Consider the following 72,089-nt stretch of genomic DNA (forward strand, 5'->3'; position numbering starts at 1 on the left):
GCAATTTTGGTGCATAGATCCTGAGAAATCAGTACCCACAACAACCACCTCTGGCCGTAATAACGGCCTTAATACGCCTGGGCATTGAGTCAAACAGAGTTTGGATGGCGTGTACAGGTTCAGCTGCCCATGAGCTTCAACACGATGCCACAGTTCATCAAGAGTAGTGACTGGCGTATTGTGACGAGCCAGTTGCTCGGTCACCATTGACCAGACTTTTTCATTTGGTGAGAGATCTGGAGGATGTGCTGGCCAGGGCAGGGCAGTTGAACTTTTTCTGTATCCAGAAAGGCCCGTACAGGACCTGCAACATGCGGTCGTGCATTATCCTGCTGAAATGTAGGGTTTCGCAGGGATCGAATGAAGGGTAGAGCCACGAGTCGTAACACATCTGAAATGTAATGTCCACTGTTCAAAGTGCCGTCAATACGAACAAGAGGTGACGAGACGTGTAACCAGTGGCACCCCATACCATGACGACGGGTGATACGCCAGTATAGCGATGACCAATACACGCATCCACTGTGCGTTCACCGCGATGTCGCCAAACACGGATGCGACCATCATGATGCTGTAAGCAGAACCTGGATTCATCCGAAAAAATGACGTTTTGCCATTCGTGCACCGAGGTTAGTCGTTGAGTACACAATCGAAGGCGCTCCTATCTGTGATGCAGCGTCGAGGGTAACCGCATCCATGGTCTCCGAGCTGATAGCCCATGCTGCTGCAAACGTCGTCGAACTGTTCGTGCAGATGGTTGTTGTCTTGCATACATTCCCATCTGTTGACTCAGGGATCGAGACGTGGCTGCACGATCCGTTACAGCCATGCGGATAAGATGCCTGTCATCTCGACTGCTAGTGATACGAGGTCGTTGGGATCCAGCACGGCGTTCCGTATTACCCTCCTGAATCCACAGATTCCATATTCTGCTAACAGTCAGTGGATCTCGAAAAACGCGAGCAGCAATGTCGCTATACGATAAACCGTAAACGCGATAGGCTACAATCCGACGTTTATCAAAGTCGGCAACGTGATGGTACGCATTTCTCCTCCTTACAGGAGGCATCACAACAACGTTTCACCAGGCAACGCCGGTCAACTGCTATTTTTGTATGAGAAATCGGTTGGAAACTTTCCTCATGTCAGCACGTTGTAGGTGTCGTCACCGGCGCCAGCCTTATGTGAATGCTCTGAAAAGCTAATCATTTGTATAACACAGCATCTGCTTCCTGTCGGTTAAATTTCGCGTCTGTAGCACGTCTTCTTTGTGGTGTAGGAATTTTAATGGGCAGTAGTGTTTCTTGAGGATCCCTGTTTTACCCAGCCATGATTTCTTCCATTACACGCCATAGACTGTTTGGCATTGTGATCCATACTTAAAAATTACCATTAAGAAAGCGCCTGTTCATAAACGTGGACAAATACTGAACTAAAATCTACTCAACAGAAGACAAATTTCGGAACCGCAATAACAGTGAAAACAGTCTATAACAGTGAGCAGACCACAGTAATGGTTTAACAATGGCAAATCGATGAAATGTTTCCGCGCAGAAGTGAACTAGTGAGCCCCGATTGTTTAAGCAATTGAACTCCCATGTACGAAACAACTTTAGAGGTTTGATTACTTTCGAAACGAAAGAATGTATTAAATATTGAATGTTAAGCATGTAAGCGACTTTAGAAAATTTTTGGAATGATACTTTTTTATAGAAGTCGCTAAGTGCTCTCATTATGAAACACTGTATGACATTCCGTGTATTGCGAGCTAACATCCCATAGGTGCTAGGGCTCACATGCGGTTCCTCTTCGTCGAAATGTCCTGGTTCAAACTCGTCTAGGGGTTGAATCGCACGTGTCGCATTACAGGCCCTAGATTAGACGCTTGCGAACCTTTGGTTAAATTGTCTGGCTGATGGCAAGTTTCCGAAATACACAGTTAACATAACATATAATAACCGTAATAATAACATCAGGAACTAAATTAACGACCCATAAATGATGTACGCCACACAGTTCCGATTTGGTTAGAATAATGTTTATTCAGAAGGAAAACTAATAGCGAAAGTGGTCGTATTTAGAATTACTATTACACTTGAGCGCATATCCATTTGACACAATTCGATCTTTCATAATCTCATCGCGAAACACAAGTCCGTAATTACACGAAAAGTTAGAGTTCACACCAGGCGCTTGGCGGCTCACCAAGTAAGTCCCGCGATAACACACAACGTGAAATTTTCTAAGTCGTTTCACTTCCTAGCTGCCTAAAGACCGACAGTCCGCTTTCGTGTCTCATTCCGAACTGTACGCTTTGGTGTCTCCAGCCGAACTGTCCGTTTTTGCTTCTCCATCCGAACTGTCCCCTTTGGTGCCTCGACCAAAACTGCCCTCTGCCCGTCCCCGGCCGCGTTTCCCGTGCGCCGAACATTTTCGCTCAACTGACTAACGCAGTTCCCTTTCCTGAAGCCGTCCATCTGATTGGCTACAGCTTATTCTACATTATTTTACATTTTATCATATTTAAATAATCAAAGCTTGACGACTTTCACGTTCTAAATAAAGTAACAATAATATCCATTACATAATAAACGTTAAATTCTTTTACATAGAACCAATACAATTTCCTTCTTAGCCTCGAATGCAACGGCCAATAGCCTTGCACCAACGTAGTTTCTGATAAATAAACGAAGAACAAAAGTAACTATTATGCACTAAACTTTACAACAAATATCCTATTAGCTAATGATTCAATAAGGTGTCATACTGTCATCGTTGATTGTGTTTTGTGTGGAGGAAATGATGATCTGATGCTTAACTGTAAATACTGATAATTTAAAATTTACTATATTGATATTTACAGCGTTTGTCATTTTAATGATGCGCTTCTATATGAAATGTCGATCGTTAAGATCGACCAAAGCGTTCAGATTTTAGCTTTGAGATCTTTGTTACAAAACTTGTTAATTTCAGTTTAACAGTAAATCATAAACGATTATAGATATGATCAATATTCGTTTTATTGGGATTACCATGAAAATTTATGGACGATGGCAGATTAAAATTACTTTGGCTTGATTCCCTGCGTTACTACAGAATTAAATAGTTTTCATAAGTGTTTCCCTTTATTACCGACCTTAGGTTCTCCATATTTAATATTGCTACGTCTCCTCGACCACAAAAGCCTTCTACTGGGTTTCCCTATGACGTAGGTTTGCTGTCTCACTCGCACACTACAGAGCTTAGGCCTCAACAGACAATAGACGCCTGTGAGCTTCCCCATCTCGTGGTGAATCTGAGCCCTTTGTGGCAAGCGGTCTACATCTACATCTACATTTACACTCCGCAAGCCACCCAACGGTGTGTGGCGGAGGGCACTTTACGTGCCACTGTCATTACCTCCCTTTCCTGTTCCAGTCGCGTATGGTTCGCGGGAAGATCGACTTCCGGAAAGCCTCCGTGCTCGCTCAAATCTCTCTAATTTTACATTCGTTATCTCCTCGGGAGGTATAAGTAGGGGGAAGCAATATGTTCGACACCTCATCCAGAAACGCACCCTCTCGACAGCAAGCTACACCGCGATGCAGTGTCTCTCTTGCAGAGTCTGCCACTTGAGTTTGCTAAACATCTCCGTGACGCTATCACGCTTGCCAAATATCCCTGTGACGACAGGGTTCCTTTCACAATTCCTGTAGGCTGACTCTTTCAGCCATATATTTAAATGAGAACGGAATGCTCGTTAACTCACAGTGATTACGCGGTACCGGTTACGCTGCCTCAAGACAAAGGAAAAAAATTCTAACTGTAATACTTGTCTTATTGTGTTCAATTTTTAAGTTAATACCTCGTAATGGGCATTTTATGACTGCATTTTAAATTTCTACATTCGGTCAATAATTACACGAAATACTCAAAATGACATTTTTGTTGCCCCTCGAAAAAGTTACATTAGCTGCTTGGAACTGCACTGGGTTCCTGGTTGCGGAATTGTCCGAGGGCGTGCTGAGAAGTAATGCCTCCAAATTTATGTGGAAGCTCGTAAAAGCTTTTTCCATAAAAAGAAACTTTCCTTTCTGTCTACATATTTATTTCTCTATATGGTCAGCTTGGCGAGAGACCGGTTTGTTGATACTGTCACTGTAGAAAGTTTGACTTTGTTGACGGAATGACGGAACCACAACGTCACCTCCGCCTGCACCACTTCATCACTATCAAAGTGAAATCCTCCTATGTTTTGGAATCAGACGAAAATCGGATAGCGTCAAGTCGGGACTGAATGCTGGACGATCTATGACAGTGAATCCAAGGCGTCGAATTGCTGCAGGAAACGCAGCGCTCGTGTGGCGTCCGGTATTGTCATGCTAAAGGAGAGGGAGCTCAGTGTGAGAAGGAACTGTTCGATTTCGAAACTCGATTACTGCACCCTTTTTCTCTCTCACCGACATAGTTACGTTACACACGGCCGTGTTGCGCGCTACAATTCGGAGGCCTTTAGAGGCTGGCGCCTGCTGATATGTAGACAAGAAGAATAAAGATGTAGAGTTTTAATAACGTTTGGTTTATTTAATAAGTTTTAATAGTTTTCACATAAAACTTCATTGGAACTATTTTTCAGCTTTCACTCGAAAGAAATGAATGAATAATAGTCCTACGAATACGTAAAACTTACCATCTGCTAATGATCGGCCTGAGAGGAACAAGCGGTAAGGTGAAGATGGAAAACCGAGTAACAGATAACTTTGAAATTGTAAGGGGTCTCAGGCAAGGAGATGTTTTACCTCCTAACTTGTTCACATTTGCCCTTGAGACTCTTAAAGAGACCTTCGAAGGAATCGAAGTCAAAGGGAAGATTCTGGCATGTCTAGCCTACGCCAATGATATTTGCCTACCTATCAGCTCTGAAGAAGAACTTAACGAGGGAACTGGAGATGGCTGGCAGCAAATATGGACAAATTATGAACGAAGTCAAGACAGATTATTACCGTTACTGCGGGTGGGAGACTAGTCCTAAAAAAGAATCTGCCACTTTAAATACAAGGGAGCGCTTTTGATGGAGACCTCTCATTGCAAAGCAGGGATCAGCACCAGAATCCAGGCAGTAAACCGATCCTTTTACTGCGTTACACAACTGCTTAGGTCCACATGCCTCTCGACATGGTATAAGGTTTAGTTACAAAAACCTGTGATCTAACCTGTGACACTATAGAGCTGTGAGACGTGGAGTATCTGAAACGTCTCGTGTATGAGAGAATAGTGCTGCAGAAGATCTTTGCTCCCATGTTGGACCCAGACATGGATGAACGGAGGATAAGAAACAGCCATGAGCTACGTGAAGTGTACCGCGGTGGCTCTATAGCAGGAATCATCCCAAGCAAGAGACTACAGTGGGGTGATCATACGTCGCGGTTGGAAGATAACATGTGGCCAAGGATGTTCTAGATTTCATCCCCTCAGGAAAGAGACCCCCCTCCGCGGGAAGACCAAGGAAAGGTGGAGGGATGGGCTCCATGAAGACCTGCAACAGTCGACGACAGATATGAAAGCGTGGCAGATGACAGTGACAGAATACAATGAAGTAGGAAACTTGAAGCGTGTGGTCCATTTGGGCATGATCGCTTGAAAGTGAAAAGTTAAGTACTGGCCACAGGCTGCAATGCTCAAGCATGTGTTGTCATAATACGACTAGAAGTAGCTGTTGCCTAGGTGTTAGGCATTTCGTTGTTAGTCTAGCGTTAATGAAACTCTTACAGGCCCTCGAGTAGGCGTAGACCCCTTTTTATCTACCGCCCACTTTTGTATTTCTGTTAGTAGTAAAATTCTCTAACTACCCAGGAGTCCCACACTAACGCTGATGTAGAAAGTGGGAAGTAAGTTAACGTTATAAAATTTATAAAGCAGAGTTGCACATAGTTAGATCATATAGTAATACATATGCATTAAATACTTTCTATCAAAACTTTATGCAAACCTAACGAAAACATCTGTAACCATCTGCCGCCACGCCCATGACGAAAGATGGAAAGCCCACTAGTAGGGAATAGGGATCAGACTGACTGCCCTAGTGCATAGAAAAAGTTATCAGTTTCTTTGGTAATCACTCTCCTAATCGTTTCACTAGCGTAGTTCTTGTATCAAATTTCACAGGACACTCTGTTTCACGGTGCTTCATTTCTACGAACGATAGTTACAAAATTACAAATCTTCGCAGAAAAAACTGCAGAAAGGTTGTATGACGGGAGGGAAGGATCAGCTTCGGTAGCTCGTCCAAGCGTGACTCTGATTAAGATGGGTACTTGCGACATCTTGTGCCGGCGCAGTGCACCGCAATGTTCCATTCACCCACTCGCCTTGTGGTGAATGTCTTCTCTGACCACGCCTCCTTCAAGTTATTAAAATAATCCTCTCATGCGGAAAAATCTATAGAAGAAAAAAGCTCTACACTTCGTAACCTCAAATCGCACTAAAATTGTGTTGTCGACGGAAGGAATAGTTAAATGAAAGTATTCATGTGCGTAATATTTCACTCTATTACGATAAGTTTGCATACACCAGTTGCTGCCAAACCTTACTCTAAACTGTATAAAGTCTGAAAAATCCACAAGCACGCATCATCCATAACGACAGCCAGTTTATGGTAATTATTTTTCACCGAAAATTTCCAAACGGATTATTTCTTTTTGAACTGCTCGCTAAAATGTTACTTATCTCAGCCTCGTGGGACAAAATTTTCAAGTTCGAATGTAAGCAACAGGCCACCCGATATTCAGTTATTTTAAACGTCGCGAATAGTTCTTAATTTCACCCTGTGCATTAACTCGAATTCTCTTACACACTTTACGGAACTTCTAAAAAAACTATAATAACGAAATATCACAGTATTAATAACTTTCTGTGGAGCATATATCAATAGGTCTGGATACTACGGGGTCCAAGCTCCGAATCAACTACTGTCTTGAAAAAAAAGAAAAAAATTCATAATGGCTCTGAGCACTATGGGACTTAACATCTGAGGTCATCAGTTCCCTAGAACTTAGAACTACTTAAACCTATCTAACCTAAGGACATCACACACATCCACGCCCGAGGCGGGATTCGAACCTGCGACCGTAGCCGTCGCCCGGTTCCAGACTGAAGCGCCTAGAACAGCTCGGCCACACCGGCCGGCTCCTCTCTTTGCATAGAAGAAGCTTTTAGTTCTCAAAAAACGCGCAAATGTGCTAATTTCTGATTGGTAGACGGATATCAAAGCCAATCGGAAAGCAGCATCCAACCCGCTCAATCCCGCGCATATACACAAAATCAATCAAAATTGAATCAGAACAGTAAATTACCATAAAAAATTTGGAAAACCCAAAATATAAAATTAATTCCCTCTTAACGAAACTATTTTACCGAAATCATAAACTCCTTTCCCCAGTACCATAAACTGACAAAACAGTTTATAACAAATCATTCTCGAACATTCCTCACGTGATTAATTACTTCACTGTATAGTATAAAAACTTTACATAAAACAGTATTTTTGCATTCACACCTTCTTTCACTCTCATAACGAAGCCCAATAATAGTAGTAGTTAACAAATAATTAGAAAACGAGCCAACCGGGGTGGCCAAGCGGTTCTAGGCTCTTCAGTCTGGAACCGCGCGACTGCTACGGTCGCAGGTTCTTATCCTGCCTCGGGCATGGATGTGTGTGTCGTCCTTAGGTTAGTTAGGTTTAAGGAGTTCTAAGTTCTAGGGGACTGATGTCCTCAGAAGTTAAGTCCCATAGCGCTCAGAGCCATTTCAACCATTTTCAATTAGAAAACTAAGTAAACAAAGACGGAAATAAAATTAAAGGAATTCTGACTGCAACTCCAACAGTGTCCGTCAGCTAGTGACCTCTGCCATATCTCGTAAAAACTACATACTCTCGAGCCGTCTGACGCTACCTGTACGCCGGCCTCGGTGGCCGAGCGGTTCTAGGCACTTCAGTCCGGCACCGCGCGACTGCTACGGTCGCAGGTTCGAATCCTGCCTCGGGCAGGGATATGTGTGATATCCTTAGGTTAGTTAGGTTTAAGTAGTTCTAAGTCTAGGGGACTGCTGACCTCAGATGTTAAGTCCCATAGTGCTTAGAGCCATTTGAACGATTTGAGCCAGCCGCGGTGGCCGTGCGGTTCTGGCGCTGCAGTCCGGAACCAAGGGACTGCTACGGTCGCAGGTTCGAATCCTGCCTCGGGCATGGATGTGTGTGTCGTCCTTAGGTTAGTTAGGTTTAAGGAGTTCTAAGTTCTAGGGGACTGATGTCCTCAGAAGTTAAGTCCCATAGCGCTCAGAGCCATTTCAACCATTTTCAATTAGAAAACTAAGTAAACAAAGACGGAAATAAAATTAAAGGAATTCTGACTGCAACTCCAACAGTGTCCGTCAGCTAGTGACCTCTGCCATATCTCGTAAAAACTACATACTCTCGAGCCGTCTGACGCTACCTGTACGCCGGCCTCGGTGGCCGAGCGGTTCTAGGCACTTCAGTCCGGCACCGCGCGACTGCTACGGTCGCAGGTTCGAATCCTGCCTCGGGCAGGGATATGTGTGATATCCTTAGGTTAGTTAGGTTTAAGTAGTTCTAAGTCTAGGGGACTGCTGACCTCAGATGTTAAGTCCCATAGTGCTTAGAGCCATTTGAACGATTTGAGCCAGCCGCGGTGGCCGTGCGGTTCTGGCGCTGCAGTCCGGAACCAAGGGACTGCTACGGTCGCAGGTTCGAATCCTGCCTCGGGCATGGATGTGTGTGTCGTCCTTAGGTTAGTTAGGTTTAAGGAGTTCTAAGTTCTAGGGGACTGATGTCCTCAGAAGTTAAGTCCCATAGCGCTCAGAGCCATTTCAACCATTTTCAATTAGAAAACTAAGTAAACAAAGACGGAAATAAAATTAAAGGAATTCTGACTGCAACTCCAACAGTGTCCGTCAGCTAGTGACCTCTGCCATATCTCGTAAAAACTACATACTCTCGAGCCGTCTGACGCTACCTGTACGCCGGCCTCGGTGGCCGAGCGGTTCTAGGCACTTCAGTCCGGCACCGCGCGACTGCTACGGTCGCAGGTTCGAATCCTGCCTCGGGCAGGGATATGTGTGATATCCTTAGGTTAGTGAGGTTTAAGTAGTTCTAAGTCTAGGGGACTGCTGACCTCAGATGTTAAGTCCCATAGTGCTTAGAGCCATTTGAACGATTTGAGCCAGCCGCGGTGGCCGTGCGGTTCTGGCGCTGCAGTCCGGAACCAAGGGACTGCTACGGTCGCAGGTTCGAATCCTGCCTCGGGCATGGATGTGTGTGTCGTCCTTAGGTTAGTTAGGTTTAAGGAGTTCTAAGTTCTAGGGGACTGATGTCCTCAGAAGTTAAGTCCCATAGCGCTCAGAGCCATTTCAACCATTTTCAATTAGAAAACTAAGTAAACAAAGACGGAAATAAAATTAAAGGAATTCTGACTGCAACTCCAACAGTGTCCGTCAGCTAGTGACCTCTGCCATATCTCGTAAAAACTACATACTCTCGAGCCGTCTGACGCTACCTGTACGCCGGCCTCGGTGGCCGAGCGGTTCTAGGCACTTCAGTCCGGCACCGCGCGACTGCTACGGTCGCAGGTTCGAATCCTGCCTCGGGCAGGGATATGTGTGATATCCTTAGGTTAGTTAGGTTTAAGTAGTTCTAAGTCTAGGGGACTGCTGACCTCAGATGTTAAGTCCCATAGTGCTTAGAGCCATTTGAACGATTTGAGCCAGCCGCGGTGGCCGTGCGGTTCTGGCGCTGCAGTCCGGAACCAAAGGACTGCTACGGTCGCAGGTTCGAATCCTGCCTCGGGCATGGATGTGTGTGTCGTCCTTAGGTTAGTTAGGTTTAAGGAGTTCTAAGTTCTAGGGGACTGATGTCCTCAGAAGTTAAGTCCCATAGCGCTCAGAGCCATTTCAACCATTTTCAATTAGAAAACTAAGTAAACAAAGACGGAAATAAAATTAAAGGAATTCTGACTGCAACTCCAACAGTGTCCGTCAGCTAGTGACCTCTGCCATATCTCGTAAAAACTACATACTCTCGAGCCGTCTGACGCTACCTGTACGCCGGCCTCGGTGGCCGAGCGGTTCTAGGCACTTCAGTCCGGCACCGCGCGACTGCTACGGTCGCAGGTTCGAATCCTGCCTCGGGCAGGGATATGTGTGATATCCTTAGGTTAGTTAGGTTTAAGTAGTTCTAAGTCTAGGGGACTGCTGACCTCAGATGTTAAGTCCCATAGTGCTTAGAGCCATTTGAACGATTTGAGCCAGCCGCGGTGGCCGTGCGGTTCTGGCGCTGCAGTCCGGAACCAAGGGACTGCTACGGTCGCAGGTTCGAATCCTGCCTCGGGCATGGATGTGTGTGTCGTCCTTAGGTTAGTTAGGTTTAAGGAGTTCTAAGTTCTAGGGGACTGATGTCCTCAGAAGTTAAGTCCCATAGCGCTCAGAGCCATTTCAACCATTTTCAATTAGAAAACTAAGTAAACAAAGACGGAAATAAAATTAAAGGAATTCTGACTGCAACTCCAACAGTGTCCGTCAGCTAGTGACCTCTGCCATATCTCGTAAAAACTACATACTCTCGAGCCGTCTGACGCTACCTGTACGCCGGCCTCGGTGGCCGAGCGGTTCTAGGCACTTCAGTCCGGCACCGCGCGACTGCTACGGTCGCAGGTTCGAATCCTGCCTCGGGCAGGGATATGTGTGATATCCTTAGGTTAGTTAGGTTTAAGTAGTTCTAAGTCTAGGGGACTGCTGACCTCAGATGTTAAGTCCCATAGTGCTTAGAGCCATTTGAACGATTTGAGCCAGCCGCGGTGGCCGTGCGGTTCTGGCGCTGCAGTCCGGAACCAAGGGACTGCTACGGTCGCAGGTTCGAATCCTGCCTCGGGCATGGATGTGTGTGTCGTCCTTAGGTTAGTTAGGTTTAAGGAGTTCTAAGTTCTAGGGGACTGATGTCCTCAGAAGTTAAGTCCCATAGCGCTCAGAGCCATTTCAACCATTTTCAATTAGAAAACTAAGTAAACAAAGACGGAAATAAAATTAAAGGAATTCTGACTGCAACTCCAACAGTGTCCGTCAGCTAGTGACCTCTGCCATATCTCGTAAAAACTACATACTCTCGAGCCGTCTGACGCTACCTGTACGCCGGCCTCGGTGGCCGAGCGGTTCTAGGCACTTCAGTCCGGCACCGCGCGACTGCTACGGTCGCAGGTTCGAATCCTGCCTCGGGCAGGGATATGTGTGATATCCTTAGGTTAGTGAGGTTTAAGTAGTTCTAAGTCTAGGGGACTGCTGACCTCAGATGTTAAGTCCCATAGTGCTTAGAGCCATTTGAACGATTTGAGCCAGCCGCGGTGGCCGTGCGGTTCTGGCGCTGCAGTCCGGAACCAAGGGACTGCTACGGTCGCAGGTTCGAATCCTGCCTCGGGCATGGATGTGTGTGTCGTCCTTAGGTTAGTTAGGTTTAAGGAGTTCTAAGTTCTAGGGGACTGATGTCCTCAGAAGTTAAGTCCCATAGCGCTCAGAGCCATTTCAACCATTTTCAATTAGAAAACTAAGTAAACAAAGACGGAAATAAAATTAAAGGAATTCTGACTGCAACTCCAACAGTGTCCGTCAGCTAGTGACCTCTGCCATATCTCGTAAAAACTACATACTCTCGAGCCGTCTGACGCTACCTGTACGCCGGCCTCGGTGGCCGAGCGGTTCTAGGCACTTCAGTCCGGCACCGCGCGACTGCTACGGTCGCAGGTTCGAATCCTGCCTCGGGCAGGGATATGTGTGATATCCTTAGGTTAGTTAGGTTTAAGTAGTTCTAAGTCTAGGGGACTGCTGACCTCAGATGTTAAGTCCCATAGTGCTTAGAGCCATTTGAACGATTTGAGCCAGCCGCGGTGGCCGTGCGGTTCTGGCGCTGCAGTCCGGAACCAAGGGACTGCTACGGTCGCAGGTTCGAATCCTGCCTCGGGCATGGATGTGTGTGTCGTCCTTAGGTTAGTTAGGTTTAAGGAGTTCTAAGTTCTAGGGGACTGATGTCCTCAGAAGTTAAGTCCCATAGCGCTCAGAGCCATTTCAACCATTTTCAATTAGAAAACTAAGTAAACAAAGACGGAAATAAAATTAAAGGAATTCTGACTGCAACTCCAACAGTGTCCGTCAGCTAGTGACCTCTGCCATATCTCGTAAAAACTACATACTCTCGAGCCGTCTGACGCTACCTGTACGCCGGCCTCGGTGGCCGAGCGGTTCTAGGCACTTCAGTCCGGCACCGCGCGACTGCTACGGTCGCAGGTTCGAATCCTGCCTCGGGCAGGGATATGTGTGATATCCTTAGGTTAGTTAGGTTTAAGTAGTTCTAAGTCCAGGGGACTGCTGACCTCAGATGTTAAGTCCCATAGTGCTTAGAGCCATTTGAACGATTTGAGCCAGCCGCGGTGGCCGTGCGGTTCTGGCGCTGCAGTCCGGAACCAAGGGACTGCTACGGTCGCAGGTTCGAATCCTGCCTCGGGCATGGATGTGTGTGTCGTCCTTAGGTTAGTTAGGTTTAAGGAGTTCTAAGTTCTAGGGGACTGATGTCCTCAGAAGTTAAGTCCCATAGCGCTCAGAGCCATTTCAACCATTTTCAATTAGAAAACTAAGTAAACAAAGACGGAAATAAAATTAAAGGAATTCTGACTGCAACTCCAACAGTGTCCGTCAGCTAGTGACCTCTGCCATATCTCGTAAAAACTACATACTCTCGAGCCGTCTGACGCTACCTGTACGCCGGCCTCGGTGGCCGAGCGGTTCTAGGCACTTCAGTCCGGCACCGCGCGACTGCTACGGTCGCAGGTTCGAATCCTGCCTCGGGCAGGGATATGTGTGATATCCTTAGGTTAGTTAGGTTTAAGTAGTTCTAAGTCCAGGGGACTGCTGACCTCAGATGTTAAGTCCCATAGTGCTTAGAGCCATTTGAACGATTTGAGCCAGCCGCGGTGGCCGTGCGGTTCTGGCGCTGCAGTCCGGAACCAAGGGACTGCTACGGTCGCAGGTTCGAATCCTGCCTCGGGCATGGATGTGTGTGTCGTCCTTAGGTTAGTTAGGTTTAAGGAGTTCTAAGTTCTAGGGGACTGATGTCCTCAGAAGTTAAGTCCCATAGCGCTCAGAGCCATTTCAACCATTTTCAATTAGAAAACTAAGTAAACAAAGACGGAAATAAAATTAAAGGAATTCTGACTGCAACTCCAACAGTGTCCGTCAGCTAGTGACCTCTGCCATATCTCGTAAAAACTACATACTCTCGAGCCGTCTGACGCTACCTGTACGCCGGCCTCGGTGGCCGAGCGGTTCTAGGCACTTCAGTCCGGCACCGCGCGACTGCTACGGTCGCAGGTTCGAATCCTGCCTCGGGCAGGGATATGTGTGATATCCTTAGGTTAGTTAGGTTTAAGTAGTTCTAAGTCTAGGGGACTTATGACCTAAGATGTTGAGTCCCATAGTGCTCAGAGCCATTTGAACCATTTGAAACAGATGAAGTCGCATAGTGCTCAGAGCCATTTGAACGCTACCTGTGTTGTGCGTGACTCATACTGTGCGTCTAATCAATGCTGTAACGTCCATCTGAACAGGCATGTTGCTAGGCTCTGTGCCTCAATCTGCAGTTTCAATGTGCAGCCCATGCTGACGAATGCGACTGCAGTGCCTTTTCCATTGCTCGAACTCGCTCTGTTGTTGAGAGTGGTGTTCTTGCTAAGCTCTTACTGTAGTTATTCTGCACGGAAGCTGCAGCTTCTAGAAACTCGGAGCCGCTGTGCAACAAGTTGTCGCCTTGGGAGCAGACACTGGAAATTGCATAAGTGTTTACCAGCGAGGGTTCGGAAGCTTGGCACCAGTTGCTGGTCGTGGCACGTACGGAAACTCGGGGAGCCGGTCTGGGGGACGACCCGCGATGGCCTGCAGTGTTTAATGTTTACCATTCCAGAGGCGTGCCGTGCCGGCCGGCGCGTCCGCGGGCCGTGACGGCTACTGGCGCCAGCGCAGGTCGCTGCCGCTGGCACTGGCGCTGCAGCCGGTCGGCGCCGGATGGCGGCGGAACACTGGCGCCAGTGGCGAGCGCTGCCAGCGTCGGATGGCACACCGCCTGGCTGGCGGGCCACCAGCGCCATACCCAGCAGCCAGCAGCCGCGCTTGTTCCTTTGCTTCTGCACAAGATATATAGATATAACACAAGCGATAGAAAAAAATTGAGATCTAGTAATGACGATTAGATAGACTTTAGGAAGGTAGGCGCCCCGAAGCTGCGCGAGATACAATAAAAATAGAGACATCTTCATCAGATTTGAGGACCTAGGAAAAGATTTCCAAAGTGTAAAATAGTCGAAGATGTTCGATATTCTCTGAAAAACTGGCGCAAGTTATAGGGAAAAACGGGAGTTGTAAAATACCAGCTGCAGTGCTCGGCGTTGCCTGGGATGTTTAATGTGTGCCACACAAAGTGATTGACCCTGTGCCTTGTTGATACTCATAGCCAGTGCAAAACACATCGGAAACTGCAATCGCTTTAAACGAAGAGCATAAGTAAATCCGGGGTATGAACGGAATGGTAATGCAGCATGGTGGCGGCATGGTCGCCACTATTACGTTCGGCAACATGTTTCTCACGGCCTGCCTTGTTCTGCTGCACATGTAACAACGGCAACTAATCTATAAATAAGAGTTTACAATCAAGTCTCTGTCATATTCTCGAGGTTTCGCTCGTCCCGCGATCTACTGACGTTTGATGGTGTAATTTCCAATACTGGTATTCCTGTCGTAATTTATTCTCGAGATAGGTATTAATGTCAGTTTACCACCATATATTTCGTTTGTGAGGCATTTAAATTTTCATTAATTTTCTTCATCATTTCATCTAACTGTAGAAATTTGAAGTAAACTGGCCAAGATCTTTGAAGTAAATCGGTCAAGTACTTTACGAGTTGTTTGGAAAGAATGTTTCCCCTTTACATATTACATACATATATGTTTCAAGTAAGATTCCGAAATCTTATCTTGAAGGTAAAGAGGGCAGATTTTTATGAATTACAAACACAAAGAAGGAAAGAAAGGGACACTACATATACAGGGTGAGTCACCTAACGTTACCGCTGGATATATTTCGTAAACCACATCAAATACTGACGAACCGATTCCACAGACCGAACGTGAGGAGAGGGACTAGTGTAATAGTTTAATACAAACCATACAAAAATGCACGGAAGTATGTTTTTTAACACAAACCTACGTTTTTTTAAATGGAACCACGTTGGTTTTGTTAGCACATCGGAACATATAAACAAATATGTAATCAGTGCCGTTTGTTGCATTGTAAAATGTTAATTACATCCGGAGATATTGTAACCTAAAGTTGACGCTTGAAACCTCCGACGTTCAGTTGCGTGTTGTAACAAACACGGGCCACGGTCGGCGAGCAGCATCTGCAGGGACATGTTTACGATGACGACTGTGTTTACGAGTGTGGCTGTAGTGCACTGTTGTGGTTTGGTCTAGCTGTCGCAGTGTCCGCATGTAGCGCTTGCTGTTATTGTTTTTCTGCATTCGTCTCCGCACGCAGACCAACTGTAGTACACCGTGTTACCAGAGTCTGTGATAGTGTAGTGTTGTAGGAACTGTGACCATGGTGTATTCGAACTCTGAAAAGGCGGAGATGATACTCATCTATGGCGCGTGTCGACGAAATGCAGCTGAAGCCCGCAGGGTGTATGCAGAACGGTACCCGGACAGAGAGCATCCAACGTGCCGCTCATTGCAAAACATCTACCGCCAACTGTATGCAGCAGGTATGGTCGTAGCACGCAAACGGGTCCGTAACAGGCCCGTCACAGGAGAAGCGGGTGCAGTTGGTGTGTTAGCTGCTGTTGCCATGAACCCACACATGAGTACACGGGACATTGCAAGAGCCGGTGAGTCAAAGTAGTGTCATGCGCATACTGCATCTTCACCGCTTTCACCCGTTTCATGTGCCGCTACATCAGCAATTACATGGTGATGACTTTAATCATCGAGTGCAATTCTGTCAATGGGCATTAACAGAGAATGCGTTGCAGTTCTACCTGTTTACCGATGAAGCGGGTTTCACAAACCACGGGGCAGTGAATCTACGGATCATGCATTACTGGTCCGTGGACAATCCTCGCTGGCACAGACAGGTAGAGCGACAGCGACCGTGGATTGTAAATGTATGGTGCGGAATCATTGGCGACCACTTCATTGGTCCTCACTTCATTGCAGGGACCCAAACAGCTGCAACGTACATCGCGTTTCTACAGAATGATCTGCCAACGTTGCTCGAAAATGTCCCACTGGAAACACGTCGACGTATGTGGTGTCAGCATGATGGTGCACCTGCACATTCCGCAATTAACACTAGGCTGACCCTTGACAGGATGTTCGACGGGCGTTTCATAGGATGTGGAGGACGCATCAATTGGCCAGCCCGTTCTCCTGATCTTACACCTCTGGACTTCTTTCTGTGGGGTACGTTAAAGGAGAATGTGTACCGTGATGTGCCTACAACCCCACAGGATATGAAACAACGTATTGTGGCAGCCTGCGGCGACATTACACCAGATGTACTGCGGCGTGTACGACATTCATTACGCCAGAGATTGCAATTGTGTGCAGCAAGTGATGGTCACCACATAGAACATCTATTGGCCTGACATGTCGGGACACACTCTATTCCACTCCGTAATTGAAAACGGAAACCACGTGTGTACGTGTACCTCACCCCTCATGGTAATGCACATGTGCGTCAGTGGAAAAGACCAATAAAAAGGTGTTAGCATGTGGACGTAATGTGCTGTTCCAGTCTCTTCTGTACCTAAGGATCATCACCGTTCCCTTTGGATCCCTACGTAATTCGGTGCTCTCCAATACACACGATCGAACAGCGGAGGAGTGGTACTCAAGCGTCAACTTTAGGTTACAATATCTCCGGGTGTAATTAACATTTTACAATGCAACAAACGGCACTGATTACGTATTTGTTTATACGTTCAGCTGTGCTAACAAAACTAACGGGGTTCCATTTAAAAAACGTAGGTTTGTGTTAAAAACATACTTCCGTGCATTTTTTTATGGTTTGTATTAACCAATTACACTAGCCCCTCTCCTCACGTTCGGTCTGTGGAATCGGTTCGTCAGTATTTGATGTGGTTTACGAAATATATCCAGCGGTAACGTTAGGTGACTCACCCTGTATATACAGGGTGTACATAAAATCGGAGAACACTTTTAATTATTTATTGCACAAGAACTAAACATTGTTCAGATGTCATACATATTGCATTTTGAAGAGAAATTCTGAAAGAATTTCTTTACAAACATACGATAGGCGAACCATGGGTGATCCGGCAGACGTCAATAGGGTAATCGAATTCTTGCCATACGCGTCTCTCGTAAGCGCTCCACAGTCACTTCACTCACACTGGGACGTCCGCTTATCTTTGCCGGTAACGAATTTGTTGTGCCAGTGGTAAATGGCATTCCTTATTGGTGGCTTCTTACCGTATTTAGTTCTAAACATCCGTTGAACAGCTGTAGCACACTTGTTTTTGTCGAACTCCAACACACAGAAAGCTAAAACTTAATGGTTATTTAAGACGACCGGTTTCAGCAGACTATGCTGTGATCTTCAGATCTTAAAATTTTTCGTTGTAAAAGAAGTTCATTTTACGCTGACTCACGCACAAGATGTCAAGTAGATAAAAGTGACACATTATAAAAGATTTGTCATCGCTAAAGTATTTAAAAACATAAAGCACCTTGTGCGACATGCTATGTCCATACACATATTGCTCACAGTTGCTTGCTGCATCATACAAACACGGTACACAATAGCACAACTGTTTACATATGCTGGACATATTCTAAACAGTGCGCGTCCACTTTAAGTGGCGTACAAGGTACAATTCCCTACTGTGAAATAAGCTATATGTTTTTTAATATTTTAGCGATGACAAACCTTTTATAATGTGCTATTTTTATCTACTTGACATCTTGTGCCTGAGGTCACAACACATTTTGCCGGCCGCTGTGGCCGAGTGGTTCTAGCCGCTTTAGTCCGGAACGATGACCTTGGATGTTGAGTCCCATAGTACTTGGAGCCATTTTTTTGAACACGTTTTACTACAAAAGATTTAGATCTGAAGATGAAAGCATAGTCTGTTGAAACAGGTTGACTTAAAAAATAAAATATTTTGGGCGATCTTGGCTGAATGAAAAATTCAGTCAAACGGAGCACCGAAAAAGACGAATATGCCCTGTGCAGAGTTAGGGATATGAAAGAAGGGAACAGCTTACCTGGCAGTTTCAGACATTTAAATATAAACTTCTTGACATACTTGCGGTTTTTTTACATTTTAGTATTAGAGACTATATCTTGTAATATAATGCATTCACCCCAAGAAATCTTATCCCCCGACAAAAACTTTTTTGGCTACTACATTATGCTCTTCAGCTACGTAGTATTATTCTTTACTTTAGCTGTCGCATCTTCTGGATTCTGGGCACATGATGAAGCACTTTATCCTATAAGCTGCAAGATGCAGGTGTGGTGACACCTTCCAACTAAGAAAGCTCACTGCCCTGGGGAAGTAGGTTTAACTCCCAAAAAAGCGCGAATATGTCACGGTGCTTTGATTTTAATGTCTTTAAAGCTGCCAGATAAGTCAAAAAGCTAATTCCTTCTGTTACATACCTAACTCTGGCCATGACATATTCGCTTTTTCTTTTGCTATCATAGCAGAATTTTTCATTCTGCTTCATAAATTTAACTCAGGTACAATTTTAACATCAGACCGCCATAGGTTGACTCGGGTGACGACTGATCCGGTGTATGTTTTCTGATTGTCTTTCGAAACACGTTGCTTGTATTTTGGCAACGAATAAACCTTTCCCAAAACAACAGAACGACCATTGAAGCAAGTATTTGTCTACCTTATAAAATGTGTACCAATTGGCACAAAATTTCAAACATAGAAGTGGTGGGCGTAAATAAAGGACTCACAAAAAAGTATTTTTGCATGTAAAATCCGAATGTACCAAGATCTTTGAAAGCGAGTTTCCAATTTTATCGTAAGAATGCATTTTTTTACTTGTCTGATTCATTTTAAACCGTTTCCACGAATTCAGTTCACGTAAGAACAAATTTTACGTGCTACATTTAGCTCGACTTTAAACCATCGTATCTCGACAAAGGATGAAATTTTTTGGATAAATCGCAGTTAAAAAAACCTCCCAGAAAACGTGTTTTTTGCACGTAAAATCCAAATGAAGCATTAACTCATCTTAGACCAATATCCGATTCATCAGTGGACAAATTTGAAACGTCAATCTCGTTCCAGTACGGAGTTCAGTGACTATTTTTCCCCATAAAATCCGAACAAGGGTGACTGTTTTTGTACGTAAAATATGAACGGTGCATATTTAAATGGTGCCATTAGATCAGCGTTACTTTCCGACCAATTAAAGTCTTTTACAAAAGGAATTAATCGACTCATACAATCTACCTGGTCGACAGTCCCTGTACGCCGGTCAAACTTTGCTTAATGTACTCTAACATAGCTGCAGAAAAACAAATGTTCGAACGGCTGTACAAATGGCCGCTAGTCTGACCAAAACCAGAACCTTTTAACCCATGTTCTTAGCAAGTATCTCCCGTCCCAAACCGCCATTCTGTGCGCGACCGTTACATGTACGAGGGTTGGCCAGAAAGTAATGCACCGCATGTTTGTCATCAAAAGTTCATTACTGAACATAATGAGAATTACACACGCGAAAGAATGGTGTTTTATCTACACATCGTATTTTTTCACGTAATCTCCATACCGTTCTATGGCCTTTCTCTAGCGCGAAACAAGGGCGTGTATGCCTTGTCCTGGTGGCGAAGACAGTGCTTCACTGAGTACTCAAAATGTCTTCCACAAATGGCATCCTTTATGGCCCAAACAAAATGAAGTCTGAGGGGGCTGGGGCAGTGCTGTAGGGTGGATGGGGTAACACTGTCCAATTCTGTTTTGCGATGTGTGCAGCAGTCCTTAGACTTGTTTGGGACCGAGCGTTATCGTGTTGCTGTAGCACCGAAGCCGCCAGAGGCGCGTCTTGATTTTTGTTAACGTGTTGACATGTGCTTCTGAATCAATGGTACCGCCTCTTCGCATCACATCAATGAGAATCACACTTTTACAGTCCCAGAACACGGTGATGATGACATTACCGGCGGAAGCAGTTGCTTTGAATTTTTTCTTCTGTGGGGAGTGGAAATGGCGCCATTCCTTCGTCTGTCATTTTGTTTCTGGCTCAAAATGGTGAAAGGTTTCATCATCTGTCGCAATCCGTGACACGAAGGCCTCCTTCTCAGCTTCAAAACGTTGCAACAAATCAAGACAAATGTTTTTTCTGTGCGATTTGTAATCCACCATTAGACACCGCGGGACCCATCTTGTACACACTTTTGAGTATCCAAGAGTACGGATAACTGCATGCGCACTTCCTTTGCTGATTGACAGATGCAGCGCCAATTGCCGAGTCGGAAAGCCTCCGTCCTCGTGAATGACAACATCAGCTCGCTGAAGCATGTCAGGTGTGACAGCCATGGATGGTGTCCCCGACCGCTGCAAATCGTGGAGCTCCGCCGAACCGCCTTCAGATGATCTGATGACCTCATACTCCGTGCCCGGCGACTAACTTTACTTGTGTCGGCAGCAGATGCTCCATAGAATTTGCGCAGGCGTTTGCGGATATTCCCCACAGTTTCTTTCTCATCAGTGAGAAATTCAATGACGGCACGTTTCTTTTAACGTACATCATTTACAGACACCATTTTGAAACTGTCCTGCAGATACGCTATCTGTCGGAAGTGACGGAAACTAGGAGCGCTCAGTCAGGAGACTTCAAATAATACATACGTAACGTTTCGCATTCGTAACATTGTTTTCGGCTGAGAAAAAAAACCTGGTGCATTACTTTCTGGGCAACCCTCGTGATTTATCATACCTTTTCCACACTGTAACGATAACCTGTGACGAAGTAGTAGTAATTCTGTCCCTCCGTTCTTTGGCAGGGTACAAAGCGAAACACAAAACACTGTACATTCAAAAGGCTCCGTCTCTATAAAGACATTTGCCAGTTTACACTCAACAGCTTCCTTAACAACACTATCCCAGTAACGGAAAGTGCACATCAGAAAGCCTGTGTAGTATTACATAAGACGACCGGTACCAAGGTACTGTTCTGCTATGAAAAAAATTAAATATCACTGAATTTCAGTTGTTATTTGAAAGTTACTACGAAGTAAGCGATCGAGAACTTTAAACCGTAATATAGCACTTTAACTGTCTTTAAGAGACGAGCGTTGGAACTTAAATAGTGGCAACTATTTACTCACAACCGACACAAAAGAGTTACATGTTTGTACCTATTACTGTCCTTCAAAGTAGTCACCAGCATTGTGTAGAACCCGTTGCCAGCGATGTGGAAGGCGTAGTATACTGTTAGGAAAGTCTGCTCTGTTGATGGTGCGAATGGAGCGGTCTACTGCCTGTCGAATCTCTGGAACAGTTCTGAAGCGAATGCCACGAAGTGGTTCTTTCATTTTCGGAATCAAATCAAAGCCTCAAGGACTTAAGATAGGGGAGTATGGTGGATGGTTCAGTACTTCCCAGTCCTATCGACCAAACAGAGCAGCCACAGCTTGCGCTGTATGCGTCCGCGCATTGTCGTGCAAAATGATGGGGGGAGTTACGCAGAAAGTTTTGCCGCTTCTTTCGCAGAGCTGGTCGCAGATGAGGCTCCAAAAACGAAAAGTAGTACTATGCATTGACGGTCTGGCGTGGAGGAACGTAATGCGCTAGGATAACACCATCACAGCCGTACACAAGAGGCACCATAACTTTAGACCGCTCCATTCGCACCATCAACAGAACAGGCTCTGTTAACGGTATAATACGCCTTCCGCATCGCTGGCGACGGGTTCTACACAACGCTAGTGACTACTTTGAAGGACAGTAACAGAGGAAAACATGTAAGTCTTTTGTATCGGTTGTGAATAAATAGTGGCCACTATTTAAGTTCCAACCCTCGAAGAACATCGTTTACATTGTGAACCAGATACAAGATCCTAATATACATTTAGAGTGTTTGGGCAAAATAAATTTTAAATCACTTTTCGCAGCTATATTGATGGAGTTAATAATTTACTGGTCGCCGTACTAATAAAATACGGTCAGGGGTTACTGATAAATTTTTCTTGGAATCCTGCTCTTCCCTGGTTAAGCCACCCAGGGACAGAGCGTTATTTACTCTCTTGTTTTTGGTTTATGTTCCGCTCTCGATAAAATCTGACGTTTACAACCGTCGGTTGTGCGGTGCGCTAGTTGTAGGCGGCCTGTCTTATCATTCACTGTACTCCGTCTTTTGATTTCCATATCGGCGCAGCCTTCCCCACATAAAGGCTTACCTTGCAGTGCACAGCGACCTGTCCTTTTATTTGTGCCTTGAAACTGACAGCATTCTTCTGTAGAAATATCGGCGACTGCATTCGCTTGTCTGATCATTATATTTAGGTTTTCCGTGACTTCCCTGATACGTTTCAGGCAGTGGGCACTTTGTTTCCATCGAAAAAAACAGGGCCACGTTCCTAACCCATCTTTGTCCTATGTAGGTGTGTACTCGGGCTCTAATGACCTTGACGCGATGTTAAGCATTACAATTTCTCTTGTTTCCATTGTTCCTACTTAGAATGTACAATAATAGGTACAGTTTCATTGCTCACACGGGGGAAATATACGTCAGTATACATCAAGCAAGTCATCACCTTGATAGTTCGATCACAAGACGAGTGTCGTTAAAGATGCAGCACAAGCTCGGATTCTGGAAGGACATCAACCATGCCCTTCCAAAGCAACGATTTTGCCTGAGAGGTTTAAAAAAATAACGAAAAATCTAAATTTGAAGTCCGGTGGGAATACGATACACTTCCGTCTCGAGTAGCAGACAAGTCTCTTGCCCGCATCTCGTGGTCGTGCGGTAGCGTTCTCGCTTCCCACGCCCGGGTTCCCGGTTCGATTCCCGGCGGGGTCAGGGATTTTCTCTGTCTCGTGATGGCTAGGTGTTGTGTGCTGTCCTTAGGTTAGTTAGGTTTAAGTAGTTCTAAGTTCTAGGGGACTTATGACCACAGCAGTTGAGTCCCATAGTGCTCAGAGCCGTTTGAACCATTTGAACAAGTCTCTTGTCACTGCGCAATTCCGCTTGGTTTCAACAACAACAAAAAAAACTCTTTTTTTCATCTCAGAGTAGTTCTTGCAACCTATTTCCCTATTTTTTCTGGACGTACTGTAATCTCTCTCTTGTTGTCAGTGTTTTTCATACAACCCCTTTCATCGCCGATTCTGCGGAGAATTTCTTCCTCTCTTACCTTATCTGTCCACCTAGTTTTCAACATTCTTCTGTAGCACTTCATTTCAAATGCTTCGACTCTCTGCTGTTCCTGTTTTCTCATAGTCCGTGTTTCACTACCATACGATGCTGTGCTCCAAACGTACATTCTCAGAAATTTCTTCCTCAAATCAACTGGTATTACTAGACTTCTCTTGGCCAGAAATGCACTTTTTTGCCACTGTTAATGTGCTGTATATGTCAACCTTTCTTCGTGCGTCATGGGTTACGTGGCCGCCTAGAATGCAAAATTGCAGAATTGATCACCAACCACAAAGCTAAATTTGTACCTGTTGTCATTTCTGTTATTTCTCATTACTCTCGGTTTTCTTCGATTTACTTTCAGTCCACATTTCGTTTTCATTAGACTGTTCATTCCATTCAGCAGCTATTCTTCTTCACTTCCATTGAGGATGGCAGTTTCATCAGCGACAACGTTGAACCTTTCCTTTATTTCCGTCATAGCTTCATCGCTATATAGAGTGAATAGTACGGGCGACAGACTACATCCCTGTCTTACACAATTTTTAATCCGAGTACTTCGTTCTTGGTTTTCTACTCTTATTGTTCCCTTTTAACTTACCCCTCCCCCCCCCCCAATTTTTCTCAGAATTTCTTACATCTTGCATTTGAGATGTTAAACGCTTTCCCCAGACCGACAAATCCTATGAACGTGTCTTGATTTTTCGTTAGTCTTGCTTCCACTACCAACCGCTACATCAGAACTGCCCCTCTGAAGCCAAAATTATGGTCATCTACTAGGCCCTCGATTTTCTTTTCCATTCTTTTGTATGTTATTCTTGTCAGCAGCTGGGATGCGTGAGCTATTAATTTGATTGTGCGACAGTTCTCTCACTTGTCAATTCTTGCAATCTTCGGAAATGTGTGGATGATGTTTTTCGGGGAAGTCAGATGGTGTATCGCCAGACTCATACGTTCTACACACTAACATAAATAACTGTTCTGTTGCCACTTTCCCCAGTGATTTTAGAAATTCTGATGGAGTGTTATCTAGCTTCTGCCTCAAAAATTCTGATGCTAATACTGGATCTCCTATCTCCTCTATATCGACTGCCGTTTCTTATTCTGTCCCGTTTTCCTCCTCTCAGAGGCCTTCAGTGTACTCTTTCATCCTGTCTGCCTTCTCCTCTGAATTTAACAGTGGAATTCCTATTGCATTCTAAATGTTACCATCCTAGCTTTTAATTTCACCGAAAGTTATTTTGACGTTTCTATATACTGTGTCAGGCCTTCCGACAATCATTGTCTACTGAGCTATTCATTATCGCAATATCTATAGAGTTAAAGAATTTCAAGCACATCTCTTCATTCTTTAGTAATTCCGTATCCCAATTCGTTGCGCATTGATTCTTCTCTTAAACTTCAGTCTACTCTTCATCACTACTTAGTTGTAACCTGAGTCTATATCTGCTCCTTTGTAAGCCTTACAGTCCAGTATCTGATTTCGAAATCTGTGCCAGATCATGACGTAATCTAACTGAATTCTTACAGTATCTCCCGATCTTCCCCAAGGTCATCTCTTTCTCTTGTGATTCTTGAACAGATTATTCGTTGTTACTAGGTGAAATTTATTGCAGAACTCTATTAGTCTTTTTCCTCTCTAATTCCTAGTACCAAGCCCATATTCTCCAGTAACCCTTTCCTTTATTCCTTCCCCTAAAACCGCATAGTCTCCGACGACTATCAAAATTTTCATCTCACTTTATGTTCTGAATTCCCCTTTCAATGTTCTCATACACCTTCTCTATCTTTTCATTTTCAGCTTTTAATATCGCCATGAATACCTGAACTATCTTTATCGGTGTTGGTTTGTTGTCGATTCTGATAGAACGGCGTTGTCACTGATCTGTTCGGAGTGACTCACTCTCTGCCCTACCTTCCTATTTGTAACGAATCCTACTCCCGTTATACCATTTTCTGCTGCTGTTGATATAAACCTATAGTCATCTGACCAGAAATCCTTGTCTTCTTTCCTTATCACTTCACTGATCCCCACAGTAACTAGATTAAGCCTTACCATTTCCGTTTTCAAAATTTATGGCTTCCCTACCACCTTAAGAGTTTTGACGTTCCACGTCCCGACTCATGCAATGTTATCCTTTCCTTAATTGTTCAATTTCTTTCTCATTGTCACCTCCCCCTTGGCAGTCCCCTCCCCGAGATATGAATGGGAGGGGCAGTGAGAGGGCATCACAATTACAGATCACATATCCTGTGAACACAACGCATGTATGTTTAATACAGTGGTTTGCAGTGTCTTATTCCGCATAAGGGGCAGTTTCCTAACCTAAGGGCAAGAGGGTGCCCTGATCTTCTCTCCGCTCCTACGCCCTCTTTGAAACGGGCGTTGGCTGAATTAAGTAACTTCTTATGTTGGAAGTTTTCGGCCGTCATTGCTGATGATATTTATTCAAATTCTAAGTGAGGGCCTGTTTGGATCTCGGGACAGAGGGAGTTTTGACAACTAAACAAAGACGGATCCAGGCCACGGATGAAACAGAAACAACTACATCCACATATACAAAGCCTACATGTTTTTGACCGTGACTATGCTGTTCCAGCAACAAATTAAATCCCTGTTCCGACGGAAGGTTTTTGAATCTTTTCTTTGGTTCTAAGGTAAATGCTGGACTGGAAACATCCTCCATAATTATTTCAATTGAAACCCGACTTACCCCAATCGCACCTTAATTTGATATGGCTGGATTGAATGAAGACGGATCTCAATAACAGGACCGTCTAATCGAATAGAAATTTAAAGAAAATGCAACAAAAACTTGTTTCCTCTCTATATTTACGTGGCTGGCTTCTTATGCGGCTTTGATCATCCCGATTTATATTTTCAGTCGCTAAAGTAAATGTTGAGCTAGTTCCGGAAAGGATGCGACGGATTACTTACCTTTTAATTGTTCTATCGAAGCTTGTCCTCCATGATTAACGCCTCGCTAATTACAGAACTGTACGCAGCTCGTGGTCTCGCGGTAGCGTTCTCGCTTCCCGAGCGCGGGGTCCCGGGTTCGATTCCCGGCGGGGTTAGGGATTTTTCATACCTTGAGAGACTGGGTGTTGTTGTGTAGTCTTCATCATCATCGTTAATCCCTATTACGGTCGGAGGAAGGCAATGGAAAACCACCTCCAATAGGACCTTGCCCAGTAAGATTGCGCGGGTCTCCCGCGTCGCTCCCCTACGCTTTGTATGGGACTCATCATCATCATCAATGACAGGACCAAACGCGGAGCTTTCTCCATTTCTTTAGGAGTCGCGACTAGTTTTCGCAGAGGGCGTGATAGCCAAATGATTTTAATGAGAAAGACAATGACAAAGATAACCTATTACGTTTCGTAATAAAGGCAATAATTGTCAGTTATTCAGGTACTTTTCTTGATGAACTCAGTGACTATCAGGTACTTTTCCTGAGTAATGCAGTGGCTGTAGGATGCTCTTTGATATTAACACAGTGACTGCTAAGCGATTTTTCTGAAGAACACAGTGTCTCTCTTATGTTGATTAAGACAGTAACGGACTGGTGCTTTTCCTGACGATCGTAGTGACTGTCAAGTGCTTTCTCTCGACGTCACGGGGATTGTCAGGACCTTATCCTGACGTACACAATGACTATCAGGTATTTAATCTCACGTACGCTGTGTCTGTCTGGTGCTTTTCCTGAAGAACACAGTGATAATGATGCACATATCCAAACGTAAACGGAGACTAAAATGAGTATTTCCCGACGAACAGAGTGACTGTCAGATGTTTCTCCTGATCACAATGTCCTTTTCCTGATGATTCACTCGCCGTCGTACCTATCAACTTACTCACTGCCACGACTACCCAGCTTCTGTGCTAGCACAAATGCGTACAGTATTGTGAAGTACTGTGACTGGCAGTTGTTTTGCTTGGTCACGCTTATGAAAGGCCTACAACAAGAGCCAGTGATCCGCAGCGGTGCCTACGTACTGTTTACCGACAAATTCTGAATCCTTCACGCCTTGAGAGGCCGGCAAATCACTCACTGGTAAAGGCTGGATCTCATAACACGAGGCTCAACTCGAGTGGCTCACAAACATCTCGCTTTGTACACCATACTGCAGAGATGTACAGTACAAAACAGAAAATATACCTCAACCCCCCCCCCCCCTCCATCCGGACACGGTTCTATATATTTCCGCCATTACTACTTCGATATATGGGAAAGAAGCTATATCCCTATTTTCCACGCTTTTTAACCCGAGTACTTGGTTCTTAGCTTTATATGGTTCAAATGGCTCCAAGCACTATGGGACTTAACATCTGAGGTCATCAGTCCCCTAGACTTAGAACTACTTAAACCTAACTAACCTAAGCACATCACACACATCCATGACCGAGGCAGGATTCGAACCTGCGATCGTAGCAGCGGCGCGGTTCCGGACTGAAGCGCCTAGAACCGCGAGGCCAAAGCGGCCGACATACCTGAGTTAGCTGTATGCTGAGTATGTTGTGTACCTATCAGGCATTGTCTCGTAACCATGGCTTTCTTTACATAGGCGATCAGTGTCTTACTAGAGTCTCCTAAAAAACAAAAGCTGTGAACCGTCTAGAAAATGAGTGAGGATATATAAAACGTTGGTTAACCTATGAAATATTTTTGTTCTACATAGTTATCCTCCTATATGTTACTTAAGAATAAACAATATTGATAGCAAAACTGAATCTGTCAATGTTTAATTCAGGTTTTATTCGAAAATTGTTGACTTGTAAAGTGAAACACAGAGATGTTGGAGTAAAAATAAAGAAAGCAATACAGTTTTATCAGCTGCTACAAAAAGGTAAAAATAAAGAAATATAGCAAAACAAAAATATATAAGACATAGCTTTAATACTTCGTCGAGCTTAAATAAAACATTTTTCTATTACTCGTAAACAACTTTCGTATTTATCGATAACAACAGGATCTCTTTCCTTCGATGATGATAAATAGCGTTCTACTGAGGACAAAACAACAACAATTAATACGTTTTTTGTGTTACTGCAAATAAACTGTACTTGCATCCAAAATAATTGCTTTGGTTACATAAAAGTTCAGACATTACGCTGTCAACTAATTATTATTACGAACTTCCAGCAAACTGCAATAGCTGTGTGTCAGCAACTTCTGTTAATCAGTACAACGAAAAACCAGTCAACAGTTATAAATTTTTCTTTTTTTATTCACTCGGGTGGAGACCCATTTCGATGCGCTGCAACTGTTCGTTTGCACATTTTTCACATTGTTTTCACATTTTCAGGAATATCTGTTGTGACAATGTTACGATGGTTTGAAAATGGATCTCGGCACGAAACTAGTCATCGAGTGAATAAGAAAGTTAAATTTGCAACTTCAGGCTGGTTTTTCGTTGTACTAATTTTTATTACTTGTAAAATGCAATTTGTGGTGTGTAGGGATATAAAATACCAAATGAATGATAAACTAACACTGAATGATGTGCGGTTCTATTTACATGCAAAAAAAATAAATAAATAAATAAAATAAAAGAACGGGAAAGGAAAGGAGAAGCCACTTTCCCTCGTACACATTTTTTGCTGTATCTTTCCCTACCAGTTCTACCAACTCTACCGCTTGTCCTACCATTTACTACGTCATTTATGTGGTGTATCAAAACTATCGTACCGTAGTTTTGGTAGAGTATAACACTTGCATTGGTTCTATATTTTACGCCTTTTCTTGTGACAATTTCTCACTTCTTGCACCATTTTTACATTTTCGAATGCTTTTTCTAGATCCCCAAATCCTATGATAGTGTCTTTATTTTTCTTTTCAAGGGCGCGTTAAAACTGCCGCTTTGGTCCATTATCATCCTTAAAGCCGAACTGGTCATCTACAACAGATCTTCAGTTTTCGTATAATTCGCAGTTCTAATGATTGCCTGACAGCAGTTCCCACGGGCACATGTGATATGTTTGTATTATGTAGACATGCTTTCGTAACAGACCGTCTCGTTCTCTTCTGAGTGACTTCGCAAGAATCCAGCACTCCGTAAACACCGGCCTGCTCGTTATGTTATAATACTCAGGCACGTGCGGCTTCGCGGACACGGAGAAAATACTGGCCAGTAGAAAAGTCTGCAAACGCAACCGGTCGGCCTTCGAGTGACAATTTCGCGAGCGTTCGCGTGACTGATCGTAAACAAGTCTGGCCGGCTCAGAAATAGCGCAGGGGCGCACAGATATCGTGTGTGAGCCGTCGTTACGTCACGGATCGCAGCTGACAGACCTTGGTATGGCTTGGCAGTGCACAAGCTGTAAAGAGCAGACAAGACGCGCCACCGATAAAGTTATAGCTCCGTTCCTCCGTCTTGTACCAATTTTCACTAACACAATCTGTGTAAATAAACGGTTCTCCATTGCAGATGATGGTGAGAACCATCGAACGTGTAGTGGAAAAATAAATGAGGAACACACGCAGTAAACTGTTTTATTAATGTTACCAACAGTCGCAGCATCCATCATGACGCCGTCTTTACGGACGATATATTCAGGTTTAAGCTTATTATGTTTAAAGTGCATATACCCAAGGGATATCGATGAAGCACAGAGCGCAAAAACTTTCAATGTCAAAATATTGCCAAATGGTTTTTTTCACTACTTGTGAAAAGCACTTGATTGTGCAGTTCACAGTACTCTCCTAGAGACGTGCTCTAGCACGTCAGTAGTTTTGTTATGATGAATGATGGTGAGGAACTATTCTAGTAATTTATAAATACCTGGGTATACAGTGGTATAGATATGGATGTGTATAAGAATAAATGTTTGTAGTATATGAGTGCAGGCTTTCTCGGCGAATTTCATATATGAAGTCTACGTGGGTTGTCTCCTGAAAATCACTGAGACGCATTCCATCGAAACGAGACGACAACGCTACTCGGCTGACAACCCGTGAAGCCTTCATATATAAATGTTTGTAGTGCTGGTACATAGGTGCATAACGAATGAATTCTCTCAATATTCAAAACCTGTTATCTGCTTCGTTGGTGGTGAAGAGAAGAGCCAATTCCATAATAAATTTGACCTTTAATCGTAAAAGTAGGGGAAATACTTGTCGTTTTGTCTTCTGCGTCCACACCTAATGAAGTCATCTGAAAGCATGCATCATATTTTCTGATGCCTCAGTTCATTACATTCGTTCAGAAGTATTTATTTATTTACACGTCTACAACCAAACTGAGGGGCAAATCTCCAAGGTCATGCAACGTGTCGGTACATGAATTTACAACATGAAAGTAATAACAGATAAAAATAAAATGTTTGTGAATCCGACAAATGTCATCAATCAACAATACAACATGAATCAGCTTCATTTTTCAAGGAACTCCTCAACAGAATAGATGGAGTGACCCATGAGGAACTCTTCAGTTTGGATTTGAAAGCGCGTGGATTACTGCTAAGATTTTTGAATTCGAGTGGTAGCTCATTGAAAATGGATGCAGCAGTAGCACAACTTCATGCACAAAAGTTCAAATGGTTCAAATGGCTCTGAGCACTATGGGACTTACATCTGAGGTCATCAGTCCCCAATAACTTAGAACTACTTAAACCTAACTAACCTAAGGATATCACACACATCCATACCCGGGTCAGGATTCGAACCTGCAACCGTAGCAGTCACGCGGTTGCGGACTGAAGCTCCTAGAACCGCTCCGCCACCGCAGCCGGCCCTGCACAAAAGTTAAGGTAGTCCAATCGAAATGCAGGTTTGATTTCTGCCGAGTATTAACTGAGTGAAAGCTGCTTATTCTTGGGAATAAGCTAATATTGTTAACAAGAAATGACAGTAAGGAATTTATATATTGAGAGGTCGATGTCAAAATACCCAGACTCGTGAACAGGGGTCGACAAGAGGTTCGTGAACTTACATGACTTATTGCCAGAACGTACCGTTTCTGAGCCAAAAGTATCCTTCTACAATGGGAAGAGTTACTCCAAAATATAAAATCATACGACATAAGCGAATGAAAAGAAGCAAAGTAGACTAATTTTCGTATCGAACGATCACTCACTTCAGATACCGTCCGAAAAGTAAAAATGGTAGCGTTAAGTCTTTGAACAAGATCCTGAATGTGGACTTTCCACAACAGTTTACTATTTATATGAACACCTAGAAATCTGAACTGTTCAGTTTCACTAATGATATGCCCATTCTGTGAAATTAAAATGCCAAGTTTTGATGAATGATGTTTAGAAATTGTAAAAACTGTGTCTTACTGTGAGTTAGCGTTAGTTTAGTTTCTACAAGCCATGAACTTAGGTCGTCAACTGCACTATCTGAAACCGACCCAATGTTGCACACAATATCCTTTACTACCAAGCTAGTGTCATCAGCAAACAGAAATATTTTAGAGTTACTCGTAATACCAGAAGGCATATCATTTATATAAATAAGGAGCAGGCGTGGCCCCAACACTGATCCCTGGGGCACCCCCACTTGACCGTACCCCACTCATACCCCACATCACAGCCATTCTCAACATTGTCAAAAATGACCTTTTGCCGTCTGTTGCTAAAGTACGAGGTGACCCATTGTCAGATACTCTCTGTATTCCGTAATGGTCCAACTTCTGGAGCTATATTTTGTGATCAATACAATCAAACGCCTTAGTTAAATCAAAAAATATGCCTAGCGTTCGAAACATTTTGTTTAAACCATCCAGTACCTTACAGAGAAAAGAGAATATAGCATTTTCAGTTGTTAAACGACTTCTAAAGCCGAACTGTACATTTGATAGCAAGGCATTATCTACATTATCCCTTTCTCCCTTTTTATAGAGCGGCTTTACTTCTGAGTACTTTAATCGTTCAGGAAAGTGACCATTCCTAAAGGAAAAATTACAAATATGGCTAAATACAGGGCTAACATGTGCAGCACAGTAATTTAACATTCCGCTAGCCATTCCATCATAACCATGAGAGTCCTCAGTCTTCAGTGATTTAATTATTGACACAGTCCTCCCCTGTCTGTATCACAGAGCAGAGGAGTATTTCAGACATCAATCTCAGAAAGGCATTTGCCTAGATAGTTATATGATTCCCTGTAGAAACTAAAGTTTTATTTAATTCACCAGAAATGCTCAGAAAATGGTCGTCAAATACTGTACATACATCTGATTTATCATTAACAGTAATATTTTTACTATGAACTGACTTTATATAATTGATGAAATGAAATGACCGTATGGCATTGTTGGCCGGGAGGCCCCTTGCGGGGAAGTTCGGCCGCCGTATCGCAAGTCCTTTTTAGTTGACGCCACTTCGGCGACTTGCACGTCAATGATGATGATGAACACACAACACCCAGTCATCACGAGGTAGAGAAAATCTCTGACCCCGCCGAGAATCGAACCCGGGACCCCGTGCGCAGGAAGCGAGAACGCTACCGCAAGACCTCGTGCTGCTGACGAGACACTTCCTTCACAACTGAAAATATGGTTTTAATTTTATCCTGTGAATTGGCTATTCTATTTGCATACCGCATACTCTTTGCCTTCCTAATAACATTTTAAGTACCTTACAATATTGTTTGTAATGGGCTACTGTAGCTTGAGTGTGACTACTTCTAACATTTTGATATAATTCCCGCTTTGTTCTACATGAAATCCTTATCCCACTAGTCAGCCGGGTGGCTGTCTATTACTGCTAGTATCCCATTTAGAACGTTCTAATGGAAAGCAGCTCTCAAAGAGCATGGGAAATGTGTTAAGGAAAGCATTATATTTATCATCTATGTTATTGGCGCTATAAACATCCTGCCACTCTTGTTCCTTGACAAGGTTTAAAAAACTCTCTATTGCTGTTGGATTAACTTTGCTACATAGTTTGTGATCATATGTGACATTTGTTTGAGTACAAAAGCCGCCACACACTACACTGTTACCTATAAGCTTTACCAACCTTCCCTTCCCATAGTTGTTGAGGTGTAGGCCATGCCTAGTGAAATCCGATCTGTTGAGAGACCCAACCGGCACCACTGAAATCTGACCCATGCCCTCTGCCATCACAGCCCTCACCAGCCCCGTGTTAACGCGCCTAACAGCCTCATTAAAATGAGGCGATCATGATGCTGAAACAGTTGCTGGTGACGCTGAGCGTCAACTATGCGACAAGGTTGTGACTGCCCAAAGGTCTCTTACAGCCGCATGACGTTCTTCTTCTAGGGCCCGGCGGATCTGAGATTGCTCCAAGGTTTGTTGCGTCCGAGTAACTATCTCAGCTTGAATTCTCTTTGATCTATGTGCTAAATCGTGAAATCGCACTTAATTTTTCGAGACCTTCTTAATAATTTTAAATACAGTCCTCTCGCTGAACGTCAGGTTTTATTGTCGCATCCCACAATGGGCAGTTGTTCCATCCTGTTGGAAGTAACTGTAGGTCTTTTCCTCCTTCGTTGATGCTGCCGTCCAATCGTATCCACTTGCCCCGGCCACTTTTATTTGCCACAACCTGTCGAACGCTGGTCATAGTTCGAGACATGCTAGGAAAATGTCTCGATATTTCTGAAGTATTGCGTCTATTATCAAGAAAAATGTCAGACCCGCCTCTCTGGTATCTTCACCTTTCCTTTGTCAAAAGTAATCGTAATATAACGGACCTTCAATTTTCCTTTGCATCTTACTTCGTAGATGCGTCGTAATTCAATTGCTCAAGACTATAGTTACAATACAGGTGGTATACTTCAAGAGTCTTTCTGAAAAAGCGTAATTTTGCTATATATTTATTCTTTATTTCTTTCGGAAATAAACTACGTATCTGTATCGGCTGATAGATTAAGCGTTCCTGCGTTCAGTTTACTGTTCCCCGCTTTACGTAAATACCGGAAAGATAGCGTTTCATGACAACGAGCGTTCTGAATAAAGAACACTTCTTCCCATGCGCTGTAGTGTGATGCATGCATTCAGACGGTACAACCGACTGCAACACGCTGGATTCCATTTCGCGTGCACTCCAGCCACAGTGAGAGACAAAAATTGTTTTCCATCCAGTTTGCGAACAGTGAACATAAAGATCGTTCATTTGCAAAAATGTGAGGCGTATGCCGTAACGGTGCATTAGCTCCCTTATGACCTCTGTCGAAAGAAAATTTGCATATACAATGCCAGAGTCACTGCAGTAATCGCAGTGCCCCATGAAAGAACACCACAGTAATCGTTGTGCCCCAGTGCGCGAACAAAGCAGTAATACACCTACTTCATGAAGTTTTGTTTTTTTATCTTGAAATGTATTCGTAGTTGTGAATATGGACAACAATCGGCTGCGTAATGGAATGACGACAATGACAATTTGTATGTGCCGGACCGAGAGTCGAACACGTATTTCCCGCTTATTGTGAACGGTCACCCTACTTTTTTTTATAACAATAAGGTATTTTATTCCTCGTTCGTAGATCACAAGTTGCCATTAGGCTATCTGACCACGTTCACAGCCAGACTCAAACTTTCATATGTCGGAAACTACGTCTCTACATCCTGCTCTCTTGTATCCATCATCTATATTCCAGAATAGGGGACACATTTTAATCCATTCAGACCTGGAGGAAAGAAAATTTTTCTGTATGTGGTTGAGCCGTGCTGCAGCTCGCATTGGTGCTGTTGGTAGGTTTCGGTCCTCTGTTGGAGACCAGACCGTATCCTTTAGCTGACATGGATCCGGTTGTTTCTCTTCTTCTCGTCTTGACTGGCGCCACTCGTTTCGTAAGCGTTGCCTGTCCGCTAGTGGCAGCAGCGACGGTTATCGAGATGTAGTAAGTGTGGCCCTATCTTTGGGGCGACGACGTAGTTTTTCCGGCTCATGCGAGTGGGGCAGTTTGGTTGGGGACTCAGGAGGAGCCAGGTCTGCGCAGTGCGAGAACACGTCGGGACCGCTGGCGGCACGCATGGACGCGTCATAAACCGGATCCAGCAAGCTTTAAGATGAGTGCATTTCTGTCCAAGTAGAATGGAGTTACTCACCCGTGTGGGCCTGGTAGTATGTATGTGATGTTGTGACAGATTATCATCGAGCCATCGTGTGCAGTTCGGTGGATCTGCGTACCGTTTAGTACTTGAAGACCCTACTGTGTTAAAGGCACTTGGCTCAGTGATTATACGGTGTGGTTACTCAACTGTGAATTAATAAAGCAGTGAAGAGACTTGTTTCATTCTGACAGCCGTCGTCAGAGTTGTCGCAGTGAGTTCAGTGTGTGTTTGTGTACCTAATGAATTTGATGTCACTCATTTCGTACTTGGTCGTGGCTCGCTTTGCGATTGTTTCCGCAATGACGTGTGGTTGCTAATTCTGGTTGGTTACATTTCGGTTTTGCCTCACACACAAAACGAGTGAGGTTTTAGTTACTGGTAGTTTGTCTGGTGTTCTGTACTGTGACTTGTTTGTTCAGATTTTCGGGTTTGTGGAATCTGACGGAAATCTGGTAGTGGTTCCTTTCTCGTCCCGTGCGCTCTAAACACAGTATTCTGGGGACATAGTGCAGATCGCCAGTTCCAGCCTTGGCGTAATGTTCCAGCATTGCATTTGGTTTATCGGACGTCAGGTAGCTTCAGCAAGATAATCATTAGCCATTCGTTACTCTGCCACTAGTCTGAGTTACTATCTTGTGAAATGTGCTGCCTGTCTCATCGCTCTCGAAAGTGTTTGTTGCCGGACCTTCTCAGAGGTCGATTCCTGGAGCACCGTCTGTGACTGGTCCTTGTGTTTTATTATTGTATTATTTGTAACCATACCTTGTAATGCCTACAATACAGGCTATGTATGTCTAGTTAATAGTTCTGGTCGCCTTCTGGAATAAATCTAGCAGTGTAATAGTTGTGTAACAAGGTTTACCATCTTATTTCGCCCGTTTGGGGGTCAGTTGCTTGTTTCTTTAAATTAACCTTTGCTTGTATTTGCTGTTTTACAGCAGGTTTCTAAATTTTTTATATAATTGCCGTCCCTGGCGTGTAAGGTCTTTAGCCGTGATTGTGGTCATTTGCTTTAAAAAATGATTATTTTAGCAGTAAGCCTTAAAACCTTATTTACTGACATTCCTGGCGTCTGATACCTTCTGCTCTGTTTGTGGCGCCTTACCCAACACCTGTAAGTTGTAAATTCTAGCGACTTCTTAAACATTCTTAAGCTATTGCCATTCTTGGCGTGTAAAGCCTTCAGCCGTGATCACAGTGGCTTGTTTTTTAAAACATTATTTGTATCTGTATTTTATGGTGATATACTAAATTGTAACACACTGAAAACACTATTATTTACACAGTTGTTTATTGCTTCATTAATAACGTGTCCTTTTTATTTATTGTTGAGTCTGGGATTACTGTTTTAAAAATAAATGTGTGTAACCGTAAAAGGCAACCAACAGTAACTGATTACAGCCGCGTCCACAATCGTAACCGAATCCTGCCTTCTCTTGACTACCGGGGCTCGGTGGTAATGCTCTCAGGTGATTTTTTAAATGATTATAGATGCAAGATTTATACAAAATTACGTACCCATTTCCAAAATATGCTTTGTACACTTGGCTTCACTTTATGAAATATAATAAGTAATTATGAAACATTCTTTATTGTAAAAAATAAAATGACTATTCAATAATTATCACACAAAACATCAATAACAATATTCAGTTATGCAGTGGTATAGAGCGAAACAAGCACAACTGTGTAATCTGTTGGTCACGAGCAGCTGCGCACTGTCGTTGACTTGCTGAGATTTTCATAGTGATGGCCAACAGTTGACAGCAGTTGCGCTTTATGAAAGGGCTGAACATTCACAAATGTGTACCTCTGATTTCTACCAGGGAAAAATGGTTTCTATTGCAGCAGGCATCTCCAAAGGATCGTCGCACGTGGTTCTGAAGAACAGAGGCACTGCAACATCGTAAACTCTTTTTACCTACTACATGAAATTTTGTTTCCGTATGTTCAAGTGAAATTAGATTTGTTAGTATAAGAAACAACAGACGAACAGATAAAGTATCACTTCATTTCTGGTAGATGTTATACACTATTTCTTCTGACAAATGGTACTTCAAAACATAATGGTGTGTTACGTCGAGCCGTTTTCCAAAGTCTTTTCTAGTGCACCATTCTTAAAACCATGGCCACAACGACTCGAATTTCGTTGACGTATTTTAGTTGGAATGTCAAAACAGTTTCGCTATTCAGAACGGTTCAAATGGCTCTAAGCTCTATGGGACTTAACATCTGAGGTCATCAGTCCCCTAGACTTAGAACAACTTAAAGCTAATTGTTGTGACTTGGCAAGACAGCCAAGCCACTAGGAGGTGAAGCCGAAAGGCACGCGTTTAAGCTCACGCAGGCTGGAGTGAGGTCTGGAATAGTTGAAGGATTTGAGTCTAGCAATTAAAGTACGTAGCTGTTGGAATACTTAACTTTAATCCATAATTGGTGAACATCGGTCTGACGGTACATGCATCACAAGATAAATAGCAATTGATAATGGCGCCTTGCTAGGTCGTAGCAAATGACGTAGCTGAAGGCTATGCTAACTATCGTCTCGGCAAATGACAGCGTAATTTGTCAGTGAACCATCGCTAGCAAAGTCGGCTGTACAACTGGGGCGAGTGCTAGGAAGTCTCTCTAGACCTGCCGTGTGGCGGCGCTCGGTCTGCAATCACTGATAGTGGCGACACGCGGGTCCGACGTATACTAGCGGACCGCGGCCGATTTAAAGGCTACCACCTAGCAATTGTGGTGTCTGGCGGTGACACCACACTAACTAACCTAAGAACATCACACACATCCATGCCCGAGGAAGAATTCGAACCTGCGATCGTAGCAGCAGCGCGGATCCGGACTGAAGCGTCTAGAACCGCTCGGCCACAGCGGCCGGCAGTTTCGCTATAACGCATCGCATATCGAACAATAACATTGCGTTACCTTCAGATACATACCGCCTCAGTACCTCAGTGTCAGTGTGTCTGGCTACTGTGAAAAGGATCCGGGTTTGATTCCCGGTACTACCGGGGTTTTTCGTTGGTGTTAGGACTGGAATGGGAGGCACTCGCCTTGATACGCCAACTGAAGAGATATGTCAGTTGCAAGTAGCCGCTTCAAGGTCATGAAATCCGACAATGGCCGTGACAGGCGTATGTTGGACCCAAGGTCGTCCAAACCGTATCTATTGACGCATCTGGCAGAGGATGACACGGCAGTCGGTCGGTACCGATTGGGCCATCAGTGCCACAAGGTGGAGCTTTGATTTTAAAGATACATCGTGGAAATCGGTAGAGGAGAGCCGATCGATGTGGCCGAGCGGTTCTAGGCGCCTCAGCCTGGAACCGCACGACCGCTACGGTCGCACGTTCGAATCCTGCCTCGGGCATGGATGTGTATGATGTCCTTCGGTTAGTTAGGTTTAAGTAGTTCTAAGTTCTAGGGGACTGATGACATTAGATGTTAAGTCCCATAGTGGTCAGAGCCATTTAAACCACTTTGGTAGAGGAGACAGAAAACAGACCAATGGATCAGCAGCAGAGTGGAGGAGGAGACTAATTATGACCCGAATGAAAATAAAATGGTAGGTTGAACAGAGATCCAAGCGAATTGATGTTAGATGGACCAAGACAGTTTTTCACTGGAATCATAGGTATAAAAAAAGACCAGTGTGAAGACAATTTAAGGTCTCTAGATCGAGCTAGATATCATGCTCTAATGACTTAGGCACATGTACTGAAAGACAGATCACATGGGAAAGCCTGGAGGGGACCTTTATGCACGAGTGGATGTCAAATAGCTTATTCATGATCAGTATATTGCAGTGACAAAATACTCTGTAGTACAGATTTACGCTCAGGTGACAAAAGTCATGAGATTCCTCCTGATATCGTGTGGGTCTTCCGTTTGCTCCCTGTAGCCCAGCAGCTCGACTTAGTATGGGCTCAACAGGTCGTTAGAAGTCCCCTGCAGAAATACTAAGACATGCTGCCTCTATAGCCGTCCTTAATCGCGAAAGTTTTGCCAGTGCAGAATTTCGTGCACGAGCTGACCTCTTGAGTATGTCACACAAATTTTCGGTGGGATTCATGTCGGGAGATCTGGATTGCCAGATCATTCCCTTGAATAGTATAGAATGTTCTTTTAACCAATCGTCAACAGTTCTGGACCGGTGATAGGGCGCATTGTCATTCTTAAAAATTCGATCGTTGTTTGCGATTATGAAGTCCATGAATAGCTGCAAATGGTTTCCATGTAGCCGAATATAATCATTATCAGTCAACGATCGGTTCAGTTGGGCCAGAGGACGCTGTCCATCATGTAAACACAGACCACACCTTTATGGACCCAACACCAGCTTGGGCCCGTGGTTTCGTCGGGTCTGGATCGCACTTGAACCCTACCATCAGCTCCAACAAACTAAAATCGGGTCTCATCTGACACGGTTGTCCAGTCGTCAAGTGTGCAACCGATATGGTCAAGGAAGCAGGACAGGCGCTATAGGCGATGACGTGCTGTTAGCAAAGGCACTCACGTCGGTCGTCTGGTGACACAGCTCATTAATGTCATATTTCGCCACACTGTCCTAACGGATACGCTCGTCGTACGTCCCACATTGATCTTTGCGGCTATTTCACGCAGTGTTGCTTGTCTGTTAGCACTGACAACTCTACGCAAACGCCGCTGCTCTCGGTCGTTAAGTGGAGGCCGTCGGCCACTGTGTTGTCCGTAATGCCTTAAATTCAATAAAATTTATTATTCTCAGCACACTCTTGACACTGTGGATCCTAGAATATTGAATTCCCTAACGATTTTCGAAATGAAATGTACCTTGCGTCTAGCTGCAACTACCATCCCGCGTTCAAGGTCTGTTAACTCCCGTCGTGCGGCCATAATCTCATCGGAAACTTTTTCACATGAATCATCTGATTACAAATGACAGCTCCACCAATGCACTGTCCTTTCACACCTTGCGTACGCGATAGTACCGCCATCTGTATATGTGCATACCACAATTCCTTGACTTTCGTCACTTCTGTGTTTGTTTAGGTAAATATTTATAAAAGGAATCTGATAAATTTAATGTTTTGGAAGCAGCAAAGTAATATACAGACTAATGGAAACAAAAATAGAGGACCTGCTAGGTGACGACCAGTTCGGCTGTAGGAAATGCAAAGGCACCAGAGAGCCAGTTCTGGTGTTACGCGTAATAATAGAAGAAATAGTTAAGAAAAACCATGAGAGGGTTATAGAATTTTTAAACTAGAAAAACCTTCCGACAAAGTAAAATATTACAAGATGTTTGAATTTCTCAGATAAATTGGTGAAAGACGGTTGATGTATATTATATATAAGAACCAAGAGAGAAAAATAAGAATTGAAGACCAAGAACGAAGTGCTCGGATGAGAAAATGTGCCGCGATTGGTCTTTCTATCGTTCTTTTCAACCTATACAGCGAGGAAGAAATAAATAAAAGGAAAGTTCAGGGTTGGGATTAAAATTCAGGGTGAATGATTCGCCGATTTTATTACTATCCTCAGTGAAACTGTGGAAAAAAAATGCAGGTCCTGTTGAATGTAATGAACAAACTAATCACCACACATTAAGGACTGAGAGTAGACGGAAGAAAGGTGAAAATAATGAGGAGCAGAAATGAGAAGAGCGATAAACTTAACATTAAAATTTATGACCACGAAGTAAGCGGAGTTAAGAAATTCTGACACAAAAAGCAAGGAGGACAGAAAGAGAAGACTAGTGCAGGCTAAACGGTAATTCCTGGTTAAAAGAAAACTATAGGTATCAGATACGGCCTTAATTTGAAGAATTAGTTTGAATTTACGTTTCGAGCATATCTTTGTGTGGAAGAAAATGATGGAGAAGACCGGTAAAGAAGAGATACGATTGAGATGTGATGTCATAGATGGATGCCGAAAGTTAGAGTGACTGATAAGATATGAGTAAGTTCCCTGCAGAGCTTCTATCCACCACGAGGCTCATCTCCTCGTGTAACCGAAAGCTTTAGAGAAAATCTGAGTTCGTCAGTACGTAAGACGGGTGATCTAAAAGACGGCGAACAATTTTATCAGAAACAAAGTAACAAACTTACAAGGAATTTGATTTAATCTCCTTCAAAATACTGTCCTTGGCTAGCAGCCCACTTATCCCATCGTTGAATCCATGATGGAAGTATTTCTCGAAGGTTCTTTTAGAAGATGGTTGAGCTGCTCTGTCGTGGCCCTGCCATTGTCAGGTATCGTATCAAAACGTTTTCCTTCATGCACGGTTTAAATTGTCGGGGAGAGCCGGAAGTGGCATGGTGCTAAATCTGACGAGTAAGGCGCATGTGGATGGACAGGAACTCTTTTTCCGGCCAAAAACTAGCGAATAAAAGCGAGGTGTGGCACGGCGCTTTGTCGTGATCAAGAAGGAAGCCATTGGTCCATTTTGCTGGTATCTTTCTTCTTTCATCGTTTCGCAAACGTTGGTGTCCGCCCTTGTAAAATTCGGCGTTTACGTTTGTCCTTTGGAACGAACTCCGATCGCAATACGCCTTCAGTATCTTCCAATACAATGAGCTTGACTCTGATACTAGATTTTGACTGACATGGCTTTTTACGGCGAGGAGATTCACTCGGTTTCCTTTGGGAATTCTGAATTTTCGTCTCAAGGTCATATCCGTAGACTCAAAGTTATAGTTTTGAACATGAAATCCGGATCTGAATACAGACATTTCTTCTTCTGTGTGCAATCCGACACACCGTTTTCCTTATGTTCATAGGTCAAAGGTATGGGAACAAATTTTGCACTCACTGATTTCACTTGCAAATAATCTGCTAAAATGTTTTGTACGTACCCACACGAGATGCTAAGTTCTTCGATAAGCTCTCAAATAGATATTCGCCTGTTTGAAAGAGCAACTTTTGCCACTCATTGCAAGTTTGCTTCTGTTTTTGAGCTTAATGAACGTCCAGAACATTGCTCGTTTTCTAGCGACCCATTTCCGCTTTTAAATAGCTCATACCACTTGTAAACTGTCTTCAGTTGCAGAATTATCAGCATGCACCAATTTCAGCATTTCATGAATTTCTTGGGCACGGTTTTGCAACTTAATGTTCATGCGTTCTTCGAAATCCATGGTGCGCAACAGATTCTATAAACACATCACACTAGCGTGTCTGGACGCTGACTAACATGTCAGAACGTGTACCAACGTAACGCTGTCTGTCTCAGTGGATCAGGCTATCGGACAAATTACGTCAAATGATTGTAGCCTCAGCAATCTCTGCTAAAAATAAGAAAAAAAGAAAAAAGATCATTCACCGTATTTTTATCACACCTCCTAAGTTTCCCATTTGTACATTAATCGTTAATCACCCATCAGTTTGTTGAGATGATTTCGGTTTTGTTAACGGTGTGAATGGCAACATATCATGCGAAACTTTATTAAATGCATTCTCTGAAAACTACCTGGAACCGAAGGTTTGAAACTCCACTCGTGTTGGAAATATATTTGATGTAATGGCAACAAACAGACCTGATCTTTTTGAGGAAGTTCACATCGAACTGGTATCAACGACAAACTGAGCAAGTATAAAGATTGATATGTTGCAACGATCCATGGTTGACACTCTGTTATCCAAACTGAATCTGTTAATGCCACCTTTTCATGTGCGACACCGTTTTTGTTCGTATTTGCATGATTCTCGTTTTGGAAGGGAGTCTTCTGTATTAAAGCACTTTCAGGTTTTTACTATTTCTTTATTCTTTTTGGAATTACTGAGAACTTCTTGTATGCTAAGAATGCAACAACACGAAAACTCCAGAATGTTAGTCATCCTGGAGCTTTCAGTTTAATTTAAACAAAAATGTGACAAAATTCATGATTATGAAAGTTAACATAAATTATATTTTACTGAAGTAAGTTATATTTTACAATTACACATAAATTTATATTTTTATTGCACACAATACACATCACAGTTTATACTTAAATATTTGTAAATTCACTGAAATTCTTCTTTGCTGTGCATACATGTTGAACACAGTTAGATGTCAGCAATCACTTGGATAGAGCAGTTGTGTATGCGAGTTAGTTATTTCAAAACTGTCATTTGTTTTTGCAAAAATATTGCGAATTCGTTTATTGTGACTTTAACAGGTTCGTAAGTTTGGAATTGATATGGAGCACCGTAATAAGTTTAAAAGTGGAGAGTGTTTCGTTCTATAGTTGCATGGGGGCTTAATTAAATAAAATGAAAATAATTTTTTGGTAACTGTATGTCCGATTACGCAAGTCTCGTAAACGGTTGGCCCTGACTAGTATTTGTACGCAATCTGACTGTATAGAATAACAACAAAGAATGAAAGAAAATTTTCGTTAACACAATTAATTAATTAGGTCCCCAGCAACTATAAAACCAACGCAACAACAAGCACAAGAGTAACTGTTCTGTGTGTGGGAGTGTGACCCAACGTACACATCTGGCACGGTTCTTCTTCAACAAGACAAGAAATTTCAAATATCATTTATACTGACGTGATAAAAAAATAGAAATACTATAATTGCGTAAGGAAAGCAGAATTACACTCTAATACAAGAACACAAGCCAGATGCTTTGTTGACTGAACCTGTAATGACACATTATTCAGGACACTGAAATAATGAGAGAGAAGAGAAAATTTTTTTTTTACCTTCGTTTATATTGATGAAAAGCACTCTAAACATTACAGTCTCTCCACACCGACTCGCTACTACCACATCTCAACCAGAACCACATCTCAGCAAGCACTGCCTACTAGCACATCTCAACAAACACTCTACTACGAGCTCTCCCCTAGCACTGACTATTACGAGTCCTCGACAGGTACTGTGGAGGCGGCTGAATAATACTCTTTGGCGCAATCTCTGGCGCCGTGGCTCAGTGTAGCCACCTTTCATATGCCCCTCCTTCACGGGCCAGAATTTGATGGTATTTTTGCCAGCATTGGTGGTGAAAGTACCACCAAATTCGTCCACAAAAATACAGACAAAAATAAAAGATAATATTAATACCTAAATATCACATAATTAGATAAAATTTTTGGCTTTGCACTGACCTTTCAATAACCTACTATATAAAATACAGTAAGCAATACAAATTCTTTTCATACATGTGACTTTACATAATAGTTCACACAATACACAAAAAATCAGTTTATACAAATGTTCACATAAAATGCTTTCAATGATTAGTTCCAGTAGTAGCACCCACCGATTGTCAACAGGTGCAAACACCAACAAGTGACATCATTTTAGTAAAAGCAGTTTCATCAGTGGCACCCAGCAATGTTGAACAGGTGCAGACACCAACAAGTGACTTCATTTCAGTAGAAGCAGTTCCATCTGTGGCACCCAGCAATGTTGAACAGGTGCAAACATCAACAAGTGACATCATTTCAGTAGAAGCAGTTCATCAGTGGCACCCAGTAATGTTGAACAGGTGCAGACACCAACAAGTGACATCATTTCAATAGAAGCAGTTCCATTAGTGGCACCTAGCAATGATGAGCAGGTCCAGACAGCAGTCCATAATATTCACTATCACTAATCACACTGTTCATCAGAGTTTATAAGCAGAAATTAAACATGTCCTAGTGGCACCAATCACGTAGAAAAAGTACAAGTAACAGTCCATAATATTTACTATCACTGATCACACAGTTCATCAGCAGAAATTAAACATTTCTAAGTGGCACCCATTATGTTGAAAAAGTGCAGGTAACAGTTCATAATATTCACCATCACTAATCAGACAGTTCACGCATGAACAATAGTTTAAATGCACATACTAACGCTTTTACAATGCTCTTACACTAAACATACAAATTCTAATAAACACACAAATGATATCAGATAATTGTCATATTAACTATTACAAATACACAAATACCAGTAAACCTATAATATTTATGGGTGTCAGTGCAAACCATACAAACAAATAAAATAATATTTAGGAGATAGGTGGGTAGGATTAGGAAAGGAAAACACACAAAACACATTCACTCATCTTTCATCCACATTAAGTACTACTGTGTAATTGAATAGTGTTAACTGTGTAAATGCAATTCTGTCAAAATTTGATGTTCATCTTGTGTATCAAGTAGTAGTGGCAGCAATGTATAACAGTCAATAATAGTTAAGTCAACGTCATAGTCATCATGTCAAGACCAATGTTTGCCAAGCCAGATCAAAATGTACCGTTGCTGAACAACTGTCAGTGAGCCAAGATATGCAAATACTTCCTCTCTCCAAAAAAAAAGTATATACTGCTTAGTGATTTAACAAAGTGTGTGTAGACAATCTTCCTTCCACTTTAGTGTTCTAGTCTGCTATCTTCATCTTCCTTGTTCCATATAAACCAACAAAAAAAAAAAAAAATGCTCCTCACTTACTTTACCTCTTATACACCAAAACTCCAATAATCATCAGCATCACATAATCTCAATACTTCAATAATACCTCTTACGTCGATACATATAAATCTTATCATCAATATCATTTACCTTACCTCTTGTCCACAAAAACTCCAATAATCATCAGCATCACATAATCTCAATACTTCAATAATACCTCTTACGTCGATACATATAAACCTTATCATTAATATCATTTACCTTACCTCTTGTCCACAAAAACTCCAATAATCATCAACTTCATATAATCTCAATAATACCTCAATAATACCTCTTCAGTACATCGATACATATAAACCTTATTACCAATATCATTTCACTTCCATAACAACTCTTTCCTCTAGTCAGTCTCCTCGAACAAGTACAGATAAAATCCTAATGCAAACCTCATCATCCCATACAATCCGAAGACACAATGTCAACACACAACCTCTGTGTAATCCATCTGACCCAAATCTTCTACTCATTATGAATTATAAACAAAGAAATGCATACATGACCTCTAACAGACTTAGTTCGAATAACTCTCAGTAATTAAGTACGATTACGGAGTGTGAATGATCATAATATTTCACAGTGTGTACACCACTTCAAGAATTATGGCAAACATGTGGAGTATTTCTTGTGTCAAGTGTCACTTCCTATTTCAATTGCTCACGTAGAATGCAGTGTAATAATTGTTAATGGTCTAAACCTAGTAATGGTATGTCATGTCGTTAGCTTCCTTCCTATTAGCATAAATTTATACAGCTTCCATAAAACCTCAGCTCATGTGACTTCTATGAAGTTTCTTGTACTAATGTCGTTTATGTCGATTTATAGCAGTTCATTTTCCTATCTTAAAAATATAAGGCACTGAGCGTAAGCAAAACAAGCAATAGCGAGTAAATATACCAGTAGAGAACAGAATGTCAACAAGTGGATGCAGCACAATTCTTACAACGAGGCTCTGCCAAGCGAACAATCTATAATTAATACAATAATGTGGCCTAAACTCTATGTTCATACACAGTATATCAGCATTTCTATATAGCAAATTAAAGAGTAGTTATGACGACAAACAGAAATCTATAAATATGCAATCCATACGCATAGCAGTAAACATACATCTTACGTAATAAACAGGTCATTAGCATCATATCAGCATGAGCAAATAAATGTTCATATGTAATCTTAATAAGTAAACATGAAGGCGCAAGCAGATAAATCACAACGTATAACTTACATACCTAACCACATCAGCACAATTAATCAGGTGACAATTATAATTTAAATAAATAAGCACAGCAGACACATAATAAAAAAAAATATGACATCAGTGAAAAAACATTGCAGCCAAGAGATGCATAATATACACAAGTTACAACCCAGTTCATTAATAATCATTGTCAAAATCAGTCAACGTACGCAAGCACGTCGCTTCACAAGTAATTTCATAGAACATGAAATTTAGCACAAAGTATGAATCACGTAATCGCGAGCAGCAAATTACGTCTAAAGTACGTACCTAAGTGGAAATATGTTACCTGAAAAATGAACTCAATTAACAGTTACTTTTTTTAGTTTATTAGTTTCTTCTTCAAAATTACATTCTTCCTGAAAATTTCTCGATAGCAAGTCGTCTTAACGTCGGACACGCACAGAATTTACCTGTAGTTCTTAAATATTTTATAGAACCGTATCCTGAAAAATACTGAATGTTAATAACATAATTCATCAAGTCACTATAGCTTTATACTGAATTTAATCGGAGAAATTAAACTGTGTATTTGTTTACGGCTGTCAGTGCATTCGCACTGAGCGCTCGATCAGCTGTAGGCTCGTGACGTAGGACGCAATTGTTTGCGGTCAACGACTGCCTTGTGCGGCGCGTAGACTTGACTGTTGCTTTGAGTATGTGCCGCCACCAAAACACAGCGCGGTATCCTTGTATTCTCTGCATGTTTACATGTAGCTGTTAGTTTCTCACAAGTATGTCATTCTACAAAAATTTTTCAAAAGTAGATCATTCCACAAAAATTTTAGAAACTACGAACCTCACGTTTTGTGGTAGGAACAGCATAATTACGAACAGCGTCTAATTTTTCTGGATCAGGAAGAATACCTTCTGTAGAAATAATGTGACCGAGAAATTTCACCTGAGAACGACCAAATTCAGATTTTTCCAAGTTCACTGTAACGCCAACTCTTACAAAAATACGTAATAATGAATCCAAAATTTTGTTGTGCTCACTCCAAGAACGTTTAGCAATAAGAATATCGTCAACATATGAAGTAATATTGTCACGAAGATAAACAGGTAAAATTTCGTTTAAATTAGAAATTAATGCTGCTGAAGGTACAGTATAAAGTCCAAATGGTAATTTTCGAAATCTCTTTTGGGTAAAATCGTCATATCCGGTTATTGTTTACTTACTCACTAGATAGATTGATAGTCGAAGAGTTGTTTTGACAGATGCAAAGAATAGTAAAAGAGTAGGCAGCGGTGCAGAAAACTAAAAGGGAAATAGCACCACTACAGCTCGGGGCCCTATGCTCGCTACGGCACATATTCACTTAAGAGTAGTGAATCCCCTGAGGACTTTAATAGCCGCACATAATTTCCAGTTTGTGACTTAGTGGCAAATTTGGCGGAAGTGCGTACGCTAATTGACCTGACCATGAACATGGATGTATGTCGTTCTTAGAATTGCGAAATATCTTAATCTTCCGAACAGTTAAGAAGTGTTTATAGTCAATGTTTTCGCCTCGTGGCGACAAAGACCTACCGCGTCTGTTCCAGTCACAATAACGATTATTGTTAAATTCACGCGCCTGGCGCTCTCTTGTTGCATCACGTAAATGAAACAAATTATTTTCTTCAAACCCTTCTGCTAAACTAACACTTGTCAATTTATCTGAGATCTCCTCAACTCTTTCCGATGAGTCACTTAATTGTTCTTTCTGTTTATTTACGTCTTCTGTAAATGTCGCGACTCGGGTTTCGGTGTTGTCACTTTTAGTAGTTAACTGTTCACACTGTTGCGTTAAGTTATTTATTCTGTCATTTGGTACGGATTCCTCGATTCTTTCAATTATTTCTTCCTTATCGTGTGCACGTTGTAAATTTAATTCTGAAAATTTTTGTACTATCACGCGATCTCTTTCTTCCTGTTCTCTGTCCTGTTCCTCTTGTCTAATTTCTATTGAAATTAAACTATTATTGTGAGCATTCAAAATCGGTTGTACTTCTTCTCTACTTTCTTTCTTTGATTCATCTTTCATGTTTTTGAAACCCGTCCCTATTCGTGAGTCTAACCGTGTTGTCATTGTTTCCATCTTTGTTTTAATTGATCCTATTTGTGAGCATAAGCGTGTTGTCATTGCTTTCATTTCTGTTTTAATTTCAGATCTCAAAGTTCCCATCTCGGTTTTAATTGTTCCTATCTCTGTTTTAAATTCAGATCGTAACTGTGATCCCACTGCTTTCATCTCGGTTATAATTGTTCCTATTTCTGTTTCAATTGTTCCTATTTTTGATCCCAAATTTAATATAGCACTCATTAACTGCTCCATTTCTTCTGTCGTTAACCACGCAATCTGAGAATTTTTCGATTGTGAAAAATTTTGAACTGTTTCCGGACTATTTTCCCTACTTATTAAATTGTTTTCCACTACATTATTCATGACACTGTTTTCCTCTGTTGGCGAGTTCGCCATGTTAACAATTTCGTTATTTTGACTATTCATCATTTTTGCCTGTTTCATTGACCGCGTAATCATTTACAAAACATAAAAAATTCGTCATTGTACGAAAATTACACACAATGACTCCTCATCTTCAACAATACCATTCACACGAAATATTTCCCTCAAACACGATCAACGAACAATTGAAATAATTGCACTAAATTGTCAAACGCGTATACAAGACAACAAAATTAAATTCTGAAAAAAAATACCATTAGAAGAATGACAATTACCAAATCTACACATGCATTATAGACTACAATTACTAAACTACAAATTACTACAACAATACTACTGTCTACTATTTTTACAATCAGAATAATTCCAAGGGACGATCCGAAGCAGCGGTCGCCACGTGCATTGGGGCTTAATTAAATAAAATGAAAATACTTTTTTGGTAACTGTATGTCCGATTACGCAAGTCTCGTAAACGGTTGGCCCTGACTAGTATTTGTACGCAATCTGACTGTATAGAATAACAACAAAGAATGAAAGAAAATTTTCGTTAACACAATTAATTAATTAAGTCCCCAGCAACTATAAAACCAACGCAACAACAAGCACAAGAGTAACTGTTCTGTGTGTGGGAGTGTGACTCAACGTACACATCTGGCACGGTTCTTCTTCAACAAGACAAGAAATTTCAAATATCGTTTATACTGACGTGATAAAAAATAGAAATACTATAATTGCGTACGGAAAGCAGAAGTACACTCTAATACAAGAACACAAGCCAGATGCTTTGTTGACTGAACCTGTAATGACACATTATTCAGGACACTGAAATAATGAGAGAGAAAAGAAAATTTTTTTTTTTTACCTTCGTTTATATTGATGAAAAGCACTCTAAACATTACAATCTCTCCACACCGACTCGCTACTACCACATCTCAACCAGAACTCTCCAATATCACATCTCAGCAAGCACTGCCTACTAGCACATCTCAACAAACACTCTACTACGAGCTCTCCCCTAGCACTGACTATTACGAGTCCTCGACAGGTACTGTGGAGGCGGCTGAATAATACTCTTTGGCGCAATCTCTGGCGCCGTGGCTCAGTGTAGCCACCTTTCATAGTTGAAATAAGGACCTAAATTTCGGAATGTGTCAAATGGTTTGTTGCTGGACAAGGAGTGCTAGAAAAAGGTAAATAATTCAGCTTTACCTTCTGTCGCTGATACTGTGAATTTAACTACATTAATGCAACATAAAAGATTTGCACTTAGATTACATTACAGATTTTTAATTGTTGACTTAATTAACAATAGTAGACGGTGGTTGCTATATTCGGTAAATAGAGAACGATGCAGTATCGTTCATCTCAACTTGAAACTTTTAGCTCAGGACAGGAGCATGTAGAGGAAACATGGCGCAAGTTTAAATGAGTAGTTGCTCACGTGTTGGATACCCTGTAGATCAGTTCATGGTAGGAGGGAACATCCATGGTAAAGAGTCACTGCAAAGAAAATTCTAAAGAAATAGAGACTACCTCATAGTAGGTGTAAAAGCAGAGGGCTGTAGATGGCGAGATGATGAACGAAATGCGTTTGGCTGTCAAAAGAGCAATGCTTGAAGACGTTAATAACTACCGTAACAGAAATCGGAAGATCTTTCACAAAACTCAAATTCTTGTGGAATGTAAAACTGGTGTCCAGTCAGGCAGGGACGTGAAAGGAACTAAAAAAACGTAGTATCCTATGACTGCAACATCAGTGAGTCCAGCTGAAATCGATTAACTAACACAAATAACTGGGGGTAATAATTTATCGGGATTTGAGATGGAACGATCACATAGTTTCAATCGTAGGTAAAGCCGGTAGCTGATTGTGATTCATTGGTAGAATGCCAGAAAAATGCAATCAGACTGAAAAGCAGATTGGTTATAAAACACTCGGGTATGACAATCATAGAATACTGCTGAAGTGTGTGGGACCCATCAAATACCACTACAGAGAATATTGTACGTATACAGAGGAGGGTGGCACGAATGGTCTCAGGTTTGTTTGACCCATGGGAGAGCGTCACGAAGATGCTGAAAGAACAGAAATGGCAGACACTTGAAGATACAAGCAAATTGCCGACCGGGGTGGCCGAGCGGTTCTAGGCGCTACAGTCTGGAACCGCGCGACCGCTACGGTCGCAGGTTCGAATCCTGCCTCGGGCATGGGTGTGTGTGATGTCCTTACGTTAGTTAGGTTTAAGTAGTTCTAAGTTCTAGGGGACTGATGACCTCAGAAGTTAAGTCCCATAGTGCTCAGAGCCATTTGAACCATTTTATAAGCAAATTATTCCGTGAAAAACTACTTCCAAAGTCTCAGTAACCCAACTTTAGGTGAAGAATCTATGAATATATTAGAAGTCTCTCACGTATTGCTCCCATAGGGATCTCGAACAAAATATTAGTGAAATTACAATGCGGACAGAGACTTTTAAGCCATCATTATTAGTCTGTTCGGGAATGGAACGAAACACAGTCCTAATAACTGGTTCAATGGGACGTGTCCATGCCTTGCACTTCAATTGTTTGTAGAGTCTAGATGTACGTGTAGAATCGGCGAGGAGCGGAACATGAGGAAAATATTGACAAAAAGAAGGGGCAGGATAATAAAACATATGGTAAGACAACAAAGAATTTAGTCAGTGGTGTTTGAGGGAACTGTAGAAGGCAAAGACGGTAGAGTAAGGCGGAGACTGGAAGATATCTAAGAAATGCATTCAAAAATAAAAACACCATGAAGGACTTACACGAATGAGACAGAAAACGGTAGATTTGAAGTACATGTACATACAAACAAATGATTTTAATTTCAGAAAAGTCGGTCGATTTATTCAAGGAAAAGAGCTTCGTGTACTGAGCAAGTCAGTAAGGAGCTGGCCACCTCTCACCCCCATGCAATTTGTTATTCGGCTTGGTAATGATTGCCAGAGTTATCGGATGTCCTTCTAAAGGATATTGTCCCAGATTCAGTCCAATTGGCGCATTACATCGTCAAAAACTCCAAGATGGTTGGACGGTACCCTCCATAGCGCTGCAACGTTCTCTATTGGGAAGAGATCCGGCGACTTCGCTAGCCAAAGTAGGGTTTGGCAAACACGAAGACAGCGTTTGGCAAACACTGAGAGTTTGGCAAGCACAAAGACAAGCAGTAGAAACTCTCGCCCTGCGCGGACGGATATAATCTTGCTGAAATGGAGGCCAAGGATGTCTTGCCATGAAGGGCGACAAAATGGGGCGTAGAATACCGTCAACGTACCGCTCTGCTGTATGGGTGCCGCAGGTGACAGCAAAAGGGGTCCTACTATGAAAAGAAATGGCACCCCAGACAATGCCTCCTGGGTTTCTGGACGTGTGGGGGGCGATAGTCAGGTTAGTATCCCCCCGCTGTCGGAGGAATCTCCAGGCACGTCTTCTGCTTGGAATCTAATTGACTGGAGTATAATTGTCTTCAGTGAGGAGTCCCTCTTCGAACTAAGCCCCAATGACAAACGCCAACTGAATAGAGTTTGGAACGATACCTCTCAGGAGGACATGCAACAACTCCATCAATCAAAGGCAAGCCGAAAAACTGCTTGCATAAGGACCAGAGGTGGATCAACGTGTTATTAACTTGTTCAGTCTGTGAAGTTCTTGAATAAATCATTCAGTTTTTGTGAACTAGTAACCATTTGTTGCCCGCCCAGTTGGCCGTGCGGTCTAACTCACGGCTTTCCGGTCGAGGAGCGCCTGGTCCGCGGCACGAATCCGCCCGGCGGATTTGTGTCGAGGTCCGGTGAACCGGCCAGTCTGTGGATGGTTTTTAGACGGTTTTCCATTTGCCTCGGCGAATGCGGGCTGGTTCCCCTTACTCCGCCTCAGCTACACTATGTCGGCGATTGATGCGCAAACAAGTTCTCCACGTACGCGTACACCATCATTACTCTACCACGCAAACATAGGGGTTACACTCGCCTGGTGTGAGACATTGCCTGGGGGGGCCACCGGGGGCCGAACCGCACAATAACCCTGGGTTCGGTGTGGGGCGGCGGAGGGGTGAAGTGGACTGTGGTAGTCGTCGTGGGGTTGTGGACCACTGCGGCTGCGGCAGGGACGGAGCCTCTCCGTCGTTTCTAGGCCCCCAGTTAACATATAATACAATACATACATACAACCATTTGTTTGTCTGTACCTGCACATCAAATCTACCGACTTCCGTCCCATTCGGATAATTCCTTCATGGCACATCGTTTTTTTTTATCTTTTTTTAACGTAATTAAGGTGTTCGTATGCAAGTTCTACAATGAAACGAGGAAGTTGGCTCTGGATAGGAATTCGTTGTAGGGCGCTCCAAAGTAGTCAGAGGACTGAAGACCTTAAGTAAAAAGGGAAAAAAATGTAATGTTAACTAACAAAAGCGCGAGAAAATTGCGATAGCGTGAACGTTTCTGTTCGTGGACATCATACGGAGAACAGTAGCCAGTTGACACTTGCAAGTGGAGACGGAGTGGGCGCACACAGCACAGCACAACAAACCACATCGCGGTTGCGTCACGTCCCAACAGAAGCCAGTTTCGCTCGAAGCGGCGCATAATTTTTCTTCGGCGTACTGCCGCGAGCATGACTCCTGATGTGTGCCGAGAAGCTGTTTGGTCTCGCATGGGCTCTTTTTTCCGTCGCGTGGCCTTCCTCAGCAGTTCTGGGAATCTCCAACCAAATACGGCACCACGTCCGTCAGTCAGCGGGACCGTTGCCAATTACGAGCAGCAGTAAGGGGTCGTAAGAATATCGCAACCAGTGCACAGGTTCAGCGTGTAAAACTCTTACAGGGATTTACGAGCTTTAAAGTTCCATTTCAAGAAATAATATAACGTCTAGTCGCCGAGGAGGCTGTTAGAGTTGTACGAGTAGTATGAATCACGCTGAACAAAAAAATGATTCAAATCGCACTGGGCAATATGGGACTTAACTTCTAAGGTCATCAGTCCCCTAGAACTTAGAACTACTTAAACTTAACAAACCTAAGGACATCACACACATCCATGCCCGAGGCAGGATTCGAATCTGCGACCGTAGCGGTCGCGCGGTTGCAGACTGTAGCGCCTAGAACCGCTCGGCCATCTCGGTCGGCGCTGAACAAAAGTAGGAAAGGAAATAAGCGGGGTCCTATCCTACACCAACATCTCAAACAGTCCACAAGCTACACTACAGTGCGTGGCGAAGGATACATCGCACCACAATTAGCAATTCTCTTTCCTATACATTCGCGTACTGAGTGAGAGAAAATGTTTGTCTAGACGCCTGTGTTCGTGCCCTAATCACTTATCTTTCTCTTAAGATACCCATATGAGATATACAGGAAGTGGATAAAAATGTGAAAACACCTTTAGCACAACTTACAACCACGCCTACTGCGGTGCAGGAGATACGTTGGCATTTAAAACAGCCTCCAGTCGTTTCAGGAGTTCCTATATGGTTTTCAAGGGAATCTTATACCATTATTCCTGCAAAATAGTGGCATTTTCATGTAACAATGATGGAAATGGATAGCAATCATGCACCCATCTTTCCAAAGTAGATGACAAAGGCTCAAAAACGTTGCGATCTGGTGACCGTAGTGGTCGGGGGAGACGCGAAAATTCATCCTCGTGTTCACAAAACCAGTCCCGAACGATGCGAGCTGTATAAACAAAAACCACCTGTCGTCTTGGAACACGGTATCCAAATTGGGGACAAACATTGTACCAGGGGATGGACCTGTCAAAATAATCAAAATAATTACACTATCATTTTAATTGAATCAACTGTGGGTTCTTGGTGAAACACTGTACATTAACTAAACTAACACTGTTTCTTGCCTTGTTTCACAAATTTTATTATTAATGTTGTAACCTCCCCACAAAAAAATTCCGTAACCTCCCAACAGTAAGAACAATATAATTATTTATTTCATTCACATTCAGCGTAACCTTCCAACAGTTTATTATTCCGTAACCTAGGAATAATAAAAATGTGACTCACTTATAACCTTTCAATAATTGACTGTGAATTTAAACTGGTAAATTTTGGACGTCAGCAGTGCTGCGTCATGGCCCTGAAAGATCATTCTGAATAAATGAAAATTCTTACCTCAATAAGGTCGCCGGATAACGTGTATATATCTGCCCCTATAAGAAATTTTTCGGGCACAGCTCAGTGCAATGCTGGCCAATAGATTTGTCATGTATAAAAAGAAACAACTGATTTTTCTTTACAATAATCAGGATGACCATGGATTGGAGAAATTAGTAAATTCTTTAAATTGAGATGAATGATTGTGAAAAGTTAAATTTTGTAAGAAAGTTTATTATTAAGAGATTTCTTTTTAAAAACATTTACATGGGACTTGATATAACAATACTACATATGTGCGAGGCTGTTTTTACCTTATACTACAACGCTCAGGCACCGCCATCGCTCCACACGACCGGCCCAGCCAACACGATACACCAGACTGCTAGCAACTACTTACTGCTACTGCTACAGACACTGCTCTTACTGCATACAACACTGCTCTCTGGTCTGAGATTCTCTTATAGCTTACATATCGCAGGCAGTGCGTGAGCAATCCATCGAAATTACACTGCTCGAGTGCGCTAGCAACAAATTCTTTAATCATGGACCTCTTACAATATTACTGCGCAACCTAGGTTTCGGCTTATAAGCCTACTTTCAGGTAAATTTCCGGTTCCCAAAGTTGATAACGCACAGATAAACATGATAGTCTTCTCAACGTCTTAATGTATCGATACATGGCTTAATGCAAAAAATTTTAAAAGAACTACATATGGAATTACACAGTTTAGCTAATACACTAACATGACGGGACTAAAGTTGCACATCAGCCAAGAACTTTTTATCTACTGATTACTGAGGCCCAAGCTTTTACTTCTACCCTGGAGTTGTGATATCATCTAAAAGACGTAAATAATTGAATTGGGTTTCCTCGTTTAATAATGGGTGTGGCGATGTACACATCCGCCTATTAATTTCTAAAATTTCTAACTGGTTGAGTTTAGCCCCTTTCCTCCGTGTGTAAGACTTGTACATCTATTATGTATTTGTGGTTATTGTTCAAGCAATGTTCCACAAAGGCTGAATCGGGCTTCTTCAATCTCCAGCTTCTGTGTTGTTCTTTAAGCCCAGTGCAGATTGACCTCTCCGTTTGTCAAATGTAGCAAGACTGACCCTCACGGCAAGTGATTTCATAAACCCCACTTGGATTGAACAAGCAACTACCTATTGCCTGAGGGTCATAGAAAGACGCAGAGAAACCCTTTGCCTTCAAAATGTACTTATCCTGTTTAATGTTTTCCCTATAAAAGATAACTGCACAATTTCTTTTCCAGTTTGTCTGTGTATTTCATTCGTGACAGTAGGAACCTGGCTTGCTTCTTCATCGTTTTACCTAGAATTTTATCAGCGATGCTGGTGTTAAATTAATTATTTGTGGCTAATGTTTTTATTGTATTAAGTACCTGGTCAAAGTGTTCTTGGGACATAGGGATAGACAGGAGGCGGTGGATCGTGGGGTGGAATGCTGCATGTTTATAGGCTGTAGGATGTTGGGATAAGCCAGGATGAATGTGTCAGTGAAGGAGTCTTTGAGATAAATTTTAAATTTATGGTTACTGTCTTCTATCTTTAAGCTGATGTCCAGGACATTTATGCTGGACCCCCCTCTCCAACTCCATGCTGAACTTTATCTTAGTGTGCCACTGGCTCACGTTTTCCACAAATTTGTGGAGTTGTCTGCTGGAACCTTTCCACATACAAAGAATATCATCTACATATCTGTACCAATGCACAACATGTTTCGCCAGTGGTTCCCTCTTAAGAAAATCGGTCTCCCGCTTGTCCACGGATATTTGTACTAGTAAGGGGCATAAAGGTGACCCCATCGCCAGACCATCTGCTTGCTGATAACAGCTCCCTTGAAAACATAAATAATTTCGATTTAAACAACATTCCACTGTACTAACAATGCTCAGCTGTTCTTCTGAACTAATATTGTGTGAATTCAATGTATATGACACAATGTCTACACAGTTCTTCATTGGAATACATGTGAACAAGCTATACACATCAAAAGAGACTAATTTTGTATTTGTTGGAATCGTCTTGTATGTTTACCTGTCCATTATCATCTTCGGGAACCAGTAATTTACTTGAAAATCGGCTTACAACCCAAAACCTAGGTACTGCAGTAACATTAATAATAAAATTTGTGAAACAAGGCCAAACCAGTGTTTGTTTAGTTAATTACACTATCCTTGGCAGCAATGAGATCTTGCAGACCAACCATGGTACTCATGGGATACCACGATACGGCAGACCAGATCATCACTAAACCTCCGCCATATACCTCTTTTGTCACGTAAATTTGACAAGAAGTTGCAAACAGTGTGAAACGGACTCATCCGAGCAAGTGACTTTATTGGATTGCTCCAACCTGCGGCCAAACTTCCCCGGATGGGGCCTCCCTGTCAACAGTTCCACACGATCATCTCATTTCATTTCGTAGTCCAGGTTTTGTGGCTTGGACATCACGTCTTCTTATTACGGGCATTTCCATCACTGATGCAGTCACTTGGAATTCCAGCTCGCCCTAAATTCTCTGTTTATGGATTCGATTTATTTTCTTCTGATGGGATTTGCGAGTGCGGCATTTTGCTGAGACTTTTGCAGTTCTTGTCCTTTTTTTCTTCTTTGTGTGTGTGTGTGTGTGTGTGTGTGTGTGTGTGTGTGTCACACTCCTCAATGAACGTAGGTCGTTACCACTCAACACACAATTTCGTTCACGTTGTGAGTTAGCGGACTATGTTCTGGCGCTTTCCCTGTATGCTCTGTAAATCTTTGGTACGGAGCCTCTTGAAACACCAAACACTTCGACTAACTTGGTTACGGCAGCACCCACCATTCGTGTACCAAGAACTGGCCCACGTTCAGATTCACTGAGCCCTGACATAATGTATTCACAACTACGCCGAACAGTATTCTGACCACGACTGACATTTGCAACGTACTAACAACATTGCAGAAGCATCGTTCGTGGGTCAAATACAGCCTTGCTAACGTGCAGCCTTGGCCAGCATATGAATTTATGTTGAAGCATGCATTTCTTGCGGTGTTTCTATATTTTTGTCAATCCACTGTACATTGGTGATACCATCATGATAGCACAGTCTTCAGCCAATACAGTTTATCTAAATTTACAAAAAAGGTTCTCGCGAGAAATAGGTCGTCCTTCTTCAAGAACAGTCATTTATGTTCCTCAACCGTTTCTGTTACACTTTCTTATGGGTTTTATGGCCGTGTTACTACCGTAGAATTCGTTAGACATCTTGGCTACTTGAAATGGACTCAAAACGCTGGAAAAATTTGCTAGAGTTGGTCTCATTAGCATTTTGTATACCATTTCCTTCACCAAGCTTTCCCAGAACTCTTACAACTGATCTTAGTTTTCTATTCGTCTTCCCCAACTCTGTTTTTAGTGGATCGTCCTATTTCATATCACTTGTAAGACGTCATGTGCTCCAGATGTTCAGCGCTAATCTTGTAATTAGATACTACACCATTCGTTCTCTTTGTTATGGACATTATTTTACATTTATCCATATTCAAGGAGTGCTGAAATTCATCGTGACATGTGGAAATGTTGTCCAAATCTTTCTGTAATATCTTACGACAATATTTTTCTGTAGACAACTACATCGCCAACGAACCATCTTTTAACACTGCTTTTAACACGTCTGTTCGTATCTGATAAATCGTATGCCTGTTACGCTTCCCAGGGATAGAAAGGATACGGTGGATCACGTGGTGAAATGCTGAATGTTTATAGGCTGTATGATGTTGGGAGGAAACCGGGATGAATGTGTCAGTGAGGAGTCTTTTCAATAAATTTTAAATTTATAGTTACTGTGTTCTGTCTTTAAGCTAATGTCCAGAACATTTATGATGCCCCCCCCCTTTCCCCAACTCCATGTTGAACTTTGTTAGTGTACCACTGGTTCACATTTTCCACAAATTTGTGGCGTTGTCTGTTGGAACCTTCCTACATACAAAGAATATCATATTCAGGACAACCTGATGTTGCTTTCGTTTTTGTGGAACATTCGCCGTGCAATGTGACGTACAGGGTACTATTAGCCAAATAATCCTCCAAGTAATTACATATTTACGATGATACTTGGTTCAAAAAATGGTTCAAATGGCTCTGAGCACTATGGGACTTAACATCTGAGGTCATCAGTCCCCTAGACTTAGAACTACTTAAACCTAACTAACCTAAGGACATCACACACATCCATGCCCGAGGCAGGATTCGAACCTGCGACCGTAGCAGTAGCGCGGTTCCGGTCTGAAGGGCCTAGAACCGCTCGGCCACAACGGCCGGCGATACTTGGTATGACTGTGTCTCGGTTAGTGGTCGACGATGTTGTAGACTGTCGAACGCCTTGCGTTAATCTAGGGAGATACGATCTGTCTAGCAGTTCAGCTGCGTCTATTGTTTGCGATATCGTCTTGTGTGAGTAAACCAAACTGTTTCATACAACTGCATTTTTCTGAAACTGTGCTGAATCTACGATAAAAGTTTTTTTCTTCCAGGAACGAGATGACGTATGAGCTTAGAATATACTCTAGGATCTTGAAACAGACGGACATTAGCGGGTTATCCCGTCATTCATTTCAAACGGTTTTAAGGAAGTGACGGAAGTTAAAAAGAGGACCACGTCTAGGCGTCATCAACGATTTCGTCCAGATTGTGGGATATGCAGAGCTTGGCCAGAAATAAAAGTGACAGTTAGTGTGAGCTCCAGAAGGACAAGCGCACGGAAAAAAATATTATTTTTGTCTTGGTCGAGCGGAGTATTGAGTTAGCGTAGTTTCCAAGGAGCGGTTGATGCAGCAGGAAGAGTATAGAAAGGCAATGCGAGGGTCCTGGGGTCGATCCACTAGGTGGAGAAATACTTTATTTTCAATTTTTACATTACTTACGCTGCTCAGTATATTGTATTCATTAAACTTTCATAAAAGGCGTGAGAATGAAAGGAAATGTAAATGTGGGATTGAAAATGAAATTCCAGAAAGTAGCTGTAAGGCGTGCATGAGAACTTCGTATATAAAATCAGATACTTTCATTATTTTACTGATGACGATTTACACGTGCTGGAGTTACATTCATCATAAAAACAGGCGAAGCAGTAATTTTCTCCGTATCTTGCACGCTTCAAAGAGACAACTACACGATGATTTTAAAGTTGCTGTAAGAAGAAACTTGGTTTACGTTCATATGCCCTCATCGCAGAGTTTGCAGCAAACCACGTCTAACGCACGATTTCGTTAAATAATGGTGAGGATAGCTGGTGATGTGCACTGTGTAACATTATGGAGATGGTATCGGTAACTCAGTAAAACTTTCTAGTTCAAATTTACAATCTGTTCAGTGTTCACGCAACATTTCGACAGGTAACATTAGTAGTCACCCTATAAGTTCTATAGGCAAGAAATATACAGGATGATTCAAAAAGAATACCACAACTTTAAAAATGTGTATTTAATGAAAGAAACATAATATAACCTTCAGTTATACATCATTACAAAGAGTATTTAAAAAGGTTTTTTTTCACTCAAAAACAAGTTCAGAGATGTTCAATATGGCCCCCTCCAGACACACGAGCAATATCAACCCGATACTCCAACTCGTTCCACACTCTGTGTAGCATATCAGGCGTAACAGTTTGGATAGCTGCTGTTATTTCTCGTTTCAAATCATCAATGGTGGCTGGGAGAGGTGGCCGAAACACCATATTCTTAACATACCCCCATAAGAAAAAATCGCAGGGGGTAAGATCAGGGCTTCTTGGAGGCCAGTGATGAAGTGCTCTGTAACGGGCTGCCTGGCGGCCGATCCATCGCCTCGGGTAGTTGACGTTCAGGTAGTTACGGACAGATAAGTGCCAATGTGGTGGCGCTCCATCCTGCTGAAAAATGAATTGTTGTGCTTCTAGTTCGAGCTGAGGGAACAGCCAATTCTCTAACATCTCCAGATACTGTAGTCCAGTTACAGTAGCACCTTCGAAGAAAAAGGGACCAAAAACTTTATTGGCTGAAATGGCGAACAAATGTACAACTAAATGAAACTTTATAGCTCCCTTAATTCGCCGACAGATAGTGCTTAGCTCTGCCTTTTGTCGTTGTAGAGTTTTAAATTCCTAAAGTTGTGGTATTCTTTTTGAATCACCCTGTATAATGGATTTTACAGCTTATCGAAAATTGTCTTCAATGTAGACTTACAGCCAAATTTGCAACCACACAGTTATCAAGAATACATAAATTTTTGGAACAGACAAAAATGCATATTACATGTAAACAAATCTCCGAGCACTGACTGCATAGAAATAGCAGTGTTAATTTCAATAAAGAACCAAAAGGCGAAAATTACAAATTATGCAATATCGCTAAGTTACGAATTAAATCATCATTTGGAACTTTATGTCTCATCCGAAAGCTTAGGAGACGTAGAAACTGAAATGCTTCCTAGTTTTTGTCAGTTCTATCCTAAATAGAAAACAGCTAAATTTGAAATATTACAATTGAATCATAATTTTCAAGTAAAAAGCATAATTGATTCACAAAACCGTTCACACCATAATTACTTTTATGGTTTGTAAATCCTAATATGGACAGATGTAGCCGATTTGTAAAAAAATGCGAAACTGTAAAACACCTGTTTGACAATCAGAGTGGAAAAAACGTCTAGTCAAATTCAATATACCATTGTCAACACAATAGAAACATGGTATTTTCATAAACAATTTCCAATAGTTAGTGTCGCATTATTCTCAACCAGCATATTTTTCTGTTTTTTCGTTCTTTTTTTTTTTTTTTTTTTTTTTGTAATAGTATCAACCTGTGTGCAAATCTTTCCTGAAACTTGAGGTTTTACGAGGTCTTTCACGTCTCGGGGCAAACGACGCACTTAGTTGTCAGCGATGACAGGGAGAGGACGTGTTTTGAGGGTCGCTCGAAAACCTGTTGTCATCACTAATGTATGTGAATAGTGTATTCCGAATTTGGAAGTAAACCATCTGGTGGAAAATAACATCATAGCTAAGACGTTTTATTTAAAGACAAAAGTCAAACCACTTACCTGAACCTATTTTTATAAAGCTACACAAGAAGCAGCTGCAATCTGGGGGACATCGCCCAAAACTTCAATAACATCAGAAAGCTAATTACAAATTCAGCTACTTAAACACTTTATAGTAGAAGACGAGTACTGGAATCTACCCTTCATTCGATCCCTGCGAAACTCTGTTTCACTCAATGCCCAGGTGTATCAAGGCCGTTATTGAGGCCAGAGGTGGTTGTTCTGGGTACTGATTTCTCAGAATCTATGCACCCAAACTGCGTGAAAATATAATCTCATATCAGTTCTAGTGTAATATATTAGTCCAATGAATACTCGTTTATCATCTGCATTTCCTGTTGGTGTAGCACTTTTAATGCCCAGTAGTGTAAATGGTTCATGTCTCCCCCGCCCCGCCCCAAAAATGCTGCTTATTCTAAATGCTTGGCCATTTGGAGCCCCCACTTTTGTCACTGTCGTCTCTGACCAGTCCTCGTACATACTACAAATTTGGACGAAATCGGTGATGGCGAATAGACGCGATCCCCTTCAAAAGTATGGGTCGATGGACAGGGATCTGAACTGCAATCAGACAGCAGGAAATCGAATCGAAGAAAGCGAACAAGCACTCTCGTACGAGGAATCCCATTCACGTCAACAAGTGTGTTTTATCATGCTAGTCGACATATTCCAGCGGAAACTGGTGGCTGTGCAGGAATGGGCTGGCGAGGCACGCCAGGCACCAATGCAACGCTTCCTGGAAGGAGACACCGACAGCGCTAAGCCTGAATACCGGAGGAGTTCACTGACGTCCGTCCATCACCCACCTCACGTACCGCCTAAGGGCAAAACTGCACAGTGCGAACCTCAGCTCTCCACGACCTAGTTTCAGGCTCAATGCTGTTCTGCATGGGATCTTCTTCCCGGCTGATTAAAAGCGTGCAAAAGTGCCAGTCAATCTTAAGTACCAACCTATAACGTTCATTTACAGCTATTTACAGCTACAGGTCAACTGCAAAAAAAAAAAAAAAAAAAAAAAAAAAAAAAAAAAAAAAAAAAAAAGTGGGATTGAGGAGTTTGTTTCGTTTTGTGATTCGTAAATCATCTTAAATTGTAAAGATACGGGCGCCGTCAAAATCTCGTTACATAAGATAACGCAGTTGCTGTTGTAAAATAAATGTGTGCTGTTGAACCTAGAACCTGTACTAAACAGATGAGTAATGTCAGCGAATGCAAAGATCACTTCACATTTGGCCACTGAGTAGAACAAACGACGTGTCTACATTGCGTATTTCCCTTCAGAGAAAAACTAATTTTTGTTGGTATACACTGTACTTTTTTAGTAATAGTTGCATAGTAGATGGTGGACAGGTTATGCGTAATGTTGAAGGCGTCGTTATTATCCTCACTGCTCCAAAATAACTTTCTTGTCCAGAAGAAACAGTAAATGTATCAAGCAAAAGTATTTATTTTTATTTTTATTTTTTATTTATTTTATTTTATTTTATTTATTTATTTATTTTTTTTTTTTTTTTGCTTCAAGAACATTAACCAGCATAATTTCCTCTCTTGTGACTTTGTTAGCTGCGAAAACATGAGCAACTGTGACAGTACCTTTTATTTTTTATTCGGAAATTCATTTCCTCTCCTCAATACGTGGTCTAAAGCGTAGCACAGTTTACCATTCACGTAATGTTGGCGTTATTAAAAACTTAACGTAAAATTTCCCTCTCCTGTATTATCAGATAGTGCAGATATCTGGAGTGATGTATAACTCGTCCTCTTATTGACAGTATTTAAATGAATGGATAAGGAAAACGCACACCAGTTATTCAGGCAGCCCTCTTCAGTTGATGATTATTTACAATAGCTCATTTAGTACAGTACGGCAGCACTTTTAAACGATACATCGAACGATATGTTGTTTACAGTAAAGTGATTCTTTGATTAAAAGCTGATATTTTTTATTCATTAGTTTGATGCGGCCCGTCACGAATTCCTCTCCTGTGCCTACCTCTGCGTTTCAGAGTAGCTCTTGCAATCTGTGTTGTCAATTATTTGTCCGCTGTATTCCAATCTCTGTGTTCCCCTACAGTTTTTAACCTTTACAGCTTTCTCTAGTACAGTTGTTCCTGATCTGGGAGTAATTACCTTTTGAGGGAAAAATGTATTTTCCCGAGGCGTAAAAACAAATGGTTTCGTTGTGTGTCGATTACGAAACTACATTATTTTTAAAGAATGATTGCGATTTTTTACTATTTCGTAAGAGTGTAACACAGAGTGCGAAAATTATCAATAATTACATTTTTTTTATTTCAAAAGTAGCATTAGCGAGTGAAACGGTGTGGTGGACGTACAGAGTGTGAAACGGGTGACTGAGCGCCTTCCTCGCATAGTCCACCACCACACACATACTTTCTGCTCGTACCATGCATCTACGACACTAAAACTGAGACATATATATCACATATGGTTAAAATATCTCATGAAATACCTTGTGCAAGTTGTAGGTAGTTTTCACAATAGACAAGTAGTTGGTTCATTAATCACTTCGCAGCAAGAAACGAACTATTTGACAGCACTGCACAACAGCAACTTCGAAATGGCCATCACACTGTTGTAGGGCCTACACAGTATTACTGTTATTATTTGTGGGGCAATCACATACAAAGCATTGGCAGCGTGAAGTCTTCCAATATTGCCATTCCAGAACTAAGGAGTCCAGCAATCAAGTGAATTACAAATAATAAGAATATTGCAGACATTTTAGCTTGGTTGATTTTGAATGGGGTGCATGATGAGAGCGAAGCAAACATTATTAGGGAGAGAAGTGATGTAGAGGAAGCATGTTTTGTAACAAGTGTCTGCTTTGAACGTCTTTTCTGAAGAGGAGTTGCTTGTTATAGTGAGAACTGCTTCATCATTCGATAAAACAAAATACGTCGTTAGAAATAAGCGGTACCGAATGTATCATTAGATCAAGGCGTAATAAAACACCTACAGAAACTAAAAACTAAACGTAATTTACCTTTCATCACTTTAAAAATAAAAGTATTCAGAGAATATTATTTTTTACTCTAAAATTTAGTTAGCTCTAACTTGGATGGAGGGGGGGGGGTGATGATTACTAGCTAATATTTGACTGCACTCAGGGCTGACAGTCTAAGAATGGTAGTGAACCACTGCTCTAGTGCCAAGGAAATTATTCCTTGATACCTTAACACATGTCCTACAATCCTTCATCTTCATCTTGCCAGTGTTTTCCATATACTCCTCTCCTCCCCGATTCTGCGGAGATCCTCCTCATTCCTTACCACATAAGTCCATCTCATTTACAACATTGGTCTGTAACACAACATCTCAAATGTTTCGATTCTCTTCTGTTCTCATTTTCTCGCAGTCCAAGTGTCACTACCGTACAATGCTGTGCTCCATCTCATTTACAACACTGGTCTGTAACACAACATCTCAAATGTTTCGATTCTCTTCTGTTCTCATTTTCTCGCAGTCCAAGTGTCACTACCGTACAATGCTGTGCTCCAAACGTACATTCTTAGAAATATCTTCCTCAAATTAAGGCCTAGGTTTCGTACTAGTAGACTTCTCTTGACCAGGACACGCTTTTTGACAGTGCTAATCTGGTTTTTTCGTTTTCATTCTTCTGTCCGTTAGCCTGCCGAGGTGGCCGATCGGTTCTAGGTGCTACAGTCCGGAACCGCGCGACCGCTACAGTCGCAGGTTCGAATCCTGCCTCGGTCATGGATGTGTGTGATGTCCTTGGTTTAGTTAGGTTTAAGTAGTTCTAAGTTTTATGGGACTGGTGACCTCAGAAGTTAAGTCCCATAGTGCTCAGAGCCATTTGAACCATTCTTCAAGTCTAATAATGTTTGAATGTTGCCGTTTGTCTCTATCTTTAAGCTGCACGAGTTTTTTTGTCCGTCGTGGGTTATTTCGTTGCCTAGGTAGCAGAATTCCTTAATTTCATCTACTTCGTGATCGCTAATTCTTATGTTAAGTTTCTCACTGTTCTCATTTCTGTTATATCTCATTACTTTCGTTATTTTTCTATTAACTCTTAATACATATTGTATACTCAATAGACAATTCATTCCATTCAGCATTCGCTGAGGATAGCAACGTCATCAGCGAATCTTATCATTGATATCCTTTCACCATAAATTTTAATTCCACTCTCGAACTTTTCTTTCGATGCATCGATTGAACAGTAGCGGCGAAGGATTACAGCCCTGCCTTACACCATTTCTAATTGGAGCACTTGGTTCTTTGTCTTCCAGTCTTATTGTTCCCTCATGGTTCTTGCACATACTGTATGTTACCCGTCTTTCCTTATAGCTTATCTCTATTTTTCTCATAATTTCGAACATCCTACACCATTAGAACGCTTTTTCCAGGTCGACAACAGACCCTATGACGTATCTTGATTTTTGTTTAGTCTTGCGTCCATTATCGACCGAAACGACATAACTGCTCCTCTGGTGCCTTTACCTTCCCTAAAGTCAAACTGATTGCCAGCTATCACATCTCCAGTTTTATTCTCCATTCTTCTGTATATTATTCTTTTCCGCAACCAGGACGCATGAGCTTTTAAGCTTATTTTGCGGTAATTCTCGCACTTTTCAGCCCTTGCAATCTTCAGAACTGTGTGGATGATGTTTTTTTTTCTGGAAGTCAGAAGGTATATCGCCAAACTCTTACATTCTACACATTAACATAGTCGTTTTCTTGCCGTGTCCCCCAGTGATCTGGGTATTCTGATGGAATGCTCTCTATCCCATCATCCTTACTAGATCGTAAGTCTTCCGAAGCTATTTTAAATTCCGATTCTGATACTGGAGTCCCTATCTCTTCTATATCGACGTCAGCTTCTTGTTTCATCACGTCTTAAGACAAGTCTTCCCTTTCATAGAGGCCTTCAGTGTACTCTTTCCACCTTTCCTCTCTGCATTTAACAGTGGAATTTCAGTTGCATTCTTAATGTTACCGCCCTCTCTTTTAATTTATTTTATTGTGATTGCAGTTATGCATAATGCTTCTCAGACTGAGGCAGCCAACAGGTAGCGGCCAGAAGTTGGAAAGTGTGAAACAAGACTCATCCGGACAAATGATTTTGTTCCATTGCTCGGTAGTCCTTGTTTTCCGTGTTTTCCCTAAATTACTTCAGGCAAATGCCGAGTATCTCATCTTAGTCAACTAGACCTGTAACTCTGTAACTGCGTGTGTATACGAGTATGAATTACATTATTTTGACTGTTCTTAAATTTTATTACCAATAAAATGCCAATATCGTTGTAAAAGTGATCTACGGATGAATAGAATTGCTACTACATAGAAACCTTGGTTGTGGTGACAGACTAACTTGTAACGTAGTCTAAGGCCTAGTTTAGGTCGGAATGTCACACTTTGGCTATGAGTTACTGAAGCCGACGAAAGTGAAATTAAAAAAAAAAAAAACGTTCTTGTGACAGTTCGATCTGAAACGTAGCCCGAGGTCTAGGTTAGGTGGAAAAGTGTCCCTTTGCTTGTGAGTTGATGAAGCCAGTGAACGTGAAAGCAAAAATCTACCGAAAATGTCTTGGGCCTCGAAGAAATGTCAACACATTTCACTCCGCACAGGTGTCACAGTTGCGTCTTGCTTCTATTTCCTGTCGTCTGGTAATTTCCCCATTTGATTTGAGTGTACTGTCTCATAACACCCCTTCTCACTTTCACTACTTTTCAAGTCTTGTGAGGCGTTATTCTGCAGAAATTTCTTTGTTATCGCCTTACTAATGGTTAAAGTTAGGCAGTCAGACTCGCCGTTACTTTTTCTTTTCCAAAACATACTACATTCAGTGTGCAAAGCAATGCGGATTGCAAATCGTTTCTGTTACGTCAAACAAATCTACTATTACGTGTTGTAGCAAGGGAAAATTTCGGTCGTCAGTTCCATTCGGACAAGAGTCCACCTTCAAATGGTTCAAATGGCTCTGAGCACTATCGGACTTAACTTCTGAGGTCATCAGTCCCCTAGAACTTACAACTACTTAAACGTAACTAACCTCAGGACATCACACACATCCATGCCCAAGGCAGGATTCGAACCTGCCGCCGTAGCGGTCGCGCGGTTCCAGACTGTAGCGCCTAGAATCGCTCGGCCACCTCGACCGGCACACTCATTTAAATGAAGAAGTTTCAAGGTCTGCGTCCTCCTCGGCTCTGGAGCAACAGTGGAACAGTCTAATACATCGTACACTACCAGGGGTAAGAGTCCGTCGCCACTTTTTAATGGGATGGGTAACATGTACGTCGTCCACTTCTCCACTTGCCCTTGACAATGTACAGGAACACGCTAGACGTAATGGTGTATGGAACATTATCACTGGGGACAGGGATGGCATAAGAAAATGTGTTCGGACGAATCCAAGTTCTGTTTGTTTGAAAACAAAGGCCGCATTTTGGTTCGCCGCAGACAAGTGAAGCTGCATCAAAACAAGACATACAGAGCCACCTCAAATGCTTATGGTGTGGCGTGCTATTGGGTACAACCATGAATGACAGGTGCTGCTTGTCCAGGACACAGTGGTCAGTGTGTCCCACATGAATGACATCCTGCGACCCGTAGCTATACCCTTTCTGCACAACACACCAGACGCCATTTTTCAGGAAGACAATGCACAAGCACATGTTGCTGCCTTCTTGGTGTCACAAAAGGTCAGCCTTCTGCCCTCACCCGCCAGATCACAAGACTTGTCACCAATCGAAAATATGTGGGATATGGTGAAACGATGGATGCAGTGCTGTGACCCAATGCCAACCACCACAGATGAGCTTTGGAACCGGCTAAATGCAGCGTGGATGGATATACCAAAGGACGCCATTGGTGCCTTATATACGTCGATGCCATCATCAGGACACATGGCGGACCCTGAGCCAAGCAGGAAAGACAGGGGCCATGGCGCACGCTCTGCCTACTAGGCAACAGGACACTTGCTGAACCGAGGTCACTGAAAAGCTGTCATTTCTGCAGAAGATACTAACGTACATGTGCTGGGAATATGAATGTCCTTTATCTAATCGTTCGAGATATTTGTTTCTGAACATGAGTATATAAGAAGACCATTCGGTCGTCAGGAACAAAGCGCTTGTTGTTAATTGCCCCCGTCGGCGCGCCTGCACTTCCTCCATGTCGCACCAGCCGGCCTCCAGCGCTCTTCCTGCACGGCTCCAGAGTGTGCTCCCTGTGGAGGCGAGGTCGCCGTCATCGGTGGCGGCCGCTCATAAAGGAAGCCGCCATGTAGGCCACGCGCATGCTTTACGGTCGCCCTACCCTAGCCTCTGCTCATTGTGGGAGTTATGGCCCGCAGCCATTACTCTGCGCGCCGGGGCCATCCAGACAATTACTCGCGACCGCCGTCCACTTCTTCACCAGTGAGTGCCGAGGGCAGCACTTAGTGCGGTACACATACGAGGCGGAACCAATTTAAAATTATAGTTACTACTTTTACAGACTTCATTTTTCATTTTCTACTAGCTGACAAACCCGGCATTGACGAGATATTCATTTTGCCAACATACATTAAAAAAAACTTAGTTTGTACTGTAATATCGCAAAAATTCGTTTCCCGGTATTTACACTACTGGCAATTATAATTGCTACACCAAGAAGAAATACAGATGATAAACGGGTATTCATTGGTTAAATATATTACACTAGAACTGACATGCGATTACATTTTCACGCAATTTGGGTGCATAGATCCTGAGAAACCAGTACCCAGAACAACCAAATCTGGCCGTAATAACGGCATTGATACCCCTGGGCATTGAGTCAAACAGAGCTTGGATGGCGTGTACAGGTACAGCTGGCCCTGTAGCTTCAACACGATACCACAGTTCATCAAGAGTAGTGACTGGCGTGTCGTGACGAGCCAGTTGCTCGGCCACCATTGACCAGACGTTTCCAGTTGGTGAGAGATCTGGAGAATGTGCTGGCCAGGGCAGCAGTCGAACATTTTCTGTATCCAGAAAGGCCCGTACAGGACCTGCAACATGCGGTCTTGCATTATTCTACTAAAATGTAGGGTTTCACAGGGATCGAATGAGGGGTAGAGCCACGGGTCGTAACACATCTGAAACCTGTTCAAAGTGCCGTCAATGCGAACAAAAGGTGACCGACACGTGTAACCAATGGTACCCCATACCATCACACCGGATGATACGCCAGTATGGCGATGACGAATACACGCTTCCAATGTGCGTCCACCGCGATGTCGCCAAACACGGATGCGACCATCATGATGTTGTAAAAAAAAACTGGATTCATCCGAAAAAATGACGTTTTGCCATTCGTGCACCTAGGTTCGTCGTTGAGTCCACCATCGCAGGCGCTCCTGCCTGTGATGCAGCGTCAAGGGTAACTGCAGCCATGGTCTCCGAGCTGATAGTCCATGCTGCTGCACACGTCGTCCAACTTTTCGTGCAGATGGTTGTTGTCTCGCAAACGTCCCCATCTGTTGGCTCAGGGATCGAGACGTGGCTGCACGATCCGTTACAGCCATGCGGATAAGATGCCTGTCATCTCGACTGCTAGTGATACGAGGCCGTTGGGATCCAGCACGGCGTTCCGTATTACCCTCCTGACCCACCGATTCCATATTCTGCTAACAGTCGTTGGATATCGACCAACGCGAGCACCAATGTCGCGATACCATAAACCGCAATCGCGATAGGCTACAATCCGACGTTAATCAAAGTCGGTAACGTGATGGTACGCATTTCTCCTCCTTACACGAGACATCACAACAACGTTTCACCAGGCAACGCCGGTCAACTGCTGTTTGTGTATGAGAAATCGGTTGGAAACTTGCCTCATGTCAGCACGTTCTAGGTGTCGCCACTGGCGCCAACCTTGTGTGTGAATGCTCTGAAAAGCTAATCATTTGCATATCACACAAACTTCTTCCTGTCGGTTACATTTCGCGTCTGTAGCAGGTCATCTTCGTGGAGTAGCAATTTTAATGCCCAGTAGTGTGTGAAAAGACCTTCGAAATTGTGGAACAGTCGTACATATCAATACGCTTTTTTTGAGTCAACAGTCTTCTGACTGGTTGGATGCCACGATTTCCTGTCCTGTGCCAACCTCTTCATCTCAGTGTAGCGCTTGCAACCTACGTCCGCAATTATTTGCTGCTTGTATTCCTGTATTGCCTTCCTCTACAATCTTTGCTCTCTACAGATCCCTCTAGTACCATGGAAATCATT

The sequence above is a fragment of the Schistocerca americana genome, chromosome 2, assembly GCF_021461395.2.
Source record: "Schistocerca americana isolate TAMUIC-IGC-003095 chromosome 2, iqSchAmer2.1, whole genome shotgun sequence".
Taxonomy (NCBI): Eukaryota; Metazoa; Arthropoda; class Insecta; order Orthoptera; family Acrididae; genus Schistocerca; species Schistocerca americana.